We start from the raw sequence: 60,948 nt of genomic DNA on the forward strand, positions 1-60,948 counted from the left end.
GCATGAATTTACATCTGTCTAGTCATTCAAAGCTCTAGTTAATTTTATTCTGAAAATACTGAGTGAGTGGGGGGCATTCAAATATTGTTGTGGGCAATTAGGGGGCCTTGAAGTAAAAAAAGGTTGGGAACCACTGGATAAGATGTTTGAAACAAACCACTGCAAAACAAAAACGGACCCCAAAACAACTGGTTGAGGATGGTTTATGGTGGTTGGCGCTGATTTGGTGGTTAGTCTAGCTGCTGCACAGTTTGAAGCAGGTTAATTAAGGAGCTAAGCTTGCGAGGACCAACAACATATGGTGGTGACCATCCACATCTTTCAACACATGCTTCTGTATGCAACCCATATTCTTCTCCTAATTCCTGTCCTTTAGATGTCATCCATCATGGCCAGTAAGTCATCTCCTTTGTTCCAGGATCCCTTTGTTTGACTTCCATCTTCTGTGAACTCCCCTGCTATATGGGCCAGTTCAGTACTGACCAACTGATCCTGCAATCACAGCAGATGAAGAGAAAAATTATCAAACTGGCGTAATAATCAAGTACTTTGCTGCTGTAACATGGCTGCAGAAGGCGTAGTGATATTACGCACTGCCCTAAAATAGTCCCCTTGGTTACTTTCAAAAGCAGGGGACTATTTTCAGGCAGTGCGTAATATCACTACGCCTGCTGAAGCCTTGTCACAACAGCAAAGTCCTTGATTATTACGCCAGAATGAGAGTATAGTTCCTAGCCATATCTGCCTAGAAAATCACAACTTTTAATTTGACGTCAGTCTTAGTACACAATGTAACTACAGAAGAGTCAAGTTTTAAATAGGAAAAAATATCAAAACCTGCGCAATGCTAATGGTCTAATCAGATTCTATGGATTGTGCTAAGCTATGCTAAAAGTGCTAGCGCCAGACCCAGAAATCAGCTGAATGGATTCCAAAACGGTAAGAATCAAATGTTTAACTCTAGGGGATCTGGAAAATGAGCATATATATATATTTTTTAAAGTGGAATGTCCCTTTAATATTGGACTTAATACATGACTGTCAACCATAATTACCACAGTGTGTATGATGCCTTTTGTTCCGAGCATAACATACCTGCCTATAGCTGTTAACACTTATTGTGGCAACTCATAAATCATTAATGTATAGCTGAAAAAAACATGTGGGTGATGCTTTCAGTTTTAACTTCCAGGTAACATGTCTTTAAATGGAATTAAAGCATATACTGTATACCTGAATGGTTAATGTTAAGGTTGTCCTGGGGCAAACCCTTTCTAAGTAAATACAACTGCACTCAGAACATTCGTTACACCCGTAACATTCTTTGCCATGGGCAACAAAATAAAAGAAACACAAGGATCTGCAGGTTTGTGAAGTACACACGTCACCTGTACGGCCTGTATGTTGATGACTGTGGGTGACTGTTGCTCCGCCCCTTCCAAAATACAGCTGTAAGAGAGTTTGAGAGAGTTATTTACTCTATTAACATATTTACATTGAGTCTTAGTTAAAGGCTTGCTCGTACTATCATAGTCACCTCTACTTGGGTCTTGTGGGCTGTTGCTAGGGTGTTCTGGAAGGTTGCTAGGTGGTTACTAGGTGAAAAGTCACAGTGCTCATCCCCAAATTATACTAGGGTATATAATAATAGAGATGGCAGGATTAAATCTGGATTATTAATACTTACACCCCCTCAACCTCTTTATCTAAGCTCAATAGGTTCACTTTGAAACCAGCATCCACATTGGAGAGATTCTGTACCTTCATCCCACCCATTAGTTTGGCCAGCAAGTTCAGTTCCTCGGTGGCCAGAGGGTTGTGTGGAGACTCTACCTGTCCACAAACATCCAAACAAATATATAATAACATCCAAAAGACCTTGGGTTAATGTTCTTCACATTTTAAAGGGGACATATCATAACAAATCTGAGTTTGTTCATGTTTAATTGCTATAATTGGGTCCCCAGTGCTTCTATCAACCTAGAAAATGTGAAAAAGATCAAACCAGAAACTTAGTTTTGGTAAACCATTGTCTGCAAGCATGTGGAAAAAATAGGTCATGGAAATGTATCTCCCCTTGTGATGTCAAAAGGGGATAACACTGCCCCTAAATCTGCACTATTTAACCACAGCACTGTCATTTAGTAAAGAGATCAGCTCATTTGCATTTAACAGGCACACCCAAAACGACACATTTTTGCTCTGGGGATACCAAAGATTTATTTGACATCTTTAAAATGTGTTGTGGAATGTCCCTTTAAATGCATTATTACTAAATCTCAATATTAATTGCATGCTGATGTTAAATGTTAAAATACTAGTCAATGTCCCCTTTTTACCTGCTTTTGTTTTCTGGTACTTTTGTCTGATGGGATTGAGTTTTCAGGTGAGGCTACAATGTACCTATAAAGAAGTAAATGAATATTTACATGCTCATGAAATAAGAAATCTTGGTGACTTTTAATATGTATATAAGAAAGAAAGAAAGGCATATATAGTATAAATATTATTTCGTTTAAAAAAAAGAATTAATGTTGATATTATAATCTATTATATGTATTGATATCACAGTATATATTTACTTAATATTCAAAATATTTGTATTCTATATAATAATTATTGTAGATGCAATAATGGATATAATTACAATAATTATAATACTTTAATACAAATATTATTCTCATTTTTTATTATAACACTTTATTAAATATAAAGCTGAGCAATTCTGTTGATTCAATTGAAATTTCCAAAATCAATGCCAAGTTTTTACCAAATGTTTTAACTATACTGATATTTCAGATGTCAATATTTAATGTCTTAAATACAAATGAGAGGTCGAGTTTTTATTAAAATGATTTTCCTGGTAAGCGCAGCTTTTAGAATGATCATATCTTTAATGGAGAAATGTCACATCCATAATGTTGTTTCTTCCTCATAAATGTAAAAAATGTAATATTAAATATAAATATAAAAATTAGTGCTAGGCAAAGATTAATCGCGATTAATCGCATACAAAATAAAAGTTATTTTTTGCATAATATATGAGTGTGTGCTGTGTGTAATTATTATGTAAATATAAAGAAACAAACAGTTTCATAATATTTAAGAAACATTTACATGTATGTATGTATATATGTATTAATATTTTTATAAATTCTATATTTTATATATATAATCTAAAATGAATATATGCATGTGTGTGGTTAAATAAACATAATAAAAACACTTTTAATTTGTATGCGATTAATCGCGATTAATCTTTGCCCAGCACTAATAAAATTAAAATTAAATAATTATTATTTGGTCTTAATAGAGCTGTCCCTTCTCTGTTTGTTGAGGATTATTGCTTCCAGCTTGTGCATTTTAATTCACAGAATTCCTACAAAATATGTCGTCTTCCAAAAAACCTTTTTGTCACATGCATAACACGTGTATATTAGTATAGACTGATATTTTTATGATGTCATCAGGGCTTTAGGGGAATATAATCTGATGGTTCGATATACTGGTAATAAATACACTCTCTGAGAAATTATATTTAAATTTTTGGCAACAAATTATTACATTCATAACACTGGAATTGCTCAGAGGCCTAAAAGTATCTTCACAATGATGCCATAACCACCGTTTCTTTCAGACCTGTTTACATTTTTTTCACAACAAAGAAGCACCTTTATTTTTAACTGCAAGCTTAGTTTTTATATTTACATGTTGGTGCCCAAACGCGTCACCCTGTCTCCAAAGAGGTCAAATGAGGGCTGATGTACAGCTCTTGTGTAGTTTCCTCCGCTGGGAAATATTGCTCTCCTCACTTCTCGACCTTTAGGGTTAAACCACCTGCAAGACAAAGGAATTTGAGGAATTTGAAAAAAAAGGAATTTTAAGTTAACGTAGTGAGACTGTTTGTTTGAGGGTGTGTGTATAAGTGTATAGATGTCAATCTTTTTCCAAGAAGCCTCAATGTTTTCTTACCAAGAACAACTACTAAAGAATTTGGGAGTAGGCTACTATAGAACTGCCTTAATAATTTGACATCCACATTACCTGATTAGACCTGGAACCTCAAATCCGAATGGGACAGGCCCTGAGGTTGGCAGCACAAAATGTCCGTTCGGGTTCTGTATTTGTTGTTTTAAGAAAATTGACACCTGGTAAAAGTAAACATAAAATCTAATACAAGCCGTCAATACGCTTGACTGTTTTTTCAAGACATTTTGATTTGCATACAAGCGTACAATTTGGCAGAGATTCACTACAAACTTTACAGAACAAAAAGCCACAAACCCTGATTTGCATATCTTGAAAGAGAACCAAAAGCGTTTGTCGGATGAGTTGAAACTCACCATCAGGTAGGGGTGTGTACACCTTAGAAAAAATGCTTTTCGTTATTATAAGAAGTAACAAAAGCATTGGATTAAGAAACATAATGTCTGATATATTCATCTAAATGAATGAAAGACTTATGAAGTGCCTTGACCTTGAACCTGAAGTTCTCGATGGGTGGGAATGGATTTTTACCTCTATAATTTGTCGCTGGGCTTCGTTGATCTGGTTAACCAGGTTGGGACTTTTCCTCACCAGGTCTTTGATGCTGTCCATGTGGTTAAAGGTGACGAGAAGTAGATCTCGTGGATGTGGACACAGAATAATCTGATACTTGAAGGCCATAGTCATCAAATCATACAACTACAGTAAAGACAAGTATACTATTTAACCCAATAGCAGTACTGTCATTTAACATAAATATGTGTTCATCATAACATCTAAATTATCATCCTTGATATTTCATATAAGAGATATTATATGTTCCTGCAGCTTAGTAGTAGGAATGCATATACTGATTCAAATGTATAGCTTGTAATGCACTGTAATATGCATTAAAAAAATTATTTATTTTGAATGAACAATTCCACCAATCGTGTGGATAATAATAATATAGTATAAAATAATATGCCCCTGGGAGGTAAACATTGGTCGACTGTGTAATTATTGTTTCTTGTGAATTCCTGTTTTTCATTTGCACCCTCAAACACAACTGCAAGGTACATAGTGAAATGCGATCCACATTTTTAATGTCCAGGTTAGGGTGGGTTAAGTTCATACCCTGTCCATACTGGCTGGATTTAGGCGCATGATGGAGGCGTGCGCGATCCGTGTGAGAACTGTTCGCAGGGCTCGATGGGTTAACACATCATGAGGCTTTAAAATCTCCTCTAGAAAAGTCTTACTGAACATAGTGGCCACTAAATCATTTATAACTAGAAAAACAGAGAGTTGAGAAAAGGGAAATATTACCACACAGCTATGTGACTACATGTTAAAACTGAATGCTAACATTTCTGTCAATTTGTCATTATTTTGCATAGCAGTTTTTTAGTAAAGGTAAGGCTAAATAAATATTTAATTTCAGCTATTTCATGTGTTTCTTTTGCTATAGTTTAAATATATTCATTGTTGTCATGCACAGGGATCCAGTAATATAGACAGGTATCAACAAGATTTAGGTACACAGTGTTCAACAGGATCAAATCATAAAGGTAAGGCACTAATGCACCTCTTTTTCTGTCATCTTCTGTCCAACAACCTACAACAGAGAAGATGAACAGGAAAATTAAATTCAAGTCAGAACTAAATTCCTGTGGCACTAATATTAGGCACAAGATGTAATATAAATAACAGGCGTGTCCAAAATGTGTCTGTGATGTTTCACCTCAAAATAACCTCACAGATCATTTATCTTTTCGTTTGGGCGAGAGCAATTTTTGTGTCTGTACCTTTATATGCAAGTGAGCTACTGCTCCTCACTCCCTTCCCAAAACAGACAGTAAGCGTATTCAGTTAAAATATCTGGAAAATCTGATTCCTGTGAATACAGTCTGAGACAACAGTATCTCACTATTGAGTTATGACAGACAGCATACTATGGTAATGTACAGTGTTGGGGAAGGTTACTTTTATAAGTAATGCATTACAATCTTAAGTTACTCCTCAAAAAGTAACTTTCGCGTTACTTTTTCTTACTTGGTTGAGGCTTGACCTTTTCCAGGCCTTGCAGTTATTTTTTTATTGCTGAGGTCATATTTCCATATTTCAATCGCAAAAATGTCAAGCTCTGGCCTGCCATTTCCGTTTCTGACTCAAAATGTTTCCGCTTATTCTACGTGATTACATTTAGTTATTTCAATTCATCATTTTTTTTTTTAAGTCAGATTAATTAAACTGAAAAGTAACTTTTTTATAAAATAACTTAAATATTAATGTGTACATTAATAAAGTAATGAGTTACTTTACTCATTACTTCAGAAAAGTAATATTATTACGTAATGCACGCTACTTGTAACTAGTGTTAACCCAAACAATGGTAATGTAAGAGGACGGTCGATCACACCAAATGCGTTTTAAACGCCTATAAACGCAAAGCGCGTGACACTGCCTTTTTTGGTCACTTTAAAAAAAGCAGTGCTGCAAGGCTTTTATATTGCTAGGCAACCACTGAGGCAGCTGTCCTGTTAAGAAAATATTGAAGCGTGAGCGTTCTTTTGCTGTTGACCTTTTTCTATGACCTTAATCGAGGGTGAGAGGTGCACAAACATGCAGGAGACGGGTTCTGTGAGATCAGCCCCTAAGACTGTCAGTCAGTGGCTGTGGGCGGGGCTTTATCAGTGTGATGTCACATTAACAAGAGAATCAAAATGGATCTTGGGGATCAAAAAATGACTTTTTTCATTGTAGAGTGGTTGTGGTTACACACTGCCATCACACGTCTAAACACCTTGATTTTGCATAATAGGTGCGCCATACACAATTAACATTTCAATAGTGCATCAGATCCATGTCATGTAAATCTAAACTGGTATGAATACCAAACTTCAACATCTCATTGAAGACTAAAGGTATTAACAGATAAAAATAATAATTCCTTCATCTTAAATAAGCAGTATAATTTGAGGGTAAAACAGTTAACAAGTGGGTTTCAAAAATGTGTTTTCTCTCTCTCTTTATCCTCATTGTGCCAATTATTAAACCACACGAATAAGCGAAAACACAGGCTGTTAGTGTACTTTTCTAAAGCAGGGATTAAGTTTGCTAGTCATCTACATGGGGTTTGAATCTACTCTAGTTTACCTCTCTGAGTTTCATCATCGTGTTCATCCTGAGCTCGAAGGCGCTGCTCCAAAATATACAGCATTTCACCTCCGAGGTTTATTATAAGCAAAGGAAGCGTTTTTTGAGACATCCCTTCAATAAGAACTATAACTTAAAGTTTTTGGATTTACTAATAATTCAGATTAATAATTAATCAAACATTTATTTATATGCGCTCTGCTTTTGTCATATTCGTTTATTTGTTTGTAATGGCAACGGAATGCGCCAGTCGCGGGACTGATCAGGGAGATCCCTGTATGACGTCACGTAATGCCTCCGCTGACTGCGCATGTGCGAACACTGTATAAATGCATACAACAATGTTCCACATTTAGGAATGCTTACATAATTCAATTCCTTAATAATGATTCATTAAAATATTGAAATACTAATTATAAAACAGTACTGTACATTGCAGGGTTTCCCTGTTGTGTAACTAAAAATATTTAATAGCCTCAGTCAGTGTAAATGTGCATGGTATGAATGCAACCATTGACTATAATAAACAACTCTGTGTTTCTCTTTAAAATGGATGGGTACAAGAGTACAGGCTAATCTGAAAATAAATCTTTAAAATGGATGGGTACAAGAGTACAGGCTAATCTGAAATTAAATCTTTAAAATGGATGGGTACAAGAGCACAGGCTAATCTGAAAATAAATAAGTTGCATTTGTACAAAATGCCCCCGCTCATGCGCAAGTTCAACCTGTTGATCTTGTCTGGCGCATGCGCAAAGGTTTCAGTTCAGCAGTTTCATCAACGGAGATACACGGAATCTCCTCCTGCTATAATTTCATTAGTAAAGTTTCTTTCTTTGTGGTGTTGCTGTGCGTATATGTATATGCAAGTAAGTGACATCTGTCAGTATTGTAAATATGTTTGAGAGAATGTTAGTTTATTTGGGTAAATTACATCATTAAAGTTTTCATAATAATATTGGAAAGGCAGCTGTAATCCACAACTTGATAATTCAAAGGTTTATTTCCAATTTAATATGTATGTTGATCTCTTTAAGTAAAGGTTTATGCCATATTTGTTCAAATTTATATTTAACTGCATTTTTGCAAATCTTATAATGGCGCATCGCGGTGCTCAGCCAGACGCTCATTTGTAACCTGACACCGCTAACAAGCTGCAGTAGAGGCAGCCACAGACTACTCTTAAATACTGCCGTATTCAACCTGTAGCTTGCAGTTTACATTTTGATATATTGTTACTGCTGTAAGTTTAAACCTTTCGTGAATATATGTTCAAGTAATTAACAGTGTTTAATTGTGTTGTATTTGTATCAGCAAATATATTTATTATATTTTTGTTATTCCTTTAGAAACCACAGCGTAACACAGCGCATCAAAATAAAGATTGGAATTTAATTTCTCTCTGTACTAGCTTCAGTTCTTTCTAATAGAAGAAATAAGCCAGTTGATGTTCCACCATCCCAATAACGCACAGAACATTTTACAGCATTTATTCTGTAGATTTGAAGATAAACGACATTTGAGCTTTAACTTTGCATTTCAAATCTCCAAACCACAAAAACAGCTTCTTATCAGCTAAATCAATTCTTGGCACACACCAAAGCAACAGGCACTCGAAAACAACTCCTCCAAAATTTTAAACATGGGTCTGCCCAGCCAACTGGCTGCAGGCATGAGATTTTTAATTTGTAAATGTCCAACAGCAACAACTGGACGTGTCCAGAGACCTTTGCTTTTGTTTTGAGAGTTTTATTGTGAAGCAGAAGAGACACTGTTGCTTAAAGTGACTCCAGACGAGGGAGCTGTTGCTCAACAAACAGGTTCATGATGACCTCGATCCTAACATTGACATAAATAGCTGTGTAAGTGTTGTGTAAGTGTAATTATGATCTTCTCTGGTTCATAAAGTACTCAAACATATGATTTATATAGCGCCTCTTAGGGACCCAAGGGATCCAAGACAGATATCAGAGATAATACAGAAATAGTCAGAACTTGGGTAAGAAAAGCAGGTATAATTATTCAGATATACCTAAAATACATTATAAACATTGCAAAATATGCATAATCAGATTGGTTGTCATCTTTCATAGATTTTATATTGAAAACATTACCTTGTTCAGGCTCAGAGGAAGAAATAAGTCAATAATTTGCAGACTGTACCCTTACATTTATAAAGAACTGATTTTGTTTGGTAGATTTGGTAGAGGCTTTGTTTCTTATTCACTACTGTACAAAATAACTTTACATTCATTGAGACACATACGGTGATATATTATTTGTGCCCTGGAATCTTATAGCCTTTAAAGGTGAATAAGTGATATGTCTTGTTTCCATCACAAGACTCGGAAACAGATTACATTTAAGAAGTAACACATAAAAAAGTCTAATACCTCCACATTTGGACTTCTGCAGTGTATACACTACGTGTCATAAAAGCCACCCGAACACTTCCTGTCAGCCAAAATCTGCTCGAAAATGAAATGCACAAACATGATTCACAGTGCTTTGTCATTTACTACTTGCTTGTTATTTATGGAAAAATCTTGTTTTGTGGTAAAGGCAGATGATCTGCAGGTTCTGTTAGCCAATCACTGTTATCACAGGGGTTCCCCTGTCTAACCACAAAGGAAACTACTTTTAACACATAGCAAAATGTTCTGTCCTTGTTATCTCTGTGACATTTGTATGTCTTGACCCCAAATTAACATCTACTAAATGCGAAAGTGTGAATGTATTGTAACTGTAGGCGAGGGGTGTGGTGGAATAAATTTATAGTGTGAAATTTTTAAAGCACCAAGGCACTCAATGTGACTGAGAAAGTTATATTTGAGGAAGTGAAATTCTCAGTTTTAGGTCTCCATAAATGAGATCATACTATTCATGGTTTGCTTTTTGTTTAAGTTTCATTTAAGATGTTCTGTGGTGTTAAAAATGCTTTAAATAATTATTAAAACAACATCATAAAAATACCCCAAAAATATATTATTACATTCATTATGTAAATTGTAAATATACCGATTTTCTAATGTATGTATATATATATATGTATATATATTTTATACTATACATACTGATTTATATATTTGCCTTTTTTTAAATTCAATGTTTTCTGGAGAAATGTTATGTTTTACCACAGATTCTAGATCAGTGGATTTAAAGGTTAATTTTTTTTACTTCTTTTTTTACTTCATTTTTATCTGAATCCGAAAAGAAAGAGTTATGAAAAAAACATGACATTTTATTTTGTTCTTCAAGCTTTCAGTTCAGTCACCCAAATATAATAGAAAGACCCATAATAAAATAAACAATAACATTAATGAGTAAAATAAAATAAAAAATCGAGTAAATAATCAATAAATCGTTTGTTTGTTTATTTATTTTTGCGGTACATAATAAGAGTCGGTGACGTAAGAAAACGCGTGACTTATTTCCGGGTTTTGTTTCTTTTCATAAAGGCGTGTCGCGTGTCACTCTCCGGTACTTCACAGCTGTCGGTGTAACAGGAGCTTAACTTTATTCACTAACAGAGACAGAGATACAGGGACAGCGGCTCGAAACTTCGACACACACGCAGAAATGCGATTTAAAACTAAAGGTTCGTATAGTTTTATATCACACAATTAACTTTATAAGACTTATTTATCCGTACAATAACGGACAGCGGAAGTTGTTGCAATGTGTTGATATTGTTCATTATAAGAGTCGGATGTTAAATAGGTACTTAATTTGTGGTCTAATGTAGAAATATTATTAAAACTTTTAGAGAAATCGTAAAAAGTAAAGAGTATAACGTTAGCAATTTAATATAAATCACACAACGTGTGATTGAAATAAAACATTAAAGAAAATATATACGTTACATTGTAATAATCTAGTGTATGTGTTGTGGTTTTGTAATCTTTATGAGTGTTGCAGTTAACAGTTTTACACATTTATCAAGAAGTATTTAACACTTCATGTTCAGCATAAAACATATTATCAAATTATGTTTTTAAAGACGTATTTATATTTATATAATATATATATAATACATATTTATATATAATGATAAGATATAAATGCATGTTAGGTGATGTTTAAAATTGGGCAGCATTACAAATCTAAAAAGTAAAAAATTGATCTAAATGTCCCTCATATCTAAAAAACACAGTCATCGTCCAGGTCCTGTTATCTAACTTATGATTTGTGTGTTAGTAAAATCATTTTGGCTTATCATTAAGTAAACAGTACTGAAATAACAAAAAAAATGTAAGATTGTTAAATGTTTTATGATGTGACGGGCAATTATTTAAAACAACTTCCAGTGTGGTGTGTCAATTTATATATAACTTTAATTAGATTTTAAAGCTGATCCAAATGTATAGTTTATAACACAAATTGGCTGCATGTTGTTTGTTTGACAAACTGCTCAAAAATGTTTTTATATTTCACAGGAGTGACTGACCAGAACATTTCCCAGATGAAGAAATGAGTGCTGAAGTTAGTACAATTCCAGCGTTACACACGTTTTTGGATTCCTGTTGGTCTAAACCGTTCAATAGAGTACATTCAAACGACATCGCCCCATGGCTTACGGCCCCCGTGGCTGTTTATGACCCACCTGTCACCTGTAACTCTAAAATGGACCCGGATCAGCCCAACTCAACTCCTGATGAGTCCACAGAACTGGCCGCAGAGTTTCAGACCCAGCTCGACTTGTTCCTCAAACTGGGGTTTTCCCAGACTCAGGTCCGCGCTGCCTTCCTGAAACTCGGCCTCAGTGCAGACACCAATAAAGTTTTGGGAGAGCTAATACAGGCTGGTGGAGAAACTGAGGAACCCACGGGATCCCCGGTGCTGGTTCCACGTGGAGATGGTAGCAGTAAGGCCCGAATTGCCCAGACACACTCTCGTAACTCTCCAGAAGAGCTTGTAGAAGATGAAGATGCGCTCCGACCGATTGTTATAGATGGAAGTAATGTAGCCATGAGGTGAGTTTACTTTACTGGTACATCGCTGTCTTTTCTTTATATTACATCAGATCAATTATTACCTTTAACTCTTTCCCCACCAGCATAAAAAAAATTGCCAGCTAGCGCCAACCTTGTGTATGATTCTCACAAAAGTTTAATGCCTTCCAGAAAATGTTTTTTTTTTAGTATATAAACTTGCAACATATCAAAAGAAACAGCAAAAAGCTAAGATAATTGTGGACTTTTGATCGAGATCAGTTTCAGAGCGATGATCAAAACATACTGGAGTTCTTATTGTTTGCCCTTAGGGGATACTTCCAGGTTTTATAAGTTGTGCCACCAAGTGGCTAATAGGCAATACAGATTGCCGGAAAAACTTGTCATTGGCAGGGTTATTGTTAAGTTAACTTCAACAATAACGGTCTGATGGTTACTTGGTTTCAGATCCTGATTTGTGTTTATTTAAAGCTCCATGACTTACTGTATACTTATATGCTCAGTTACAGTCAAGCATATTATATTACTAAATAAAAACAGATAAAGATTGGCAAGCATTCACTGCAGATAATCATTTCTACAAAAAATCTTTTACTGGGAATTTCTTCCGTCTGTTGAACCATAAATAAGGAAGTTATTTGGAAACGTTTAATGAACATTGAGCGCATGTATTTTAATTCTTGCACAACAAGAATCTGCAAACAAGTTAGAGGAACTATGTGTTTTATTCCTTCTCTGATAGAAACTCACAGAGGATCGAGTAACAATGTGAAATCCAGGATAAAGTCTGAATTTAATGATGAGATTTGAAGCCTCGAAGTTTGATTTCAATCATTTATTTTATATTAATTTTAATCTTTGACGTGACCCTACTCAGTCAATATTAAACATGTGACCATGGACCACAAAACCAGTCATAAGGGGATTTTATTTGAAAATGAGATTTATAAATCACATGAAAGCTGACTATAATAATAAGCTTTCCATTGATGTATGGTTTGTTAAGAAGATGATATTTGGCTTATAACTTAAAACAATTTGGAAATCTTGAATCTGAGGTTCCAACAAAACCAATGAATAAAATCGCCTTTATCATTAGTAATAAAGACTTAATTTGGACAACTTTAAATACATTTTTATATATTTACAGTAGGAAATTCTACAAAATATCTTCATGGAACATGATCTTTACTGATTTTTGGCATAAAAATTTTCATTTTGGCTCCAACAATGTATTGTTGGCCATTGCTACAAACATACATGTGCGACTTATGACTGGTTTTGCGGTCCACATATATCACGGTTATATTTTCACACATTGTGCTTTGCATTATGTAGGATGATTTTTTTTCTAGAAAACAGTAAATCACAAAAAATGATTGACTGAGTCACAAATCATCTGACTTGCACCTGTGTTACACCATCATTTAAAACTCTTCTCTTTAATTTCCCCTACTTTGCATTTTTACCTGCATTTACAAGTGGAGTCGAGATTTATCCCCGCAGGCTCCTGTAGCTGTCATGACTCCTGTATGCAAATAATCTTATATGCAAATCAGCTGCTTTTTTCTTCCTCTCTCACACTTGTTATCTTGTAGTTGAATGTATGTACATTCAAACTAGAACAGGCCTGACAGCATTGCATAATGCTGTCTGGTTTTAGGGCTCTGCCCATTTGTATTCTTATTTTTAGTTCATGCACTTATTCGTGGATGAGGATTAACTCATTTCTCTTTGTTTAGAAAATCATTAAAAAAGATTATTGGACTGTAGGGGAAGTTTGCCAGTTAGTTTGGGCACTTTTACTACTTCCTTATAATTAATATTTTCCACATTTTATAATTATTGTGAAGTAATAATCAAAAATAAATAATGCACTTTTTAATGAGAATTAGGTAATCACCCAACAAATGTTAATGCAAGAAATTATATTCAAGTCTAGATTACAGCTTTGTACACTTTGTTTATTCTGGTAACAAACTTCATGAGGTGCATGCTGGGATACTTCTAAACATTATTGAAGAATTACCCATTTATATGGACAGTTTTTTTTTAACTACACTTGTATGCGGTGTTTAAACAAATTTATTAGACTACCAACCAATGTTAGGGTAATACCACAGCTGCCCTAAACTAACAGTATTGGTAATTATCAAAATTTGTTTATATTTTTGTAATGATTAATCCATCAGTATGTGTAAACTTTTTAGTCACAATAGTATTTCTAATGCGTAAATATAATTGTTGTTATCCATGATGAGTGTAATATAGTAAAGCACTTTATTATTGTTTTATCCATAGTTATTTACTTGCAGTCCGCCTCCTTAATAGAAAAATAAGTTTAATGGTTGTATGCAACGCTTGATTTATTTCTGACTTATAAGAGAAGTTGAAGGCCACCTTAAAGTTGGGTATAAACATGTGAATGTTTTGACAATTGATTTGACATTCATCATTCCTGTTCAAATTCAAATAAAACGTCGAGAAATCTCTGAAAAGGGAAAAAGTCCACTCATTAAATACAACTCATTTAACAATATTTATTTTGAACAGAATTAAGTCATTAGCATTCTAAATGAAGTTAAATGTGAAAACCATTGACTGCTTGAGTATTTTGATACACTCTTAAAACATTTTATTGTACATAAAATGTATAAATGAAATAATCTGATAAGAACTTCCTTCTTTGACTCTTAGCCATGGGAACAAGGAAGTTTTCTCCTGTCTGGGAATTCAGTTAGCAGTGAATTTTTTCCTGGAGCGAGGTCACACTGACATCACGGTGTTTGTGCCTTCCTGGAGAAAAGAACAACCACGACCTGATGTGCCAATTACAGGTATGATAAAAAATAAACATAGCAGCTAACCTGATATGTTGTAAGGTAGATGGGTATGTAACTTGTATAAACAGGAAATAATCTCTGCATGTTGTTTGTTTTTCTGAATGGATGGATAAAATAAGTATATTTTCCTAAAAAGCCATAAGTGTACAAGTCTTGTATATCAAAGTGGAAATGCAGAAAACCCCTGCTTTGGTTATTCTTCATGTGGCTTTTTAGAAGAGTTCGTCTTGAGATAATCTGGGAAGCACCTGGGGATTTTGAAACCTCGAATACTTCCTTGTAATAATAATAAGTGACGCAGTGGCAGACAGTGAAAATGCTTTGCTTGTGGCGTCTGCTGGTTTTACCTGGTAATATTTATCAGCCTGTTTAATCTTATGGCAAATATTGAAAAGTTTGAAGAGGCTGAGGGTACATGATGCAATCTTACGTTTGTAAAAACAACTACTAGAGTTGTGATCTCAAAACAGTCGGTATTTTATTACGCAAACATGCATAACAAATGTGTGAATTCCTGCTTATCTTGAAATCAACTAACACCGTAATGAGTAAATATTGGCACCTGATCAGTGGGAACCAGAAGTTAATTCATTGAAATGCTTTGAATGTTTTACCTTGAACGTGTTATTACACACCAGTAGGTAAATGAAATGTTTATTTAATCAATTATGTAGTTCTTGTTGACTGTAGTAGCCGCTGGGTCTTTAAACTTAAATAAAAAACCCAATACATTCTGACGTTAGAGTTTTTATAAATATTTTTGTTTAGATCAGCACATACTACGAGATCTCGAGAGGAGAAAACTTCTAGTATTCACGCCGTCGAGAAGGGTGGCCGGAAAACGTGTGGTTTGCTACGATGACCGTTTCATAGTAAAGCTGGCGTATGACTCCGATGGCATCATTGTGTCCAATGACACCTATCGAGATCTCCAGGGAGAACGTCCAGAATGGAAACGTTTCATCGAGGAGAGGCTTTTAATGTACTCGTTCGTCAATGATAAGTAAGTAATGTTGCGTAACTTTCTTTTTGTTTCAAATGTCAATCACGCAAAATTAAGAAAATCGCATTTTGTTTGTCTAGATTTATGCCCCCCGATGACCCCTTGGGAAGACATGGTCCCACCCTGGACAACTTTCTGAGGAAGACTCCACGTTTACCTAAGAAGCAGCCATGTCCTTACGGTTAGTACGTGCAGATTTGCAAGCAGTAGCTCAGAGGTCTTGCAGTCACTTGTTGTAGAAATCACACCGTAAATAGCATCAGGGTGTGTCATGCTTTTTTTTTACTTCTGCTTGAGATTTGTAATTCAAGATTCAGGAGTTTATTGTCATGTGTACAGGAAACCATCTGTTGCAAGAAACAATGAAATTCTTACTCTGTGAAACATCTAGCAAAATAAGGAAACAAACCTCAAAAATATTCAATTGCAAAGTGTATGTGACCAGTATAACAATACACATAAAAAATGAAATATTAGATTCAATGACATTATGCTCATAAATACACACACAAATAATGTACGATTTTAGCATTGCTTTTTTAATAAGCGAGGATACATTTTTTAATAAAGATTAAAGTTAAGACTTATAGGAGTGGTTTCCTGGACATTGATTAGCTTAAGCCAAGACTAGACCTTAGTTAAAGTCATTTTTAAAAACATAACTCATAAATAAACATTACTGGTGTGTGCATCTTCAGACATAACACTCGCACTGATATATTTTAAGGTATGACCGAGCAAGTTGTTTTCGGTCAAGACAACACCAACATTTAAGTTAGTCTGGGACTAGGTTTAGGCCCTGTCTGGGAAACCGCCCCAATAAGTAAAATAAAAAAAATACTTAACTTAATGTACACAATTTGTGCTGTTCAAGTGTTACTTAATGCTATGTTATTTTGTGAAGCACCTCGTGCAGCAAACATAAAAAGTTAAAGCATACAAACATGCAAACAGATTCTTGGAAAGGCAACACACCATATTAACTCTTTCCCCGCCATTGACAAGTTAACTCGTCAATTAAGAGAAAAGGCTTCCCCGCAACTGACATGTTTAGTCAATTTAGAAAAAAAGCTTCCCTGCCCATCCTTTTTCCGGCAATCTGTAATACAGGGGGCACTCTTACCCAACTTATAAAACCTGGAAGCAACCCCGTAGGGAAAACAGTAAGAACGTCTTTCAAAAGTCTTTTACAAAAATACAATTATCTCAGCTTTTTGCAAAAAAAAGGTTTTTGAAGAAACCTACTCATATTTGAGAGGTGATGAAAGGGAACAAATGAAGATCGGATGAAAACAAAGGGGTCTGTTGTTTCTTTCGATATAGGGATGCTTAACTATAAATCGTGATTAATCTATAGCAGAATAAAAGTTTTTGTTTACATCATATATGTGTGTGTGAACTGTGTATAATAATTATGTATATATATAAATATAAGAAAAAAATATATTTATATATTCGTTATTTATATATAATATAAATTATACATAAATATACAAATGTATATACACATGTAAACATTTCTTAAATATATACATGCATGTGTGTGCATTTATTTATACAAAGTTATTATATACAGTTCACACACATATATGATGTAAACAAAAACTTTTATTTTGCTATAGATTAATCCCGATTAATAGTTAAGCATCCCTATTTCGATATATTGCATGTTTATATATTTAAAGAAGAACATTTTCTGGAAGGCATTAAACTTTTGTGAAAATCATAAAAAAATGCTGGTGCTGGTTGGCAATTATTATTTTTTAAATGCTGGAACTATGGATGTGTAAACTTGATGAGCATTATTTGTGTTATTTTGTCCAGCAGTGTTAATTTCTGTTATGTCAGACAGCTTTATCAGGCAGCGCTAAATATAAAGAAAAATTTAACTGGTAATACTTTGTATTTAAATGGAAATGTAAATATTATGAAAATCTGACTGTTTCCATGTTTAAGTGTTATAATTGGGTCCCCAGCGCTTCTGTCAACCTAGAAAATGTGAAAAAGATCAAACCAGTAACTTAAAAATAGGTTATTTGAAAATTTGGCTCCCCTTGTGATGTCAGAAGGGGATAATGCCACCCCTTAATCTGCCTTATCCAACCAAGGCAATACCATTTAGTGCAGAGATCAGCTCATTTGCATTAAAAAGGACACACCTACAAAGTGGCAATTTTAACATGCTATAATACATTTTCTAAAAATTTATTTTTCCAATTTTTTCCAAAGATTTATTTTACATACTTAAAGTCTTCTGAAAATGATAAACATCCTTCTGTAAGGCATAAACCTTATAATAAACTACATACTGTTGATTTTGATTGTATGAGTAAGATTGCAAAGTGTTTATGATTTTTATGAGCACAACTGAACCCTATTTTCTTTTACTGCAGGAAAGAAGTGCACTTACGGAATCAAATGTAAATTCCATCACCCGGAGAGAAGCAAGCAATCCCAGCGTGCCCTGGCGGACGAGCTACGAGACAAAGCCAAAATATCAGCCGCACCTCACAAACCACAGTCCATCTCTGTTGGGCACAGTCACAGTCCATCTCTAGAGGAAGTTCTGGAACACAAACTAACCCTGGACCCGAGCGGATCCCTCAAGAAAAATTACGCTAGTGAAAACGTACTCGTCATCAAAGGACCCCCTCAGCCAACTCAGAAGAAGTTTTCTTCGAAGAGAGAACACCACCATTCACCGACAGGTCTGGGCTCTTATACTTACGGATCTCAGGAGTGTTTGGATTCCGGTTTAGGTTCCTACGAAAGTCAATTTCCAGATGCACCCCAGATCGAGCGCCACTATGAAATCGACCACAGGAAGTCCAAACCATCCACCGGTGGGCGGCACCATAGCGTTCAAGCTAACAGACAACCATGCAGTTGCTGCTCCCATGAATCTCAAAGCATTAATGGAGGCAATATGCACCACAGCATGGGTTTGCCAAACTTACCAAACCCAGAACACAGGGGTTACAGTCAACCTCGCTATCATTCATACGGAGGAGGTCCGGTTTATCCATCCGTCAACATGTCACAGTATTCGTTTCATCACAGCAGTGCTCCTCCACCCCATCATGGCTACTGGTCAGATCATTATGGTGGTTATCCTCCAACGTCCCACAATTCAGTGCAGGAAGAAAGAGGACATGGGCCTTGGTCTCATTCCCAGCCCAATCCTCAGTGGTCCGAGAGGGAGCAGGTGAGGAAAAAATTGCTGGCAATTTTCAATGCACGTCTTGTAGACCGAGCCATGGAAATGTTTCCTTACATCCTTGATCCGCAAAGACTTGCTGCAGAGATCTTGACTCTTCAATCTCAGGGTGGAGCTTTTTAAAGTTGAGGATGTTGAAGGACTAGTCAAAAATATTAAGACTTTTTGGAGCTTAGTTTTTATGTCTGTTGTGCTCCACCCACAGTGAAACCTCATTGGTCCAAAATCCTACATAGCTGAAAACTCATTATGTTTTGTTGCAGTAAATAAATACAGTACAGTATAATGTTTGTAATGATGATGAAGGCATTTTTATGCCAACTTGTGTAAAAGAAATGAAACTTAAACAATGGACTGTTGACACACATCGTGTCTTAAATTTCGACATGAACCTTTTTAAGCTATTTTAAAGGTTTTTGAATGTATTTTTATTACATGCATTTGGTAAATTAACCAATGGTTGCATTAACCAACAAGGTGTTCCCTTTTGACTATAGTTCTCAAGAGTTCAATATTTAGTTTTGTCAGCTTTTTAGCAAAACATGACATCAGGTGATGTCCGGACAATGTGTGAATTGTGGTTCTGAGGATCTGCAGTACCATTTAAGTTAAATGTGTTGGCACTGTGTGCTTTAACATTTGTTAATCCGAGCTATCAGAACGGTAGAAGTGTACACACCCTTTGGTGTAATTTCTTATTTTTATTGCTTTTTACTTGTGAAATATCATACAGAATGCAATTGTTCAATTCAAAGTTCTCAAATGTAAATACCAAAAATTGCAAATCAGAAGTTGAACGGTCATTCCTAGTATAGATGAGGAACACTTAAGCATTTAAGTGCCCTTATTAGTTTGCATTGATTGAAGTCAAAGGGAGTTTATGATATTGTGTAGGCAACATTTTGCCATTGTTTCATTAAACTGCTTTTGCAACATGTAAATCTGAATATGTTCTCTGTATGCTTGTGTTTTATAAACTAAAAAATAAATAAATTGCATATTTATCTACACGTATTTGTCTTAAACGCTGTGTTCTGGTCAAATAAAAATGTTTATCATTCAGTGTGACCTTAAATATAAATCTTTCTCTGTGTAAGTGTGTGAGAACAAGCTAGAACAGGCCAAACCTGTAGAAAGCATTGGCTGTAGGGCACGTGCGTCAACTATGAAGGTTGAGTTTCACATAAATCAGTGACTTTCTTTAAAAATCAACTTAGTGTACATGCTGTACAGTTTATTTAGCATAAATGATGGATTTGAATCTCCCTGAGCAAAGAAAGCACATCTTAGACAATACTCTTGTCCTAAAGTAAAGTCCTTGTCCTTGATTTGTTATTCTTAGTGGTGTTTGTATTTGTGTGACATCATTGAGGTGTTTATTTGACCTCATTTAAGACTTGAGATATTTACAGATCAACAAATCTGCATTTTTCCATGTTTAAGTGCTATAATTGGGTCCCCGGTGCTTCTACCAACATATAAAACGTGAAAATATTAACCCAGTAACTTTTTTGGGTAAGCCATTTTCTGCAGGCATGAAAAAATAGGTCACTGAAATTTGGCTCCCCTTGTGATGTCAGAAGGGGATAATACCACCCCTTCATCTGCACTATCCAACCACGGCACTGAAAATATAGTGCAGAGAGAAAAAATATTGACAGCACAATTGAGTTTCAATTACAACAAACCACCATCATTGCGATCAGTGTTTGCATTCCATCAGCTCATTTGCATTTTAAATGACACACCCAAAAAAGGGCATAATTTTTCTCAGGCCTACAAAGTGTCAATTTTAACATCATGTAATTTATTATATGTGAAGTATTTTGAGCTGAAACTTCATGTACGCACTCTGAGGACACCAAAGGTTTATTTTACATGTTTAAAAATCTCATAATATGACCTCTTAAAGAGAGAACCACAATTTGACAAATTCAATCTCATCTGTGAAAAACACAGATAAAATCATTTATTGTGATTTACTGTTTACTACATAAAACCATACATAATGTATGACCATTCTGTGAAAAATAACCTTGATATTTTTAAGATCATGTCAAAGATTGAAATCAATGTGAAATCAAACTTGATTCTCCAAATCTCATTAGATTCTCATATGTTACATAACCCTCAAAATCTCTCAAATGTGGCTAATTTGTTAAATTCTTACGACCACATTAATTTGTCTTTGTACACCTTGCATTCGTCCCTTTGACGATGGGGTTAGGGGGTGGGGTTTCATTATTGTTTTTGTAAAATTCAATTTGTAGGAATTTATACACTGTAAAAATTCATTATTGCACTTACATTTTTAAGTTTAACTTGAATTTACATTTAATTTCAACTTTCTTGATTAGTATGAAGTTGTGATAAATTATAAAAATTATGTTGCAATAACTAATTCAACTTAATTTTTAGCAACTTACTAGTCAAAAAGTTGAAATGATATTTAAATTCAAGTTGATTGAACTTTTAAGTTTTAACTTTAAACATAAAATGATTTTTTTTGTAAAATATTATTTTATTGCTGGCATGTTGCTTTAAGTAAAGAAAGATGTTGAGTTTTTATATTTATTTTTATTTATTTTTTTGACGCATTCCCTATAACAAATGTTGCAAAGGTCCTTTATTGATGTCACCCATCAGAAATAAAATCATCTTGGTGGGTAAACAAGAGTGCAAACATAAGCATAGATTTATTTTAGTGATGGTTTTTGTATTTGTTGTTTTGTTTCACTCTGAACCATTTCATTATGTTTGCTACAATGACAGAAATGGTAATTGAAACTGATTTTGGTTAGAAGTTACTTACAAAATATTAGCCAATACATTGCTATGTATTTCAGCATCTTATTCATAGTCACGTTTATCTCATGACTTTCTAAAACCATCATTGAGCAATATCGAAATTTTCCATCCTGTTAAGGTTTTAGTGCAAATATGCTTACAATTGTTTATCTTAAATGCTGTAAATACCATTTACTATTTTCTTTGTGTGAATAATCAAGTTACAATTTAAAAAAGGTTGGTTCTGTTAATTCAGATGATAAAAGCATTTGTGTGAGTGTCTGAACCTTGTTAAAGGGACAGTCCACTTTTTTTTTGAAAATATGCTAATTTTCCAGCACCCCTAGAGTTAAACATTTGAATCTTACTGTTTTGGAATCCATTCAGCCGATCTCCGGGTCTGGCGTTAGCATTTTTAGCATAGCTTAGCATAATCTATTGAATCTGATTAGACCATTAGCATCGCGCTTAAAAATACCCAAAGAGTTTCAATATTTTTCATATTTAAAACTTGACTCTTCTGTAGTTACATCGTGTACTAAGACTGACGGAAAATTTAAAGTTGCGATTTTCTAGGCATATATGGCTAGGACTATACTTTAAACAAGTTAAACAATTACTTAAATGTTACAAGCTTGAAAATTTTACATGTTTTCAATGACCCCTATGTTTTTAAATTGTTTATGTAGGCCTACTGTAAATTTTTATTGTTTGTTGTGTCTGTTTCTGTGATCCTGTGTAATTTGTGTAATTGTTGCTCCAGGGCTCACTTGTAAAAGAGATCTAAAAATATCTCAATGGGACATCACCTGGGAAAATAAAGGGTAAATAAAAACACTGCCCGAAAATAGTCCCGTGCTATTGAAAATAACCATAGCTAAGCTATGCTAAAAGTGCTAGTGCCAGACCCAGATATGAGCTGAATGGAATCCAAAACGGTAAAAATCAAATGTTTAATTCAAGGGGAACTGAAAAATGTGCATATTTAAAAAAAAGTGGAATGTCCCTTTAAGAACAACATCAGATATCCTGATAAATAACATCAGCGGAAATGTTTCTGTTCCTTGTAAATGAAGAGGAAGTCAAGTTTTTTATTGAAATCAGCTTGTCTGTTCCAGATTTATGACGACAGATTTTTTCTTTTCTTTTAATAATTGCCATGTGATAGAGCATGTGCTGCTTACAAAGGTTAACAGAGAAATGACACAGCATTTCTCTTTAGGTTTCAGTGATTCATTGAGATCATGACTTTAGTTCTCATGTTCAGTAGACTTCCTAAAACTAGCACAACCTATCTGCAGGGGTTTTTTGGTATTAAAAATGGACAGGCATCACATTCAAACAGATTAAAACCATAGCAGTATCAGATATACTTTCCAAGCATGCTCACATCCTCTGGTTTACCACCTTAAAAAATGTCCCAAACTTCATCTGTCATTTTGATTTGATGTCACATTATTTCTGAATAAAAATGATCAGTGAGTGCTGGATCTTTAAACTGATAAATCTTAAACATATTTTAACAAAAAATAATTGCACTTTCATTATCATTTTATTATAAATGTATTACAGATACATCACACAAATGTTGTTTGAAGAAAAACTAAAACGTAAACAACAGAAACTTCACTTTAACCCAGCTTTTGACATACATTGTGTCAAATCTTAAAACTTAAATATCTATGTTAAATTATTAAATCAGGATAATCTGTTTTAAACACAGAAAGATTACCAATGAGGAGCGTTTTGGATACATCATTGTCCTTTCTGATAGTTGTTTTGTTTTTTATACTGTTTCCCTTCTTTCTGTCAAACTTTCTCCATAACCAGTTTAATCCATACTATATTGTTGAACAATAATGCTGTATACAAACAAATATAACTTAGTTTATCTTGTCAGTATAAATGCATGATTGTGTAAATGACTTCTGGGATATATTGTAAAAGTTTTTATGCCTTAGAGCTGTTACAACACCAAATGACGCACATTTCCCATCTTGTTAGACACCCACTGGTTTCTTGTACCCACTGAGGGGGTGTATCTCAATTTCTCCTTCAGATAATTTTTTATCTTGGCTCAGTTTTCAGTAATTTTATGGTGGGGAATATTTTTAATGTAAATCTGTTTTGAGCCCCTCCCCTAGAGAATCATCAGTCTGTATCGATTGATGATTGGTTCTTTAAACTGGAAGGCGGGACTTCCGTCGCCAGAGCGGCCATATTGAGCGTTGCATTTGTCCCTTTTGCACAGTAATAGCAGTGCTCAATCGTGTTATTATATCCAATATCTTTGGCCTTATGCATTAGATGTTCAGCCAGTGGTACACATGCGTCAGATCTAAGGCTGAGACTATCTGTGGCTAAATCCAACCTGTCTGTTATTGTCAGTGTATATTAAAAAGCTCGGATAAGACTTTAATATTGGCTAGTTTTTCTGCACTTATGATTGTAAGTTTGCCTCTGTGCAGAACAATTAGTCACATCTCTACAAAAAGAGCATTTGTGTGTTGTGTTTCTTCTAGACTTTAACTTAAATGTCATCTGGACTAAAATATAAAATGTCATGAGGTATTTGTCCAGCACACATAAACATGCAGCTTTGTGATTTAAACCTGCAAAAGGCTAATCTGATTTCACACAAATGTAATATACAATGTGTTTGTTGTCCGCTAGGTGGCACTGTGTGATAAAATAAGAAATCACAGAAGAGGATGTGAGACTGTTTATTCAGTGAAGCAAAATGAACAACTTCTTATAAATGAATGTACTCTTAATAGCACGTGTGACATATTAAATCACTGTCCTCATATTAATGTAAACTTATTGGAAAGCATTCATATAAAATAATAAAGAAAAAATTTCCAGCAATAAAACTCACAATGAGGTCTGGAGACGCTTAATTATGGGTGGAGTTGTGACGTCACTGTAGTGTTAGAGAAGTGAAACTGGTTTACAGTGTTAGAGGTCTTAACTAAACTATCTTTCTTAAATCTAACAACAGAATATTTCTTCAGTCATTGTAAGAGTAAATTGAACACAGTTGATATTCACTCACAGGTAAGTGATAGAAATATACAGAGATTTATCTGAACAGTTTATCAATGTTAGTGTTCTAGTAAATTAGGTTTAATATCAAACTGGTGAACATTGGACAAACTTAGCTTTTAGGATGTCAAATATTCAACTAATTTTGCTATGCTGGTATGTTTTTTTAACATAAAAGTTTGTCATTTAATTGATTGTAAAGCAAAGTTTTATTTAGTCACATGAGTTAAGAATCAGGAAGTTTATGTCGCACTGTATGATGGCACGATTCGATAAAATCACTACTTAATATGTTGAAATAATAAACAAAACACAATAATAATTATTTATTAGTTTAAACTTCAGATAAATTCAGTGACTTTTATAAAAATCACATTTATAAGAATCACTGTGTTTCTGTAGGAACATTTCACCTCCAAAACATTTTACTTCCTTCTTTTCCCTTGTCCATTGCATATTTCGAGACTTAATTTTTTTAAAAATACAATTTAACAGTGTATTTAAACAGCACAATTAAAAATATTGTATGTCAAAAACTCATAATAAAATTTGAAAATAATATGAAAATAAACTTTAACGTTTCTCCCAGCAATTCATTAGATGAACCATTTCTTTCTTATCTTTTGATTGACAACTATTGTAACCTTCATTTTTAAGAGTGCATGGTACGTTTTTGATAAATCAGGAAGACCTAGATGATATATTTTTATCTTTTTTCAGCAATGTCATCATTCAGTACTGCTATGACTGAAAAGCTTCAATGTTCAATCTGTCTGGATGTGTTCAATGATCCAGTCAGCACTCCATGTGGACACAACTTCTGCAAGATCTGTCTGAATACATACTGGGACAACAGGGAGAACTGCAGCTGTCCAAACTGTAGAGAAACATTCAAGCAAAGACCTGAACTCAAGATTAATACAACACTCAAAGATCTTGTGGATGAACATAAGAAGAAAACTGCAGAGAAACCTGAAGTCCTCTGTGACATCTGTGAGGAAGTAAAACTGAAAGCTGTGAAGTCCTGTCTGGTGTGTCAGAGCTCTTACTGTGAAACTCATCTGGTTCCTCATATGAGAGTCACAGGTTTACAGAAACACAAACTGATCGATCCTGTGAATAATCTGCTGGATTTTATATGTCAGAAACATGAGAGACCTCTGGAGTTCTTCTGTAGAGATGATCAGACATGTGTGTGTCTCAGATGTACTGTCACAGATCACAAGAATCATGACTTTGTTTCTGTAAAGGAAGAGAGTGAAGAGAAAAAGGTGAGAGTTACTGACAGTATTTAATTTTTTGGGTGATCTGTTTCTTTACACTGCCTTTAAAATACTCAAACAAGGCTTGATTTCTCAAATCAGTGTTATAATAAAATGTATCTGTGTTGTTCTTTCTATAGGTTCAGCTGCAGCAGAAGATCCAGGACGGAATCAAGAAGATTCAAGATATCAAACATTCAGCAGAACTCAGAAGAGTGAGTTTAAAAACTACTGAAAAATTTAAATGTTTGATATACCATGTTTTAATTTGATTTGAAAATAAAGTTGCTGAATTGAAAATTCAAGTGTAATTATTTGATTGATGTGATTGATCAGATTAACACAGAGAAGGAGAAAGCAGCCAGCGTGGAGATCTTCACTGATTTCATCAGATCCATTGAGAGAAGTCAGTCTGAAATGATGAAGATGATGGAGGAGAAGCAGAAAGCAGCAGAGAAACAGGATGAAGATCTCATTAAAGATCTGGAGCAGGAGATCACTGAGCTGAAGAGAAGAAACACTGAGCTGGAGAAGATCACAAACACTGAAGATCATCTACACATCATACAGGTCACTGAATCTCTCATGAGGTTTTTCTCTTCTGTGAGTTTCTCTGCTGATGTTCTTCTTTCTCCTGCTGTAGATTCACTCATCCATCTGTAGGCCTTTAAACATCAAGAACTGGCCTGAGATCAGTATGAAGACTCATGTGAGTGTGGAGGAGATGAGGAGATCTCTGACTAAACTGCAGGAGACTCTAAATGAGAAACTTGGTAAAGCTGGTAGGTGATAAGATTATTTTGAAAACAATACAAAAACTGTTTGTGTGTTTTTTATAAAACCTTACAGTTATATCTGCATATATAAAATCATGTGAAAGATGTGATGATGTTTTGTTGTCATTTGTCTGTACAGAGTTTAAGTGGATGCAGCAGTATGCAGGTACAGTCTGACATCTGATCTGTTCACTCATATACTACAATAGTTTAGATTTACACTGACAGATTTTTGACCGTTTGATTAAACACTGTATTAAATATCACAAATATCATCAAATAGTGTTTGTATTGTGAAGTTGTGATTCATATTCTTTGATCTCTCTCAGTGGATGTGACTCTGGATCCTGATACAGCTCATCCATTTCTCATCCTGTCTGATGATAACAAACAAGTGAGACAAGGAGTCATAAAGCTTAAACTCCCAGACAACCCAAAGAGATTTAGAAATTATGGCATTATCTTGGGAGAGCAGGGATTTTCATCAAGTAGATTATATTTTGAGGTTCAGGTGAAGGGAAAGACTGACTGGCAATTAGGTGTGGCCAGAGAATCTGTTAACAGAAAGGAAAAGGCCGCACTGACACCAGCGAATGGATTCTGGACTGTGACCATGAGGAATGAGAATGAATATATAGCTTGTGCTGATCCTGATGTTTCCCTGTCTCTGAAAGTGATACCACAGAAGGTGGGTGTGTTTGTGGATTATGAGGAGGGTTTGGTCTCCTTTTATGATGTGGAGTCCAGATCTCATATCTACTCTTTCACTGGTCAATCTTTCAATGAGAAACTCTATCCATATTTTAGACCATGTAACGATAATAAAGGTAAAAACTCAACCCCACTGATCATCACACCTGTTAATAACAATCAATAAATTTACCAATCAAAAGTAGAATACTATGATAGTAATACTTTCTATAATTAATGATTGGTGTGTTAACTGTGGGATTTGATTTTGTTTAACTAATGAATGCATTTAACCAATTCATGAACAATGGAGTATTGTTGTGTTGTTGAATAATTATGTTTTACATATTTACTGCCTACATTTCATGCTGATTGCTAAAAGTGTTAAAGTTACAAAGATGTCCAAATAAGGACTGTGGAAATTGAGTTTGTTCCATTTTATATTTCTTTAATTAATCATTTTATTCTATAAACATTGTGTGTTTCATATATGCACTGAGCTATTATGTAAAAATGAGGTGTTTGTGTTTGAGAGTGGAAAGTTACCAGCTTTTGTGTGTGTGTAAGAAGCTTCAAGGAGGATTAGCGAGGAATTTACGTCTGGAAACTGTTAAGATAAGAGAGAGGCCTGAGGGAGAAAAGTGAACAGGCAACCATATTAACCAATGCTTTAATATTCACAGGATAAAATATGCCATGTATTTCTTACTTAATCAGTATTAATCATTGAATAATTGATGTAATAAAGATAAGATGTTGTCTTTGATAAATGTGTATTAACCAATGAAATGAAGGTTGCATATAGAATAATTTAATGGGGGCATGGCAGCTCAACCTTGAAGAACAGAATCTCCTGTGCTTGTTGTGTGTGTTTTCTTCCCTAACAGATGGTTTTTAATAATGATTAAAGTGTTTGCTTAGAAGTAGTATTGCAGTAAAAGATTTAATATGTGTTTATCTATCTAAAGAAGTTAATGTGTGCCTTATTCATATAACCAATTTTACGAATAATGAAATGATGTCATGATATTGAAATATGTTTTACATAATAATCACTTTCATCTTACAGCTTATGTTTTTTATAAATAAATGTTTTATTAATGATTTGTTTTTAAGAAAGCATTATAACATGCTATGTGAAGTGGAGGAGTACTGGGGAGAAAGTGACGGACTGCATGGCTCTCAGGGATGAGAGGAGAACAGTTTGTTTCTTCTTTGTCTGTGTGTGTGAGATATGCAATCCCCTCAGGAATGTGGTGATGGAATCTGATAAGGAGAATAGCCAGCTGGGGGAGGAGGATTCTGAAGAAAGAACGGCGATAAATACTCATGTTTTTGTTCTGAGCTGTGAGTTTTGTCAAATCCTGCTGTAGGATTTGGGACACTCCGGCATGCTGTAACTTTTTCATATCTGATCAATAAATATTCAATTTAGATATTTGTGTCTTTCTCCATTGATGAACATGCTTTGGACGCCTTAAAGTCCAACATAACTTTAAGGGATGGTTTCCTGCACAGGGATTAGTTTAGCCTGGTTAGCCAGACCTACATCAAGATGTAAGGTCTGGCAACTCTTCACACAAACGGCTCAATGCAAGGGGCGGGATATAAGGTTGTCCCTCAAAATGCCTCTGCACGCAATAGGATAGCGCTATGACCAATCAGAGCAACGAAGAAGGTGACGTAGTTACCGTAACCAGTCGGCAAAGCTCCAAACACATCTTTCTTGCTTAAAAAGGACTTCAGTAGGGTTATTTGCTCTTCTCTCAAAGAAAAACATAAGTCTAAGTCCTCCAGAGTTGCGGCCAAAGCCGCTTCAAAAGAAAGCTGTTCGCCAGCAGCAGCAGCAGCCATTCTTTGTTTTCAAGTAGGAACCGTTGCAGCTCTGTCGTCATCATGTTAAGCCCGCCCCACAGACGCTACACACGATGTGATTGGCCTGACCAAATTTTGGTTTTTGGAGCTGTTAAGTGTATTGTGAGTGCCTAGACTAAACCCTGGCAGCAAATATATTTTGCGGCCGCTAGGGTGCGTCTAGATTTCTAGGCTAGGATTAGTTTAAACCAGGACTAGACCTTAGTTTAATTATGAAATATAACTAGTTTGTTTTAACAAACATGCCTTACTAAATATATTACTTGTGTGCATTTTGAGTCAAAAAAGACCACTGATGTATTTTAAAGCTCACGTACGTAACACACGCTGTTTCTGCATTTCTGATATTAATCTGGAGTACCTATGGAGTAGTATGACATCCTTTATATCTCTGAAGAGTCTTTAGTTTAATCAGATTTATAAAAGAAAGATTAGCTTTACTGAATCTTTCCGATAACGTACGAAAAAATGAAGAAGGAGGAGTTATAACACGGGAGGAGCGAGTACGAGTCATGCAACACTTTACAACACTGTTTTAACTTATGATTCACTACATGTTCGTGTCATTTATATAATATACACGCGCCTATTTCCAACATAAGACAGAAGTCTTACTTACCACGTGTAACTCGTCATGAAAATCCACCGCATCAAACACACACGCAAAACTCCGCTGCTAATCCGGATAATAAACTATATCCATTGTTTCCATAAGGCTGGATGTCTTCTCCTTACATCCAAAAGAACACTTCTTGTTGTGCCATTGTTGACTTTTGAAATTAAACAAAGCTGAGTGGCGTGATAAGCTGTTAGCAAGCTCTAGCGTCTCCCGCTGACTGACGGCTGGGCGGGGTTTTCCGGGGGAAGTTTTCCGGCGGAAGCCCATATAAAGAAGTGATACGTATCGAAAACCCCTGAAACGTCAGTTAGAACCGTAATCGAAAAAAATTAGCCGAAACTTGTACGAACCCTGGCGAAGTGCATTCGGCACAGAAATACTCTGAAACACGCCCAACTGCATTTTTGACACTTTGCCTACGTTTAGCATGAGGAAACAACTCTATAACTGTGTTAATAAGTCAGAATGCTTGAAATACCATTAAACCCCCCCTTTAAGATATGTTAGTGCAAGTGGTTTTCAGTTTGGACAGCTCTTACATTTATTTTAATCTACTAGTCTAATCCCTGTACTGGAAACCGTCCCTAAACGTAAAGATGCTGATTATGATGACAACACTTTTTAATATCATGTAATGTCATTGTTGTAATGATAGATATTTAATTTTAAATGTATCAGTGTGATGTGGTGTTTGAGAATGTATCATAAAATAATAAAAGTTATAATAGGTACTCTAGTATTATGCTACGGTAATGACTAGTATTAGAAAATAATACCTTGATATTTTAATCAGAGCTGCCATTTTAGTTAAATATTTATTCATCATTAATTTAGTTTTTCCAGATTCTTTAAACAAAATACAGTCCAGTAAAATAAAACGTGACATCATTATGACGTCTGACATTTAACACATTTGTTGTAAAGTTCTTTGTTGTCCATGAGATGTCGCTGTGTGATTTATTATAAATAAAGTGAACTCCTCTCATCCATTGTCTGACTGCGCTTTCGCAAGGACTTCTGGGTTGGTAAGTTGTGTGGAGCCTACAGCAGTTTGGGCTTTGCCGAAGACCGAATCAAGGGTGCAAAGGGGTGCTGATGAGCACACTTCGGAACGTAAAAATGATAGATGATATTGACAGATGAACACGCGCAATTTAAGGCCACGAGACCGAAATCCACATGAAGTGTGCCATTTGGGACAGGGCCATCGTTTGTTTTAACACACTGTTGCAACTAAACTCAAGTGTACATTAAAATTTAAATTAAAACGTGTACATTTCAGATGATATCTAATTATGATGTTTTGTTCACAATCTCCTAGTTCATCCCAAAGGTATTCAATGGGAGTTGAGGTTGTAGGGCTATGTGCTGGCAGGTTCTTCCACACAGAACCTATTGAATTATGTCTTTATGGATCTTGCTTTATGAACTGGGCCACAGTCATACCAAAATAGAAAAGGTCCTTTCCCAAACGCATAGCCTTGTCCAAAATGGCCTGGTGTGCTGAAGAATTAAGATTGCCTTTATCTGAAAATAAGAGAGTCTAAAACCTGAAAAACAACACATACCATTAGTCCTCCAACACCAAACTTCACAGTTGGCAGAATGGAGACAGACAGGCTTTGTTCCTCTGGCATCAACCAGACCCAGACTGACTGCCAAACAGAGATGGGTGATTTGTCATTAAACAGAAAGTGTCTTCTGCTCCATGACTGTGTGCTTTAGACTTTGTGCTAAAGCACACAGCGGCGCTACCGGAAGGAAGTTATTTTAGTTTATAAAGTTTTAAATATGGATATTTCTACAACAACACTGCGCGGATTACCCTCAGAAGACCTTTGTTTATCATCCTGGAGCCGTTTGGATTTAATTTGTGAAGGATTGACGCAATTTTTTGGATTTGAAGGTCGTGGCCCCCGTAACTTCACATTTAATCAACAGAAAAACGAAAATGTGTTTGTCTGAAAAACGATGGACATATGCAACTCGGACAGCTTGGGGGTGAGTAAATCATGGGTTTAATATCATTTTTGGCCGAACTATCCCTTTAAAAGACTCTAACCACGCCAAAACATTTAAGATGTGCAACAAAAGCAAAATTTGTCTTCAAGTATATGAGCTCTTTTAATCAATCATTACACAACAAAATACAGAACTCAGTGCGAATCAGTGCACCGTTGCTTGTCGTTGTAGCCTATTGCTAGTGCCATTTGTTGTCTTTCTACATAGGCTGGGTCAAATTTGCCTTTTTGCAAAGAATTGGTACCAGAATAAGAAATGCTTTGATGCGTTTTTTTGACATTCAGTTATCATGTCTGAAAACTGAAATACTGTAAATATTACAGAGAATACATGGTAACCAAAATACAATAAAATCTATTAGAGTATAAGACATAGCCATTATTGATACTCAGTCTCTTCTGTCTTAGTCTCGCATAGCCAGACCTTCAATACTGAAGGTCTGGTGTTTTTCGCTGCTTTTTCTGGAAAAAAGCCCGCCCACAAGCTGTTTGACCGACATGTCAAACAACCAATCACAGTTTGTTTCTTCTAGCATCGGACTCCCCACAATAACGAACCGGCTGGCAACAAGTCAGTTATTGAAATAACCAGCCGCAACCGGATAGCATCTAAATAAACAACATTACTCGCCATAGAACAACGTTGTGCACTTCATCAACAGCCACACCAATGAGACGCTCCCGTTAAACGTCTGTTTGAAGCATATCTCTCCACTTTGTAACACCTACAAGCAATTCAGGAGAACCGAACTTTTTGACTCCACTAACTGCCTCAAGCAAAACTCTTGGACGTCTTTTAGAGAGTCTATGCTGCGAACTTTGCATATTTTTGAGAATCCAATGTTTAGCTGATCATGATAACTGCTCATTATTATCCACGTGAACACGACTGATTCTCTTCCTCAATGGAACGTCAGAGCTTTGTTTTCCAGGGACCGAAACTAATCGCGACACTCGCGTCTTCTGGAAATCCGGTTTATTTCAACCAATCAAAGACGACTTTGACATTCTCACAGGGTTTCCAGAAAAGTGTACGAAAAACATCAGACGTTTAGCCAACAGTCTGTGGGCGTGACGTCTGAGGCTGAGACTACTTCTGTCTTGACAATAGGGCCACATGGCCTCACCCACATCACATTCAATATCTTCTTTTGCAATGCACCTAAAAATCTTCTTGCATGCCTTATCCAACCTTGACATTCCTATGCACCTATCCGGTTGTGACAGTTTTTCTTGATTGCTAAAACACTATAACCAGGCTTTTGAACTAAAATTTCAAAACCATAACGGCATTTTTCAAGAAGCACACCCATTTTGCTGAACTATAAACACTGCTGCTTTACACATGAGTCAGATTTGGTGAACTGTTACTGCAAAACTCTACACACAAATCCCTACATTTCTCAGTGCTTACACCATGTGGTCATATAAAGCAATAGCATTCAATACTGTTCACTCAAGTCAGCACAGCTTAGGCTCAATTAGCAAACATTTACCAAGGTGGAAACAAAAAAGGCTAAATTTAACACATATCAATCAGATCCTTCAATAGATAGATAAAAGTGCCCGAATCTGTTCACTGAGCTTTGGAATAATGGATCCTCCTCATTGAGGAGGAGGAGAATGAGGAGGAAGAGGGAGAGGAAGAGGAGGAGGGAAAGAAGGAGGACGTGGTGAAGGAGGAGGAGGGAGAAGAAGGGCAAGAAGACAAGCAGTCTCAGATGAAATTCGAGCCACTTTAGTTGACCATGTCGATGTGAATGGTGGGAGGCTAAGCAATGAGTACAGAATAATTTGAGCAAAAAAAAATCTGCCAATGGAATCGCTTAAATTTGATGTGTTTTGTCTAAAAACTAGACTTATATTGTTAGGTAATTTGCTCATCAAGAAAATACATCTTGATTTAAGAATTTTTAGATATTTCTACTGAAAACAAGACCAAAAATACTAAGTAAGAAAGTCATTTTTTCCAGTGTATGACCTGCAGGTAATCTACAAACCTGGAAAAGAGTTGAAAATTGCAGATACGCTTAGCAGAGCCTACCTGGAGGAAGAAAGAGAACAACTTCTGGACAGAGACTTGGAAGTACATCAAATGTCAAAATGTCTGACTATTTCGGAGGGGAAATTGAGAGCTGACAAGCAAGCTACTGTAGCAGATAAAGAACTGCAGATGGCAGTAGAAAAAACAGGATGGCCTAAACAAATAAAAAGTGTACCACCTGCAATACGCAAGTACTGGACCTTCAAGGAAGAACTGACAATCTCAGAAGGACTGTTGTTCAAAAATACAAGACTGTAGCAAAAAGCTGAAATGCCGGAGAAGTGGTGTAGTGCAAAGAGTGAGCGAGAGATGTATTGTTCTGGCCAGGAATGGGAAAACAAATCGAAGATATAGTGCCAAAGTGTGCAATACCTTCAGAAGGAACAGAGACTTTTATAAAAGTGACACATTTTGGCATCGTGGTTGGGCCACCAAAATGTTATTCTTGCTAAAGCTCTAAGGACTTTATCTTTAGTTATTTGTTTGTTTAACACCTGCATTTTAATTGGTTTAAAAGAAAATTATTGTATTGTTTAATGAAAAAAAGAAGATGTGATGTATGTTGGTTCTTACCACTAGGTAGTGCTCTGTATTCAAGTATCCTGTGAAACAAAACATCAGAATAAGAAACTCAGTAGGAGTGAACAGTTCTTGTTTTCATTGATATCTTTGGACTCTTAAACTAGTAAGCATAAACAGCTAACAAGTGTAACCCCGTTTTTTAAAACAAGATCTCGTGCTTCGTGTTTACTACTGGAGGGAGCTACAAACAAGAGTTACCAAAATATATTACAAAAGTAAACGCAGCTATTCACTTACAGGTAAGTCATAGAAATATAACACAGATTGACCTGAACAGGTTTATCATGTTAGTAATCTAGTTTAGTAGGTAATATGTCAAACTGGTGTAAATTGGAGTGACTTAGGTTTAACCATACAGCCAAACAAAGACAACTATTCAAACCTTTATTTTTAAAAGTGCATGGTATGTTTTTTATAAATCAGGAAGGCCTAGGTGATATATTTTTACCATTTTTTTTTCTCAGCAATGTCATCCTTAAGTTGTAAGGAGTCCAAATATGACCCCATCCATCCGTTTGGCCCAACGACAGAATCCAAACGGCATGGCCGGTTTATAGCGCATTCGGTCTTTTCCGGTGCTTCCGGTTTTAACATTACGCAACTTTATAATCTGACTCCAAAGATATAAAACGTATTGTAATATGAATCAAATTGATGTAATTTTGGAATTTGGATAAACATTTGACCATTCTATTTACTCATGTTAACATTGGACTCATTCATTCGATTACCAATATCATATCAGCCCACACCGGCCGTTGTGTGGGTACTGAACACAAACTCGACCGTACTAGAGGTTGTAGCTAAAGCAATTTAACAAAGTCAATCTCTTGTTAAAAGGTCACCATATAGCTCTCAAAAATCGCCAATTAAATATAAAACATAAAACCATAATCCGAGGTTCAGTCTAGCTCCTTCTAGACGCATAATTACCAAATGCGATTACAAAACAACTTAGTTAAGGTTAAATAATTAATCTGACCATACAATAACTAGAGGTTATGGCTAAAGCAATTTAATGATACCGTTTCATGTTTACGTGCTCTCATTAAATAGTATCCATATAGCCCCCACAGTCGCTTACACCACTTAATGAATTATAACCAGAGGTTTAGCTTAGCTCCTTCTAGCTGCCTATAGTTAAATCATATGACTATATAACAACGTATAAAATAGATAATAGAACTATCACTCTGATAGTCCATGCGACTGCCCACCAACATAGTTAAGAGGCAGAATCTAATTAACATGAATTAACCCCGATCAAAGATTTGTGGTAACAAAGGATATCGTAATACTTTATAGTAACTTAGAAGAGTCAATGATACAGAGCAAATTAGAATGAATGCAAATGTAACAATTTATTAACCAGGTAGGAAAAACATAATTCAAAGCCAATTAATATATCCAATTCAAATACAAAAGAATAAAACGAAAAACCATTGCATACCTGGTAAGGAGATGAAGATCTGGTTACAGATTCCTCAAAATAAAATAAAAAGAAACATGATGCTGTATCAAAGATACAGCATCATGGGGGTACATTTCTAGATATCGAAAGTCCCGCCTAAATCTTCTACACATCTCCTTAAATAGCCAGAGAACAAAGCATTGTGATATGATATACTGATTGGTTCTTGTAAGCCCAGGGGTGTTGCCTAATATACATACAGTGGGTGATTGATCAACATGTCTAAGGTGGGAGTTGTCTCCCAACATCAGGTTAAGTTTACTTATTTATTGTCACAGATTAACATTGAATCCTGTTGTCATATTAATAAACCCAAATGTACCACTTGCATTAAAACACTTCATATAACACCAAACAAGACCAGTTTCAGATACATGTGTTTGCAGAATGTAGCATTCCATACACAGTTTGCTTTGAGAACATGAGGAGAGGGGGACGAGAAAGTGTGGTAGGGTGTGTGACTCTTCTGTCTCACACTTGGGGGGTAGATGTGAACTCTTTTAGAGAGGTCTCAGATGATAACTCAACAAGAATTAGGAAGCAGTTCCCTGTGGATTCAGCCATTTGCTGCTGGCTTTTGAAATACCTTTTGTGCAGGGTTTGGCACCACCTTACAGAAATCCGCCCTTTTGATGAAGTGGGATGAACAAAACATTCCCAATGAGATCAATATACAGTAAGGTGTTAGCTCTTGGTGGTGTCCAGTCTCTGTAGTGTCTCTAGTGTTCAAGTTAAGCTCAACCAGGCCTGTGTGCTTTGTTTGGTCATTCATTTACGAAACCACCTGCTCTTAGACGTTCTGATCGTTTGAAGAAAGTTGTCACCTCTGAAAGGTGAGGTCCTCGGATTCAGACATCATTAGGTGAATAAAGTTCATTTCATTAACAATACATCACTGTGTAAAACACCTGCACATCTTAAATGACCATTCATTGATTGAGCACTGATCAATATCAATAGGCTTGGTAACACTATAACATAATAGTTTGGGCAAACCATAAATAAAATAAAATAAAATAAAAACATTACACATGATAACTTGATGTGAAAAGGAGCAAGTGGTACGATAGGGTCAAATATATCTGATCTATAAAATTACCATCATTCTTTCCCACTGTTGTATTTGAAGTTGAATTCAAGGGTACCTGGTCTCTGGATATTGAAGGAGAGGATGCAAAAGATCAGGTTAAAACAATAAAAACATAACATTGGGGTATGCTTATTATAAAAAATAAAACGCAGAAAATGTTAAAATAACTTTCAGGTATGCATATTATAAGTTATATGAAAAATAAAAACAGAAATTGTTCAGGTATGCATATTATAGGTTGTATGAAAATAAAACCCAGAAAATGTTAAAATAATCTTCAAGTATGCATATTATAGATTATATGAAAAATAAAAAACAGAAATTGTTAAAATGATCTTCAGGTATGCATATTATAGATTGTATGAAAATAAAACCCAGAAAATGTTAAAATAACCTTCAGGAATGCATACATTGGGTAATGTAAAATAAAAAAATAAAAACCAGAAAGTGTTAAAATAACATTCAGGTATGCATATATTAGGTAAAAAACGGAATATGTTAAAGTAAAATGTGGTTATGCATACTATAGGGTGTATCGATAATAGTGATAGTAAAATATTGCTATAATAGATTTAGGTATGGGCATTGTAGACCATATATAATAATAATAATAATCATAATAGGCACATAATGTTGTAATCATTCCATACACGCATCTACAATGAATGTTTCGAGGGAACTCTGAATTTTCTAATATAAGCACCTTGTAGGCCTAAGATTAACTTAGAATATGTTCAGAACATGTTGAGTCCATGAGAACAATTGAAGATTCAGAATCTCATGTTAGATTTCTATGTGTGCAGGTATGTGCCTATGTGTATATGTATTTGTATGTGTATGTGTGTATAGGCATGTTAATGAGTATGTGTAGTCCATACACTTGAAGATTTAGAATCTCAGATTTCAATGTGTTAGCGTGTATAAGTAGGTGTGTGAGTGTAGAGATATGTGAATATTTGTATAGGTGTGTGTGTGATCTCTGATCTGTTGGCTAAGTCACATTTGATATTAGGAGTTGAGTAAATGGTTTGATTGATTCTTGACAATTGTCTGTGCTGTTATTTAGTGATAAGTTGAGGATCAGGGCGCCACTGGTCCTCACTTATGACAACAACTGTAAGATTATTGATTTGAGATTAAGACAGTAAGTTTGTTATTGCAATTAAAAACATAATTATCAAAGTGTGACTTTGCCATGTAAGTTTCTTATGAGTGTTGTAGTTTTGCTAATATGGGTGTGAATGATATCACTTTAGCATATGTGTTAGATTAGATGGCTCTGTTGGTGTAACAGGAGAATGTTGGTTTTAAGTGTAGTGTTCAGTTTGGAATATGTTGTGTGGTGCGTGGTGATAAACATGATAGTTTTAAATGTCTTACATACAGAGCAAATCAAATGTCAAAAATAATAGTAGTAAACTTAGAAAATTGCTCTTTATCAAGATTTCAGTAGACATTAAACTGATCAAACTTCTGAAAAGAAAACCCAAAACAGATGCTTAAATTCAGACAGTTTGAAATAATGACTAATTCTTGGTAAGTGAGTGTTTGCTATGCGATTTAATTTAACTGAGGCTATGTGTGAATACCATGCTGCAACAAAGGTGAGGAGGATAAATTGTGATGCAAATTTAGTCCTGTTGTTAAAACAGGGAGCCAGTTCAATATTATCGGTATGAGGTTGTAATCTGGCTCAATAAGTCTTCCAACACCAGTGTTTTTAGTTAGGAAACATGGTAAAAGTGCTACTGGATCCTGTTGTGAGGTAAAACATTATCATTAATGCAATTAACACATTGTAGCCACATGGCATTTTTGTGCTCCTCTTTAGGGTCTGACTGCAGCTATACAAGGAATAGCAGAGTTTACCACATAGGAGACAAATCCTTCAACATAGAAACACATACGAAACAAACAACTAGAATGTGTTCTATAGAAATATCAATGCCTTACGATCAATTACAAATCAGAAAATGTAAACGGATCACTGCAATGAGAATGTTAAACACATGCTAACTGGCTGTTAAGCCACACAAGCATGTGCCCAATCTGTATTGGATTAAAAATGGGTTAGTGATTTCCAGTTAAATGGGTTTGGTTTACTATCACAAGTGTCATGTAATATTTAAGTGTTAAAACATGGCAACATGTGACAGCACATTCCGCCCTTTTGACACTGCATAGTGGACCAATTCTGTGGGTTTGGCCTGTGCAAGTTATTCCATAGTACATTTAATGCACCACATTTTACCATCTGATGCCTGTTTGGCCATTATAATATAATGTATATTGCAACTTGATCACAATATAGATTATATTACATTAAAATAGTATAAATTAAAAATACTTTCATTACTGATCTCTTTTAAGGAACACCAGGCTGGTGTTTGTAATTTGCAAGATGTTACTGTATCAATGTGTTTGAATGTGAAAAGGTGTCAGCCCTGGACAGACTGGTGTGAGGAACAGTTTTTCATTGATTCATGCTAATGTATTTCTACAACAGTTTCAAGACTAAAAATTGTGTGGCCTTTCACATCTCTATAAAGCTGTACAAAACTGTCTTTAAACAATTTTCACCGACTCATAGGGAAAGACTAAGCCAAGAACTTTTAACAGTCCTGGTGTTTATCCAGTTCTTAAAGAACACTTAGATTGATTTACAGAAGGAAAAATATGGTTACAGACAAATGTCTCTCTTAAAAACAATGTTCTCTCTTGGGAACAATGGCCCGTTATCTGAGTGGGGGGTAAGCCCTTTCATCTCAGTTGGGTGTCTCACAGTGAGAGATAAGACCATTTGTGTTGGCCTAGAACAACATTGTATTTTCCTGCAACAATTTTAGGTTTTGCTTAATTGTATCTCATCAATGGAGGAATACTACATTGAATTAGAAGTTTGTAATTGTAATATGACTTACTGATTCCATTCTATCCTCATTCAACCCAGAGTGATCTTTTAGAAGGCTCACTCACAACAATTCATTTGAAATCATTTCCCCACTTGCTCCCTACTTGCTTAATGTCCAGCATTCAGTTACATTTCTCTATGCGTTGGGGATTTTTAAATCCAACAACGCTGCCTTCAATCATTCATACATTTCCTTCATTCTCCAGCTTGATTACAATATTACTTTAATTCATCAAATATAGATTGTACACTGGTGTTTGCAGCATTTAAAAACCTTACTATCTGTGCGCTTCTCACATTTCAATTGTCCAAGTCCTCCTTTCACATGCAAACACATTCATTGCATTGTAGTTTAAATCATCCAACATCATTTTTCAATTGTTAAAAGTTATTTTGGCACTCTTTCCAGGTTGTGCATTTACTGTCACAACATAAACAATTGTGTAGAATTTGGTGATTTAAATTTAGATTCTAGATGTTTTCCTTGTTTGAGGATCAGAGCAAATTTTGGATGATTTAACTCCAATTTAAGGCAATCTTTTGTTTTCCGTAGGCATGTAAACAAAAGATCTTAACAGAGCAAAGCAATTCATTCTTCATTTAACATCACACAGCATTTCCTAATAATGTGGTTTCATTTCATTCTTAAAGGCCCCACCGGATTTGATTTCCAGTCTAACATTAGGTATATTTACAACCTATTTCATAAATGAGGGATGTTTAAAACATTCCCTTAAACATTTTTAAAAGGCAAAGAAAAGATTGACTTACCACATCAGCTGAAGAAATAGAAGAAGATCAAACCTTTAGCTCCATGAAAAGACTCTTATTCTCCAGGGATCGAATCAGTCGTACTTTGTACATTTTGATAAGATTTCCACTGGTTGAATATCACGTCCCGGGAATCACCACTTTGTAAGGAGTCCAAATATGACCCCATCCATCCGTTTGGCCCAACGACAGAATCCAAACGGCATGGCCGGTTTATAGCGCATTCGGTCTTTTCCGGTGCTTCCGGTTTTAACATTACGCAACTTTATAATCTGACTCCAAAGATATAAAACGTATTGTAATATGAATCAAATTGATGTAATTTTGGAATTTGGATAAACATTTGACCATTCTATTTACTCATGTTAACATTGGACTCATTCATTCGATTACCAATATCATATCAGCCCACACCGGCCGTTGTGTGGGTACTGAACACAAACTCGACCGTACTAGAGGTTGTAGCTAAAGCAATTTAACAAAGTCAATCTCTTGTTAAAAGGTCACCATATAGCTCTCAAAAATCGCCAATTAAATATAAAACATAAAACCATAATCCGAGGTTCAGTCTAGCTCCTTCTAGACGCATAATTACCAAATGCGATTACAAAACAACTTAGTTAAGGTTAAATAATTAATCTGACCATACAATAACTAGAGGTTATGGCTAAAGCAATTTAATGATACCGTTTCATGTTTACGTGCTCTCATTAAATAGTATCCATATAGCCCCCACAGTCGCTTACACCACTTAATGAATTATAACCAGAGGTTTAGCTTAGCTCCTTCTAGCTGCCTATAGTTAAATCATATGACTATATAACAACGTATAAAATAGATAATAGAACTATCACTCTGATAGTCCATGCGACTGCCCACCAACATAGTTAAGAGGCAGAATCTAATTAACATGAATTAACCCCGATCAAAGATTTGTGGTAACAAAGGATATCGTAATACTTTATAGTAACTTAGAAGAGTCAATGATACAGAGCAAATTAGAATGAATGCAAATGTAACAATTTATTAACCAGGTAGGAAAAACATAATTCAAAGCCAATTAATATATCCAATTCAAATACAAAAGAATAAAACGAAAAACCATTGCATACCTGGTAAGGAGATGAAGATCTGGTTACAGATTCCTCAAAATAAAATAAAAAGAAACATGATGCTGTATCAAAGATACAGCATCATGGGGGTACATTTCTAGATATCGAAAGTCCCGCCTAAATCTTCTACACATCTCCTTAAATAGCCAGAGAACAAAGCATTGTGATATGATATACTGATTGGTTCTTGTAAGCCCAGGGGTGTTGCCTAATATACATACAGTGGGTGATTGATCAACATGTCTAAGGTGGGAGTTGTCTCCCAACATCAGGTTAAGTTTACTTATTTATTGTCACAGATTAACATTGAATCCTGTTGTCATATTAATAAACCCAAATGTACCACTTGCATTAAAACACTTCATATAACACCAAACAAGACCAGTTTCAGATACATGTGTTTGCAGAATGTAGCATTCCATACACAGTTTGCTTTGAGAACATGAGGAGAGGGGGACGAGAAAGTGTGGTAGGGTGTGTGACTCTTCTGTCTCACACTTGGGGGGTAGATGTGAACTCTTTTAGAGAGGTCTCAGATGATAACTCAACAAGAATTAGGAAGCAGTTCCCTGTGGATTCAGCCATTTGCTGCTGGCTTTTGAAATACCTTTTGTGCAGGGTTTGGCACCACCTTACAAAGTACTGCGATGACTGAAATGCTTCAGTGTTCGATCTGTCTGGATGTGTTCAATGATCCAGTCAGCACTCCATGTGGACACAACTTCTGTAAGATCTGCCTGAAGAAATGTTGGGACAACAGTCAGGACTGCAGCTGTCCAAATTGTAGAGAAACATTCAAGCAAAGACCTGAACTCAAGATTAATACAACACTCAGAGATCTTGTGGATGAACATAAGAAGAAAACTGCAGAGAAACCTGAAGTCCTCTGTGACATCTGTGAGGAAGTAAAGCTGAAGGCTGTGAAGTCCTGTCTGGTGTGTCAGAGCTCTTACTGTGAAACTCATCTGGGCCGTCATTTGAGAGTGCCAGGTTTACAGAAACACAAACTGATCGATCCTGTGAATAATCTGCAGGATTATATATGTCTGAAACATGAGAGACCTCTGGAGCTCTTCTGTAGAGATGATCAGACATGTGTGTGTCTCATCTGTACTGTCACAGATCACAAGAATCACAACACTGTGACTTATGAAGAGGAGATTGCGGAGAAGAAGGTGAGATTTACTGCTAAATTAAATTTTTGGGATGAACTGTTCCTTTACACTGCCTTTAAAATACTCAAACAAGGCAGTGTTGTTAAAATGTATCTGTGTTGTTCTTTCTATAGATTGAGCTGTTGAAGAGACAGACAGACGTGCAGCAGAAGATCCAAGACAGAATCAAAAAGATTCAAGATATCAAACATTCAGCAGAACTCAGAAGAGTGAGTTTAAAAACTATTGAAGAAGTTCAATGTTTAATATTTTATGTTTTAATTAGATTTTTCAATAAAGTTGCTGAATTGAACATTAAAATGCAGTTTGTTGATTGATGTGTCAGAGAAACACAGAGAAGGAGCAAGCAGCCAGCGTGAATATCTTCACTGATCTCATCAGATCCATTGAGAGAAGTCAGTCTGAACTGATGAAGATGATGGAGGAGAGACAGAAAGCAGCAGAGAAACAGGATGAAGATCTCATTAAAGATCTGGAGCAGGAGATCACTGAGCTGAAGAGAAGAAACACTGAGCTGGAGAAGATCACAAACACTGAAGATCATCTACACATCATACAGGTCACTGAATCTCTCATGAGGTTTTTCTCTTCTGTGAGTTTCTCTGCTGATGTTCTTCTTTCTTATGCTGTAGATTCACTCATCCATCTGTAGGCCTTTAAACATCAAGAACTGGCCTGAGATCAGTACGAAGACTCATGTGAGTGTGGAGGAGACGATGAGATCTTTGACTCAACTGCAGGAGACTCTACATGAGAAACTTGGTAAAGCCGGTAAGTAAAGATCAGATATACTATCTAGGGATTTTCAAAGTTTTGGACCTTGGTTCTTATGTTTTTCTTGGGCAGAGTAGCTCAGTTGGTGGAGCATTGCATTAGAAGTGTAAAGGTTATGATTTTTTGATTTCCAGAGAACACAGCAAAGTGTTAAATTAATACTGCTTGGTGTATATATAATACACACAGTGTTGTTAAATTAACACTGAATCAGTACATTGTTGTATTCTTCATATGAACTATTGTTGTGTTTTAGATAAAAAGTACAAACTTTAAACAATACTATTTCTTCTAAATATCATACAGTACTGGCTTAAGCTCTAAGAGAGTCCATCCACAATTTTGTGTATATCATTTAAACAAAAAAAGCAAAATCTATCTTTCGTGGGTCATATAGAGTAGCGCTGCTTGGTCTAAAGTTTGGTTTTGTCTACATTTATCCTGCTGTACAACTAGCAATAATTCAGCATAAAAGTTTGACAACTTTTTAGATTCGGTAGCTACTGTATCTACTGTAATTACATATATAAATTCATGTGAACGATGTGATGTTTTATTGTCATTTGTCTGTATAGTGTTGAAGAAGATCCAGCAGTATGCAGGTACAGTGTGACATCTGATCTGTTCACTCATACTACAATAGTTTACATTTATATACTGAAATATTTCTGACAGTTTGATTAAATATCACAAACATCATTATCACAAAGTGTTGTGAAGTTGTGATTTATATTCTCTGATCTCTCTCAGTGGATGTGACTCTGGATCCTGATACAGCAAATCCATATCTTACATTGTCTGATGATAAGAAACAAGTGAAATATGGAGACATTAGGCGTGATCTTCCATACAACCCAAAGAGGTTTGATATGTATTATAATGTCCTGGGTAATGAGGGATTCTCATCAGGGAGATTTTATTATGAGGTTGAGGTGAAAAGAAAGACTGAATGGCAGTTAGGTGTGGTCAGAGAATCTGTTAATAGAAAGGAAAAGGCCACACTGACACCAGCGAATGGATTCTGGACTGTGTGGATGAGGAATGAAAATGAATATAGAGCTTGTGCTGATCCTGTTGTCTTTCTGTCAGTGAAAGTGATACCACAGAAGGTGGGTGTGTTTGTGGATTATGAGGAGGGTTTGGTCTCCTTTTATGAAGTGGTATCCAGATCTCATATCTACTCTTTCACTGGTCAATCTTTCAATGAGAAACTTTATCCAGTTTTGAACCCATGTGACAATGAAAATGGTAAAAACTTAGTCCCAATGATTATTACACCTGTCCATTACAATCAGTAAATGAACAACCTCATATATATTTAAATATGCCAAAAATAATTTTGCAGATCTCATACTCTCACTAAAATGTTTACTCAATAGCATTGTATGAATATAAGTTAGTCAGTTTAGGTCAATTAAAATATGATTCATTCTTGATTCAACTTGTTCAGGTTGTACATGTAATGAAAGTGAAGTTACTTGGATTAATAAATAATAAATTTGTGTCCTAAAAACCAATGGGCATTAATTGAATATTCATAAATGGCTCATTTTAGGTTAATTAAAATATTATACATTTACAAACAGATGTATTTTAGTTTTATTGAAGAAATGTAACTTGTTTAGGTTCATGTATGAGAGAAAAGTTACAGTTAAGTTGTCAGGAAACGGACTCAGAGTCAAGTGCAAGTTAAATAGTTTATTTAGAAAAATATAGAAAACAGGAGAGCAAGTCACTGGTAGATCCACACACGGCGATCACTCCCACAGTAGGGGAGAGTGAGTCGGCGCTACACAATAATTCAGTACAGATCCAAAGGAAGAGAGAGCCACCCACGCGCTCCGTCGAGAACGCCAGCACTGTCACCACACTCAACAGAGGGATAAAACACGCCGCCCTGAAGGTGGATGACAGGCGGAGATGGAAGTCCAAGTTCTCAGACGGGTAATCCACTGTGTAATCCAGATGTAGAAGGACCACCCGGAAACCACTGGTCACCGCCTAAAAACGAAGCGAACCAGCGGTTCCGAGAAACAACAGTCGTTAGAGTCAATATAATCCACAAGGTAAAATGGGTGAACTCCACTCACGGGTGAAGATGCAAACCGGAGAGAGGGAGACAGCTGGTATACCGCCTAGAAACGAAGCGAACCAGCTGTATCGAGAGACAAACAAAGTCAGTATAATCCAAGCTCCTACAAGCGAGTGGTCCGGGTGAAGACGCGTCCCCGAACGCCGAAACCAAACCTGGGGTAACACAGGAGAAGACAGAGAGCGACTGACAAGACAAGGCAGGGCAGCAGGACTGTGATAAAACAATGAGCGCGCAATAAAGGACAGGATTACGTGCACAATCGGTGAACAATCAACTGAAACAAGGGGGCGGAGTTAGTGAACACACGAGGAACCGGCACCACAGGTAAACAACACACACACACAGATCACACAGCCATCGATCACCCAGCAGTCATGACAGTAGCCCCCCCTCCACGACCGGCACCAGACGGACCGGGGGACTCACCCTGTCGCCGACGGAGGTCCTCGATCAGCCCAGGATCCAGCAAATCCCGACCCGGAACCCAGCTCCTCTCATCAGGACTGTATCCTTCCCAATCCACTAAATACTGAAATCCTCTGCCCCTGCGGCGGGAGTCTAGTAACCTCTTAACAGTGTAGACAGGGGCACCATCCACTAGACGAGGGGCGGGGGGATTGGGGGCAGAGACAGGGGGGTTATAGCGAGCAAACATCACAGGTTTAACCTTGGATACATGAAAAACAGGGTGAACCCGACCAAGAGAAAGGGGTAACTTAAGCTTAATCGTCACCGGATTAATGACCTTAGAAATACTGTATGGCCCAATGAATCTCGGAGCCAGCTTACGAGAAGGCTCACGGAGAGACAGATCCTTGGTAGAAAGCCATACCTTTTGACCACAAACGTAACGGGGTGGAGGTCGCCGATGACGATCAGCTGCAGCTTTGGTTCGTCTGGAATTAGATAATAACAGTGTCTTAGCTCTCCTCCAGGTGCGTCTGCACCTGCGTACGAAAGCTAACGCAGACGGAACCGCTGCCTCGGGCTCCTGTGATGGAAACAGGGGAGGTTGATAACCGATGGAAAGTTCAAACGGGGACAAATTGGTAGACGTAACGGGAAGAGAATTATGAGAATACTCAACCCACGGGAGCTGATCGCACCAGGAATTCGGATATTGTGACGACAGACAGCGGAGCGTTCTACCGAGATCCTGATTAGCCCGTTCGCATTGCCCATTGGTCTGCGGGTGATAACCAGAAGACAAGCTGGCCGTGGCGCCAATTTGTCTACAAAACTCCTGCCAAAAACGAGAGATGAACTGAGGACCCCTATCTGACACTACGTCAGTCGGAATACCATGTAACCGAAAAACGTGATTAATCAAAACCTGAGCCATCTCTTTTGCAGAAGGTAGCTTGGGCAGGGGAATGAAATGAACCGCCTTCGAAAAACGATCCACCACAGTTAGAACAACAGTGTTACCATTAGATGCCGGTAAGCCGGTGACAAAATCAAGAGCTATATGAGACCAGGGGCGGGAGGGCACGGGCAAAGATTTAAGCAGACCAGCGGGTGGTAAATTAGATGCTTTATTACGGGCACAAACCGAACAGGCTAATACAAACTGTCTGACGTCAGTGGACATAGAAGGCCACCAAAAACGCTGACGGACGGCAGCCAACGTTCTCCGAATACCTGGATGGCCGACAAATTTGGACTCGTGACCCCACCGGATGACATCGGAACGTAACCGCTCAGGAACCCATAGGCGACCCGCTGGACACCCCTCCGGAATTTCCCCCTCCCGGCCGGCCTCTCTCACCCGCTGTTCGATTCCCCATACGAGGGCGCCGACCACCCTCCCCTCCGGGAGAATGGTCTCCGTCCTCTCCGAATCGGACTTTTCGAACAGACGGGAGAGAGCATCAGGTTTGGTATTTTTCGAGCCAGGCCGGTACGAGAGGGTGAAGTTGAAACGATCAAAGAAGAGTGCCCAACGAGCCTGCCTAGATGTTAGTCTTCTGGCCGAACGGATATATTCAAGATTCTTATGATCCGTCCAGACCAGAAAGGGCTCCGAGGTTCCCTCCAACCAGTGACGCCATTCACCCAAAGCGAGTCTAACCGCCAACAGCTCCCGATTCCCTATGTCGTAATTACGTTCTGCTGGGTTTAACCGGTGAGAGAAAAAAGCACACGGATGTACTTTCCCATCAATAGACGATCGCTGTGATAAGACGGCGCCTACCCCGACATCAGATGCATCCACTTCCACTATAAATTGTTTAGCCGGATCGGGAATAGAGAGGACAGGCGCAGAGATGAACCGGGATTTTAACACATCAAAGGCCTCCTGAGCCTCTCTACTCCAACGGAAACATACATTAGGTGAAGTGAGAGCGGTGAGAGGCTTAGCGATCTGACCAAAATTTCTGATGAAACGCCGATAAAAATTGGCGAACCCCAGAAATCGCTGAAGCTCCTTCCGAGTGTCGGGTACTGGCCAATCGGCAACCGTCTTAACCTTAGCGGGATCGGGACGAATTTCTCCCTCGGCAATGACAAAACCCAGAAACGAAACCGACTTTTTGTGGAACTCGCACTTCTCCGCCTTAACGAATAGCTGATTCTCTAATAGCCGTTGTAAAACCATGCGAACGTGCTGAGTGTGTATCTGCATGGAGGGAGAAAAGATGAGAATGTCATCGAGATACACAAAGACAAATCTGTTAATCATGTCACCCAGCACTTCATTGACCATGGTCTGGAAGACAGCTGGAGCGTTACAAAGACCGAACGGCAGAACGGAATATTCCCAGTGTCCAGAAGGTGTATTAAAGGCTGTCTTCCACTCATCGCCCTCTCTAATACGTACCAAGTGATAAGCGTTGCGCAGATCTAATTTGGTAAATACGCGCGCTCCCTGTAATAACTCGAATGCTGATGACATTAAAGGCAAGGGGTACTAATTCTTAACAGTAATGTCATTCAGCCCTCGATAATCAATGCACGGACGAAGAGACCCGTCTTTCTTCTTTACAAAGAAAAATCCAGCACCAGCTGGAGACGAGGAGCGGCGAATGAGACCGGCTTTAAGAGCGTCATTAATGTATTTATCCATAGCCTCTCTTTCTGGTTTAGCTAGGGAAAATATGCGACCCTTAGGCGGAGAAGTGTTGGGAAGTAGTTTAATCTCGCAATCATACGACCGATGAGGAGGCAGAGAAGTAGCCCGGGACTTACTGAAAACCTGATACAGATCCGAGTACTCCGCCGGGACCCCTGAGAGATCGATAGCCGGGACCTGCGAGACAGAACAAGAGACAAGAGAGGGAGCAGGACCAAGACAAGAAACATAACACGAAGACTTCCATGATAACACAACATTGTTCTGCCAATCAACGTGAGGATTATGTTTGGATAGCCAGTCATGACCTAAAATGACTGGCGATTGTGAATCCTCTAAGATGTAAAATTCAATCTCCTCACGATGATTGCCAGAAACAAACAAACTCACAGGGGGTGTGCGGTGCGTGATCACAGCCATATGCTGGCCCTTCAATGTCCAGGCAGACAAAGGAGAGGAGAGAGGGATGAATGGAATACCCCAGGACTTGGCCAACCCAGCATCCAAAAGACACGCCTCCGCACCGGAATCCAGCAACGCCTGTGACGAGAAAGAGTTAATCATGACAGGTAGTGTGGTGCTGCTTACGGGAGATTTAAATGACGATGCGCCCACCGAGACTCCCAGGTTCATCGGCGGGCGTGAGCTTTTACCGGACAGGTGGCCGCCAGATGCCCGGCTTGCCACAATACAAACAGAGGCCATTAGATAGCCGACGACTTCTCTCTCCAGCAGAAATTCGGAACTTGCCCAGCTGCATAGGCTCCTCGGAGGGCGTCTCTGAAGCGATCTCCCCTGGTTCTGACATCAGGTGGCGAAATGAGCGACGCAGATCTCTCTGCCGATGGCGAGACTCGACCCTCAGAGCCAGATCGATGGCAGCTTCCAGGGACGTGGGTGGCTCCCTCAGTGCAATCTCGTCTTGAATACCTGGCGTGAGACCCTCGAGGAACTGTGCTCTTAATGCCGCGTCATTCCAGTTGCAGCAAATAGCGAGCGTTTTGAATCGTATGGCAAAATCTGTCACAGAGTCATTACGTTGCCGTAATCTCACCAACTCAGCCGCTGCCATGTCTCCCTTGAGTGAGCGGTCAAACAGTTTTAACATCTCCTCCTCGAGAGCCTCAAATGAGAAAGTAAAAGGAGCTTTAGCCCCCCAGGCGGCCATACCCCAGTCTCTCGCCCTTCCAGTGAGTAATGTCAGGACATAGGCCACCTTGGAAGTGGATGAAGAAAATCGACGGGGCTGGAGCGCGAAGACGAGAGAGCACTGCTGTAAAAAGGGTCTGCAGGTGTTGGGATCGCCATTGTAGGTGGGGGGTGTAGCCGTGTGTGGCTCCCGTTCAAATGAAGCGGCTTCCCCGGATGAGGTTGAGGCTTCATGGCGAGGAGTCACTTGGTCCAAGCGATTGCTGAGCTCTTTCAGTTGCTCAGACAGGATGCTGAAATCTCTGGCAGCAGCAGACAATAACGACGAATGTTGGTCGATGGCCGCCCCCTGCTGGTGAAGGGCGGTCTGTACCTCCAGACTCTCTAAACTTGCTGACTCCATTTTTGGCGCGCTCATCTGTCAGGAAACGGACTCAGAGTCAAGTGCAAGTTAAATAGTTTATTTAGAAAAATATAGAAAACAGGAGAGCAAGTCACTGGTAGATCCACACACGGCGATCACTCCCACAGTAGGGGAGAGTGAGTCGGCGCTACACAATAATTCAGTACAGATCCAAAGGAAGAGAGAGCCACCCACGCGCTCCGTCGAGAACGCCAGCACTGTCACCACACGCAACAGAGGGATAAAACACGCCGCCCTGAAGGTGGATGACAGGCGGAGATGGAAGTCCAAGTTCTCAGACGGGTAATCCACTGTGTAATCCAGATGTAGAAGGACCACCCGGAAACCACTGGTCACCGCCTAAAAACGAAGCGAACCAGCGGTTCCGAGAAACAACAGTCGTTAGAGTCAATATAATCGACAAGGTAAAATGGGTGAACTCCACTCACGGGTGAAGATGCAAACCGGAGAGAGGGAGACAGCTGGTATACCGCCTAGAAACGAAGCGAACCAGCTGTATCGAGAGACAAACAAAGTCAGTATAATCCAAGCTCCTACAAGCGAGTGGTCCGGGTGAAGACGCGTCCCCGAACGCCGAAACCAAACCTGGGGTAACACAGGAGAAGACAGAGAGCGACTGACAAGACAAGGCAGGGCAGCAGGACTGTGATAAAACAATGAGCGCGCAATAAAGGACAGGACTACGTGCAATATAAAGGGAAAGGTAAACGAGACACCACCGGTGAACAATCAACTGAAACAAGGGGGCGGAGTTAGTGAACACACGAGGAACCGGCACCACAGGTAAACAACACACACACACAGATCACACAGCCATCGATCACCCAGCAGTCATGACATAAGTTACTTGGATTAATAAATAAAATGTGTGCCCTAACCCTGCCTGCATGCTGCATGTGTCCTTACAGCAAGGTAAAATTCTTGAATTTATTTAAAGAAACAAGGTTTGTATCAATGTTTTTTTATTTACAATTTGTTTCTAAAAGCAACGTGAGATCACTGGATTATTAACTTTACAGTTTTCCACAGTTGCTAAAACACATTTCTTGGAACTATTGCCCACTTTCTCAAAACCTTTAACACAACAAAATCTTTAAATAACATTCACATAACCTCTGACTCGACTGGCAAAACCAACAATCGCCTCGAAATCATTTCAACAATGCTTTCCCATATGGAAAAATATATTTTTCAAATAAAATTTAAATATATTTCAAATTATACATAAAATACATGTAGCCTACTGCAATATGTTTACAAAAAATGTATTTCACCAATATATTTCTTGGCCATTATTTTGAAGTGTAATTTAAAAATAAATATATTTTAAAGTATTTATTAACGTTGCACTGGAAAAAAACCTTTATGTTTCAAACTTGTAAACTTAACAGCTGTGAAAAGATTAAAATTAAATAATTTGCAACTGGGAACTTTTTTGTTCCCATTTGACAATCAAACAAAACAAAAAACACTGACAATAGACGCCGCAAATAAACACTTATCACTGGGCCCGTAATTCTGTTACCTAAAGTGTGATGAGGAAGACAATAATGGGGATAATGATGATATATCAAAATGATAACCTTTAATAACAGAGTTATGAAAAGGTACAGAGTAAACATTAACGATAATGGACAAAGACTGGAACAAAGGCAGGGGAATATATAAGGACTTAAGACAACTAAACAAGAAACAGGTGAGGAGGATTAATAAACATTGATGACTAATAAAACAATGAGGAAACAAAAATTGAGAATTAAGATCAAATAAACTAACACTCCAATATTTTTTGCCTTATGCATGAGATGTTCAGCCAGTGGTACTGTACATATGCGTAAGATGGAATTTGGAAAAGCTCTGACATGACTCAAATATTGGCTTTATTTTCTGCACATATGATTGTAAGTTTGCCTCTGTGCAGAATACAATTACATCTCTACAGAAACGAGCACTGGTGTGTTGTGTGGTTTCTAGGCTTTAACTTACATGTCATCTGGACTCAAATAAAAAATGTCATTGGGTATTTCTCCAGCACTCATAAACATGCAGCTTTGTGATTTAAACCTGCAGAAGATTAACCTGATTTCACAAAAATGTAATATACAATGTGTTTGTTGTCCGCTAGGTGGCACTGTGTGATGAAATAAGAAATCACAGAAAGATTGCATATTTAATAAAGCAAAATAAACAACTGTAAACACTGTTCTTATCAAATTAATTTACTTTTAATAGCACGTGTAAATATTAAATCACTGTCCTGTTATTAATGTAAACATATTGGAAAGCCTTCATATAAAATACTGAAGAAACATTGTCCAATAACTTAAGTAGTCCAATTTTAGTCAAATAGTGTAGTGGTTTAAAAAAGACAGAAGTGCAAGGAATCAATTTGGATTAAATTATTAATTTGTGATGTTAATACAGAAATCATTCTGAGTAAATCTCTGACACAATTAAAAGATAAACTCACAATGAGGTCTGGAGACGCTTAACAATAAACTTGTTGTAAATCTGATGATGTCTCTTCTGATAAAACACTCTCAATACAGACGACACACATACACAACAAATAGAGAGATTATAAGAAGTGTTTATACATTTCTTATACATCTTTGTTTATTTATTTATTTTCATTGCAAGAGAAAAGAATGCAAATACAAAATATCACTGCATTGACATACAACAAAATAAGAGGAAAAAAAACACAAATAATTCTTTAAGTATAATATCATCATAAGCCTTATTAAAATTATTATTATTATTATTTTTATTATCAGTGTGTTTAAGAGATTTAATAATAAGCTAAATCTCTGCAAGGAAGACATCAAATCTATGTAATGTATTGAGAAATTTGTATATAAAAAATGTACAATGCAAAAAACATGGACATGGTTACTACAAAAAAAAAACTCTTTCAGTGAGAATTTAAAATTATCTTATATAAAAGAAGATAAATAACTTAAATTCTTCTAAAGAGACTTAATCTTATTAATCTTTGTGTAAATATTATGGGTGGGGTTATGACATCACTGTAGTGTTAGAGAAAGTACAACTAGTTAACAGTGATAGAGGTCTTACCTATCTAAACTATCTGTCTTTAATCTAACAACAGAATATTTCTTCAGTCATTGTAAGAGGAAACGCAGTTGATATTCACTCAAAGGTAAGTTACAGAAATATAACTCAGATTAACTTAACAGGTTAATAATGTTAGTGATCTAGCGCTTTGAGCACTGGAAAAGCGCTATATAAATGTAACTAATTATAAATTTATATATATATAAAATTTTTTTTTATAAAATTTTGTCACATGGGTTGAAAAAAATAAACAAAACAGAAAAATATTTTATATAAACAGCAGTTTAAAGTTCAAAGAGTTTCAGTGACTTTTATTACAATCACTATTTATCAAGAACCAAATTTCACCTCACCTTTTTCAAAGTTACATTTTATTTAATATAATCATTTTAAAATACAATGAAACATTTTTTCAGCAATGTCATCCTTTAGTACTGCGATATCTGAAAGGCATCAGTGTTCAATCTGTCTGGATGTGTTCAATGATCCAGTCAGCTCTCCATGTGGACACAACTTCTGCAAGATCTGCCTGAAGAAATATTGGGAAAACAGTTTATACTCCAGATGTCCAAATTGTAACAAAACATTTAAGAAGAGACCTGAACTCAAGATTAATAAAACACTCAGAGGTCTTGTGGATGAACATAAGAAGAAAACTGCAGAGAAACCTGAAGTCCTCTGTGACATCTGTGATGAAGTAAAACTGAAAGCTGTGAAGTCCTGTCTGGTGTGCCAGAGCTCTTACTGTGAAACTCATCTGGAGTCTCATATGAGAGTGACAGGTTTACAGAAACACAAACTGATTGATCCTGTGAATAATCTGCAGGATTATATTTGTCTGAAACATGAGGTACCTCTGGAGCTCTTCTGTAGAGATGATCAGACATGTGTGTGTCTCATCTGTACTGTCACAGATCACAAGAATCACAACACTGTGACTTATGAAGAGGAGATTGCGGAGAAGAAGGTGAGATTTACTACAAAATTACATTTTTGGGATGAACTGTTCCTTTACACTGCCTTTAAAATACTCAAACAAGGCAGTGTTGTTAAAATGTATGTGTGTTGTTCTTTCTATAGATTGAGCTGTTGAAGACACAGACAGACGTGCAGCAGAAGATCCAAGACAGAATCAAAAAGATTCAAGATATCAAACATTCAGCAAAACTCAGAAGAGTGAGTTTAAAAACAATTGAAGAAGTTCAATGTTTAATATTTTATGTTTTAATTAGATTTTTCAATAAAGTTGCTGAATTGAACATTAAAATGCAGTTTGTTGATTGATGTGTCAGAGAAACACAGAGAAGGAGCAAGCAGCCAGCTTGGAGATCTTCACTGATTTCATCAGATCCATTGAGAGATGTCAGTCTGAAATAATGAAGATGATGGAGGAGAAGCAGAAAGCAGCAGAGAAACAGGATGAAGATCTCATTAAAGATCTGGAGCAGGAGATCACTGAACTGAAGAGAAGAAACACTGAGCTGGAGAAGATCACAAACACTGAAGATCATCTACACATCATACAGGTCACTGAATCTCTCATGAGGTTTATCTCTTCTGTGTGTTTCTCTGCTGATGTTCTTCTTTCTCCTGCTGTAGATTCACTCATCCATCTGTAGGCCTTTAAACATCAAGAACTGGCCTGAGATCAGTATGAAGACTCATGTGAGTGTGGAGGACACACTGAGATCTTTGACTCAACTGCAGGAGACTCTTCATGAGAAACTTGGTGAAACTGGTAGGAGACTATTTTGAAGATAATACAAAAATTGTTTGTGTGCTTTTTATATAAGCTTTAAGTTTATAACTGTTTATAATTGCGTAAATTCATTTAAAATGTGATGATGTTTTTGTGTTATTTGTCTGTACAGTGTTGAAGAAGATGCAGCAGTATGCAGGTACAGTGTGACATCTGAACTCTTCACTCACAATAGTTTAGATTTATATACTGACAGATCATTCATGTGTAACAGTTTGATTAAACACTGTATTAAATATCACAAACATCCTCATCACAAAGTGTTTGTATTGTGAAGTTGTGATTTATATTCTCTGATCTCTCTCAGTGGATGTGACTCTGGATCCTGATACAGGAAATCCATTTCTCATCCTGTCTGATGATAACAAACAAGTGAGAGATGGAGACATGAAGCATAAACTCCCAGACAACCCAAAGAGATTTGAAAATTATGCTAATGTCCTGGGAAAGCTGGGATTCTCATCAGGGAGATTTTATTTTGAGGTTCAGGTGAAGGGAAAGACTGCCTGGACTTTAGGTGTGGTCAGAGAATCTGTTAATAGAAAAGAAAAGGCCGCACTGACACCAGCGAATGGATTCTGGAGTGTAATTTTGAGGAACGAAAATGAATATAAAGCTTGTGCTGGTCCCTCTGTCTCTCTGTCTCTGAAAGTAAAACCACAGAAGGTGGGTGTGTTTGTGGATTATGAGGAGGGTTTGGTCTCCTTTTATGATGTGGAGTCCAGATCTCATATCTACTCTTTCACTGGTCAATCTTTCAATGAGAAACTTTATCCATATTTTAGTCCATGTAACAATAATAAAGGTAAAAACTCAGCCCCACTGATCATCACACCTGTTAATAACAATCAATAAATTTACCAACCAAAAGTAGAATACTATGACAGTACCCACCAAACATGGAACGTCTGGGAGACATTCAGATCATGTCTGTATAACGTCCGTTAGTTCAGACCCACTTTTAAACGTCTGCTGGACGTGCAATAGAGGGTCAGTGTCTGGACGTCACTCTTGCACCCCTTTTGGATGTCTGTGAACATACCAAAAAGGTTCAGTGTATGAACGTCAGACTATGACTCCTTATGGATGTCTGTGGACGTGCAAACAGGGTCAGTGTCTGGACGTCACTCTTGCACCCCTTTTGGATGTCTGTGAACGTACCAAAAAGGTTCAGTGTATGAACGTCAGACTATGACTCCTTATGGATGTCTGTGGACGTGCAAACAGGGTCAGTGTCTGGACGTCACTCTTGCACCCCTCTTGAATGTCTGTGGACGTGCCAAAAAGGTTCAGTGTATGAACGTCAGACTACGACCCCTTATGGATGTCTGTGGACGTGCAAAACAGGGTCATTGTCTGGACGTCACTCTTGCACCCCTCTTGAATGTCTGTGGACGTGCCAAAAAGGTTCAGTGTATGAACGTCAGACTACGACCCCTTATGGATGTCTGTGGACGTGCAAAACAGGGTCATTGTCTGTACGTCACTCTTGCACCCCTCTTGAATGTCTGTGGACGTGCCAAAAAGGTTCAGTGTATGAACGTCAGACTACAACCCCTTATGGATGTCTGTGGACGTACAAAACAGGGTCATTGTCTGGACGTCACTCTTGCACCCTTCTTGGATGTCTGTGGACGTGCCAAAAAGGTTCAGTGTATGAACGTCAGACTATGACCCCTTATGGATGTCTGTGGACATGCAAAACAGGGTCAGTGTCTAGACGTCACTCTTGCACCCCTTTTGGATGTCTGCGGACGTGCCAAAAAGGTTCAGTGTATGAACGTCAGACTATGACTCCTTATGGATGTCTCTGGACGTGCAAAACAGGGTCAGTGTCTGGACGTCACTCTTGCACCCCTCTTGAATGTCTGTGGACGTGCCAAAAAGGTTCAGTGTATGAACGTCAGACTACGACCCCTTATGGATGTCTGTGGACGTACAAAACAGGGTCATTGTCTGGACGTCACTCTTGCACCCTTGTTGGATGTCTGTGGACGTGCCAAAAAGGTTCAGTGTATGAACGTCAGACTATGACCCCTTATGGATGTCTCTGGACGTGTAAAACAGGGTCAGTGTCTGGACGTCACTCTTGCACCCCTTTTGGATGTCTGTGAACGTACCAAAAAGGTTCCGTGTATGAACGTCAGACTATGACTCCTTATGGATGTCTGTGGACATGCAAACCCACATGGAAAGAACCTATATGAGGATATATGCACATATATGAAACCTGCAGCTTATATGCACATACAGTATATGCACATACAGAAATATCCACATATAAGCCCTATACATACAAGATATGTCTCCTATATTGCTCATGGCAGGATCTGTTCATTTTGTAGCTAATACCTCACATTGGCATCTGTCATACATGATGCCTAGTTCATATTTTCTATTATCAAGGCAATAACGAGGAACTAACTAAAAAATTATGTAAGAACTTATGTATGAGCCAACACGTGAAATTGGTATCACATAATTGGCATGTTATGGAATTTAACCTATGATGTCTACACGTTTTCCTGAAACATTTACAAGGCCAATTCTTTCTTGTATGAAGATAGTAGATGTCTATGGCTGTGCCAAAAATATTAAATATCTGAACATCTGACCAGACACCGATATGAACTCATATGGAATTTTTTTTGTAAATCAAGAATTTATTGTCAGATAGTCTGGAGAACTGCTATTTAAAAACAAGAAATCACATGAAATTGGCACATGTTTATATATATATATATATATATTTTTTTTTTTTTGCATTTTTTGCATTTATTCATCATTTCTACATTTGTGTCCATATTAGTCCATTGTCTGTTGGCAAGCAAACCTCAGGACTGACATAAACTAACAGCAATGAAAGTATGAGAGCATGACACATGAAACGTGATAAAAATAAGGTTATTCCATCAAGTACAATTGTTCCTAAAATACATCTAAAAACATTGTTTATAAATGAATATGACACCAAACACCAAGGTTTTTTTTGCTCATCCACTGTATTTTTTCTGCCTGCTTTAGCATAGAGCCTATCTTTAGATTCATATCCTTTCCCTTAAAAATGGCCACTTGTAAAACTGATTTTGGAACCAGTTGTACTTCCCACTACCTGTTGTTGTAGGTGTGGCTCTTATTACACTCAAGTCCAAATATTGCCTCCCAGCTCCCCTTGGAACATCACAGAACATCTTTTAAACGTTAGACAAAGACATTGTGACTACTTGTTTTAGATGTGTTTTTGCTCAGTGGGTTCTCTGGACAAATGCAGATGATATTTCTGACTGCTACAGTCTGTCTGGAAGCTAAAGGGAAACAAAGTATTTTGCCTTCTTTTTTCGTTTCAGTTTTCTGCAAAGACATGTATAGAAAAACATATACTTTTTCTATGTACACAAAAGGCCTATTTCTCACAAATATTGTTCAGAAATCTGTGTAAATCTGTGTAAGTGAGCACTTCTCCTTTGACAAGATAATCCAACTCACAGGTGTGGCACATCCACATGCTGATTAGACAGCATGATTATTGCACAGGTGTGACTTAAGCTGGCCACAATAAAAGCCTTGGCTCTCCAGCACCTTGTTTCCAGCCGGGCTCTGTGTCTGTCTGGTTACATCTCAGGCTCTTCCGCCACCGTCTGCAGCTCTGTGTCCATCAGTCGGCACCCTGGTCTCCTCCATGATGGTTCCTTCCACTCCTCCATGGCTTCTCATGCTCATGTGTCGCCTTGCTCAAGGCCCCATCCTGGACTGCATCTTTCTTCCTCCTCCTGGCAATCCATCTGCCTCCAGACCCTCCTCCTACTCTTCATTGCTCTCCACGGCGCAAGTTTGCAGGGATCGTCTGCTCTCGCTTACTGGACTACATTACCCATAATCATTTGCACCCCCTCAACCACCATCTTTAATTGTTTTATACACACACATGCTTACCATTGTCTTTATTCATTGTCGGTTCTTGTCTATGTTATGGGTATTTACCCATAGTCTGTCAAATAAAGTTCTGTTTAGTGTTACCTGTCATCGTCCTTCTCCTTCTTACATACTGAGACCCATATTACAAAATGTCTCTGCCCACCTAAAGTTCTTGGATAGGTACATGTCAGCCAAGGGGATGGGTATTTAATATTTTAAAGCAGTAGGTGTGCACACGGTCAACATCCAGTACCTGAAAAAGTGTTAATGTCCAAACCCTTGTGTAGCATATTTGGTGATAAGACCATTTTGAACTGTGGCCTTAAGAAGTAAAATTGTACACCTGGTTTAAATGGAGGTCAACAGGGATGTCTGAAATTAAACAATTTAAAATTGTATGAATGTCTTTTAGAGGTCTGCAAAGACATCGAAAAACCCTGTAAGGATGTCACCTGGATTTCAATAATGAACATTTAAAAAACATCCTTTAAAAGATGTCTTTTAAACGTTTAGCAAGCATGTCAGTAGGATGTCTAATTTCAACACAAAAAAGACGTTTAGAAAAGACGTTGCAAAAACTTTCATTCTGGATACTCCATGGACTTCTTTTGAACGTTCAACAAACATGTCAGTAGGACGTCTAATTTCAACACAAAAAAGACGTCTAAAAAAGACATTAAATGAACGTTGTCTCTGGCTCCCCACTGGACGTCTTTTAAACATTCAACAAGCATGTCAGTAGGACGTCTAATTTCAACACATAAAAGACGTCTAAAAAAGACGTTGAATGAACGTTGTCTCTGACTCCCCACTGGACTTCTTTTAAATGTTCAACAAGCATGTCAGTAGGACGTCTAATTTCAACACAAAAAAGACGTCTAAAAAAGACATTAAATGAACGTTGTCTCTGGCTCCCCACTGGACGTCTTTTAAACATTCAACAAGCATGTCAGTAGGACGTCTAATTTCAACACAAAAAAGACGTCTAAAAAAGACGTTGCAAAAACTTTCATTCTGGCTACTCAGTGGACGTCTTTTAAACGGTAGACAAAGACGTTATAATGACGTCTTCTGGACGTGTTTTTGTTTAGTGGGTAATAGTTTCTACAATTAATGATATGTATGAAAACTGCTGATTTTGATGACAAGACTTTTTAATGTCATGTAATGTCATTGTTGTAATGATAGATATTTAATTTTAAAGGGGACATTTCACAAGACTTTTTTTAAGATGATAAATAAATCTTTGGTGTCCCCAGAGTATGCATGTGAAGTTTCGGCTCTAGATAATTTATTATAACATGTTAAAA

General features: G+C 37.1%; 5 protein-coding genes across 8 annotated transcripts; 4 read left to right on the top strand and 1 right to left on the bottom strand.

Annotated features, from left to right (window-relative positions):
* Positions 1-10: 10 nt before the first annotated feature.
* oscp1a (organic solute carrier partner 1a) lies at positions 11-7,328 on the bottom strand. 3 transcript variants are annotated; one of them, XR_010543812.1, is made up of 12 exons: positions 7,126-7,328; positions 5,555-5,584; positions 5,104-5,258; positions 4,519-4,686; positions 4,285-4,365; positions 4,045-4,148; positions 3,709-3,837; positions 2,340-2,403; positions 1,762-1,833; positions 1,538-1,632; positions 1,389-1,449; positions 466-492 (listed from the first exon to the last, which is right to left on the bottom strand). XR_010543812.1 is itself a non-coding variant. In XM_065285108.2 (11 exons), the coding sequence occupies exons 1-11, from the start codon at positions 7,235-7,237 to the stop codon at positions 373-375; spliced, it is 1,170 nt and encodes a 389-aa protein (XP_065141180.1). In that variant the 5' UTR covers positions 7,238-7,328; the 3' UTR covers positions 11-372. The 3 variants fall into 3 exon arrangements, 1 of the variants encoding a protein (XP_065141180.1); XM_065285108.2 differs by lacking the exon at positions 1,538-1,632 and having other exon boundaries at positions 11-492; positions 1,688-1,833; XR_012335472.1 differs by lacking the exon at positions 466-492 and having other exon boundaries at positions 1,401-1,449; positions 1,538-1,833.
* A 3,259-nt stretch (positions 7,329-10,587) lies between these two features.
* Positions 10,588-20,150, top strand: zc3h12ab (zinc finger CCCH-type containing 12Ab). The gene is made up of 6 exons (XM_065284945.1): positions 10,588-10,723; positions 11,562-12,098; positions 14,775-14,914; positions 15,689-15,923; positions 16,004-16,104; positions 18,317-20,150. The coding sequence occupies exons 2-6, from the start codon at positions 11,596-11,598 to the stop codon at positions 19,261-19,263; spliced, it is 1,926 nt and encodes a 641-aa protein (XP_065141017.1). The 5' UTR covers positions 10,588-10,723; positions 11,562-11,595; the 3' UTR covers positions 19,264-20,150.
* Positions 20,151-24,826: 4,676 nt separating this feature from the next.
* Positions 24,827-29,136, top strand: LOC135775014 (E3 ubiquitin-protein ligase TRIM39-like). Its single transcript, XM_065285061.1, has 7 exons — positions 24,827-24,984; positions 25,693-26,243; positions 26,375-26,449; positions 26,571-26,804; positions 26,878-27,016; positions 27,150-27,176; positions 27,340-29,136. The coding sequence occupies exons 2-7, from the start codon at positions 25,695-25,697 to the stop codon at positions 27,885-27,887; spliced, it is 1,572 nt and encodes a 523-aa protein (XP_065141133.1). The 5' UTR covers positions 24,827-24,984; positions 25,693-25,694; the 3' UTR covers positions 27,888-29,136.
* A 5,757-nt stretch (positions 29,137-34,893) lies between these two features.
* On the top strand, positions 34,894-44,758 carry LOC135773363 (E3 ubiquitin/ISG15 ligase TRIM25-like). Its single transcript, XM_073812779.1, has 7 exons — positions 34,894-35,080; positions 35,306-35,318; positions 42,834-43,371; positions 43,485-43,580; positions 43,697-43,930; positions 44,004-44,142; positions 44,721-44,758. The coding sequence occupies exons 2-7, from the start codon at positions 35,308-35,310 to the stop codon at positions 44,756-44,758; spliced, it is 1,056 nt and encodes a 351-aa protein (XP_073668880.1). The 5' UTR covers positions 34,894-35,080; positions 35,306-35,307.
* On the top strand, positions 44,735-56,602 carry LOC135774971 (E3 ubiquitin-protein ligase TRIM39-like). Of its 2 annotated transcripts, XM_065284990.2 has the most exons (8): positions 44,735-44,747; positions 44,896-45,007; positions 54,381-54,931; positions 55,045-55,140; positions 55,257-55,490; positions 55,564-55,702; positions 55,836-55,862; positions 56,031-56,602. In XM_065284990.2, the coding sequence occupies exons 2-8, from the start codon at positions 44,968-44,970 to the stop codon at positions 56,576-56,578; spliced, it is 1,635 nt and encodes a 544-aa protein (XP_065141062.1). In that variant the 5' UTR covers positions 44,735-44,747; positions 44,896-44,967; the 3' UTR covers positions 56,579-56,602. The 2 variants fall into 2 exon arrangements, with proteins under 2 accessions (XP_065141062.1, XP_065141071.1); XM_065284999.2 differs by lacking the exons at positions 44,735-44,747; positions 44,896-45,007 and adding an exon at positions 53,831-54,049.
* Positions 56,603-60,948: the final 4,346 nt, after the last annotated feature.

Source organism: Paramisgurnus dabryanus, chromosome 19 (assembly GCF_030506205.2).
Source record: "Paramisgurnus dabryanus chromosome 19, PD_genome_1.1, whole genome shotgun sequence".
Lineage (NCBI taxonomy): Eukaryota > Metazoa > Chordata > Actinopteri > Cypriniformes > Cobitidae > Paramisgurnus > Paramisgurnus dabryanus.

Bases quoted from the DNA above. Each gene is read 5' to 3' on its own strand.
- zc3h12ab (XM_065284945.1), top strand. From the start codon at position 11,596: ATGAGTGCTGAAGTTAGTACAATTCCAGCGTTACACACGTTTTTGGAT. The intron at 12,099-14,774 runs GTGAGTTTACTT...TTTGACTCTTAG, and splicing joins GGAAGTAATGTAGCCATGAG to CCATGGGAACAAGGAAGTTT. The intron at 14,915-15,688 runs GTATGATAAAAA...ATTTTTGTTTAG, and splicing joins ACCTGATGTGCCAATTACAG to ATCAGCACATACTACGAGAT.
- oscp1a (XM_065285108.2), bottom strand. From the start codon at position 7,237: ATGTCTCAAAAAACGCTTCCTTTGCTTATAATAAACCTCGGAGGTGAA. The intron at 5,585-7,125 runs GTAAACTAGAGT...TCTCTGTTGTAG, and splicing joins CGATGATGAAACTCAGAGAG to GTTGTTGGACAGAAGATGAC. The intron at 1,834-2,339 runs GTAAAAAGGGGA...GTTTGTGGACAG, and splicing joins GTACCAGAAAACAAAAGCAG to GTAGAGTCTCCACACAACCC.
- LOC135774971 (XM_065284990.2), top strand. From the start codon at position 44,968: ATGGAGACATTAGGCGTGATCTTCCATACAACCCAAAGAG. The intron at 54,932-55,044 runs GTGAGATTTACT...TTCTTTCTATAG, and splicing joins AGGAGATTGCGGAGAAGAAG to ATTGAGCTGTTGAAGACACA. The intron at 55,703-55,835 runs GTAGGAGACTAT...TTGTCTGTACAG, and splicing joins TGAGAAACTTGGTGAAACTG to TGTTGAAGAAGATGCAGCAG.
- LOC135773363 (XM_073812779.1), top strand. The intron at 43,372-43,484 runs GTGAGATTTACT...TTCTTTCTATAG, and splicing joins AGGAGATTGCGGAGAAGAAG to ATTGAGCTGTTGAAGAGACA. The intron at 44,143-44,720 runs GTAAGTAAAGAT...TTGTCTGTATAG, and splicing joins TGAGAAACTTGGTAAAGCCG to TGTTGAAGAAGATCCAGCAG.
- LOC135775014 (XM_065285061.1), top strand. From the start codon at position 25,695: ATGTCATCATTCAGTACTGCTATGACTGAAAAGCTTCAATGTTCAATC. The intron at 26,244-26,374 runs GTGAGAGTTACT...TTCTTTCTATAG, and splicing joins AAGAGAGTGAAGAGAAAAAG to GTTCAGCTGCAGCAGAAGAT. The intron at 26,450-26,570 runs GTGAGTTTAAAA...GTGATTGATCAG, and splicing joins ATTCAGCAGAACTCAGAAGA to ATTAACACAGAGAAGGAGAA.